The 72089-nt window shown below is 41.7% G+C and overlaps 2 protein-coding genes across 2 annotated transcripts; both read left to right on the top strand.

The window, feature by feature from the left end:
- The first annotated feature begins 15134 nt into the window (after positions 1-15134).
- Positions 15135-17196, top strand: rgs5b (regulator of G protein signaling 5b). Its single transcript, XM_080777531.1, has 4 exons — positions 15135-15322; positions 15517-15668; positions 15816-15979; positions 16213-17196. Exons 1-4 carry the CDS (start codon positions 15279-15281, stop codon positions 16387-16389), a joined length of 537 nt encoding a protein of 178 aa, XP_080633657.1. The 5' UTR covers positions 15135-15278; the 3' UTR covers positions 16390-17196.
- A 29408-nt stretch (positions 17197-46604) lies between these two features.
- On the top strand, positions 46605-70731 carry LOC308325092 (carboxyl-terminal PDZ ligand of neuronal nitric oxide synthase protein-like; the record flags this gene model as incomplete). Its single annotated transcript, XM_080777500.1, has 10 exons — positions 46605-46712; positions 47046-47117; positions 52943-53035; positions 53275-53333; positions 53472-53580; positions 59702-59834; positions 60976-61103; positions 63912-64073; positions 66667-66835; positions 70166-70731. The coding sequence occupies 10 exons, from the start codon at positions 46605-46607 to the stop codon at positions 70729-70731; spliced, it is 1599 nt and encodes a 532-aa protein (XP_080633626.1).
- Positions 70732-72089: the final 1358 nt, after the last annotated feature.

Below are 72089 nucleotides of genomic sequence, written 5' to 3'. Positions count from 1 at the left end.
GTAGATCTGCAACTTTTAACACTTTTGTGTGACTCTGTAGTATCAGACTCATGTAGTAAAACACACAAAGTGAATATGGAGATAAAAGGTTCTGCCGGACAGCGACGATATGAATTTACAGTAGGAGTCCTTAACATGCTGCTGTAGCTAGCCCTTCATCAATAAATCATAATCAAACATTTCTGTTGTTACAGAATGCCATGACATCAACCCACGTCAACTACGGCTACAAATCATATTTTAGAATAGAAAAGAGTGGTTTCTCAGTAAAATCACTGCAGTTAATTGAACAAATGTAATGTCCATCTGTGCCCATTTGTACACTCAGTCAGGAGTTAAAATACCACTGAGGGGCGCACTCAGTGGTTTACTGCACACTCTAGGTAGGGCTTTACCAGAACTGCATGAGAGATTTTCAGATTAGCTTTCAGAGGCAAGGTCGAGAGCCCTTGTGTGTGTGTCTGTGTGTGTGTGTGTGTGTGCGTTTGCGTGTGGGTGGGTGTGAATTAAATTACACCAGGACATGCACGCGCACACGCGCGCACACGCACACACACACACACACACACACACACACACACACACACACACACACACACACACACACACACACACACACACACACACACACACACACACACACACACACAGCCCACCGTGGCACTGATGCACTGAGGTGACATTTCTGACTTGTTTGTGTATCCGTGTTCCCGCATCTCCCCATCGCTGCCCGTAAAGCATCCCACTTACGAGCACATGAGTGCGTGGGTGTACTGTACTAGCCACATATTGATGTTAACTATTGTTTCCCGCGAAATGGCGTTTTCATTTGCTCACAAGTGGATTTCTGGCAATGTACCCAATTAGGCCCACCTGTGCTATATCCTGCAGGCTCGTTGCTAACCCTCACAGTTGTCATATCGTCACTGTCGGGTGGAAACCTCATATGTCAAAAACTGTTACATATTTTTTTAAGAAGATGCGTTTACAATGGACCCAATGTAGCTTTTATTCAATCACAAGCTCTTGTTAATTAATAATTTCCATTGGTTAAATATTTATAAAACCCCACAGAAATGGATTTTTCTCTTCCACTTAAAAATATCAACACGCTCACAATGAGTCGTCATGTGTAACACGTTGCGAGCTTGCATGCAGATCTGCTATTTTCTGCTACTTTTGTGTGACGCTGTAGTATGATATGATGAAGTAAGGCGTTCATTTACGAAACAGAACAAACAGCGCTGAACTATGGAGATACAAGGTTTCTGCCCTGCACCAACGATCTGTGCTAGCGAGGGCACATTTATTTACCTCCCACTGAGATTTCGTTGAAAAAACCTTTGGGTTCAGGCCGCTTATGACTGAGGCATCATATTCTGAGAAAAACAAACAACAACAAATACTGATTATGTCTAATAATCAAGTACAAGGCAGGGCTATGTGTGAGATTGTGTGGGCATTGAGGTAAACTTCATTAACTAAGTTATGTGAATATACTTCTAATTTGCATAAATTCAAGCGTATGCTTCTATTCGACCTTATGCAACCTGCTTCCATACAGTTGTGGGAAGTAATTAAGTACATTTATTCAAGTACTGTACTGAGGTACAGTGAATTAACTTGAGTATTTCCATACTTTACGTTTACTCCACCATATCTCAGAAGCAAATATTGTACCATTTGCTCCACTAAAATAGTTTAATACACTGACTTTGTTTTTACATAATAATTATGTTCGTCATTGTGCCATTGTACTGGAACATCACGAAATTGAGTTTGGGGATGAGGTCAACATTCTGGATGTCTTTTATTTTATTTATCCTTTATTTAACCAGTAAAAACACATTGAGACTGCGTCTCTTTTACAAGTGGCAACTGGCCAAGAAAGAGGCAGAAATAAAATTACACTTCAATACTCGTAAATGTCACATTTTGGAACAGCAAATAAAACATCCATGATACACCTCAAAGTACCTATGAAATAAATACAACAAATCACCAAAGTGCAAATCTTTTAGTAGCAGGGCAAAATACACAATGTACAAAATAAATACATATCTAGTACATATACAAACATGTGCAGGTGTTGGATGTAGGACTGTATATAAGATGATCCTTTTTAAACTTCTCTTACCAAGGGTACTTTCAAAGCCAATTTTAGTCTGGACTGTAGGTCAGACATATTTTACCCCCCTCGGATTTGAATGCTGGTACTACACACCATAGCCAAGCATTTGACCTGAGGTTTAGACCATTTTGGACCAAGTTGAATTTGGAAGAAATGTAAGACGGCAGATCACCAAGAATGGCTTTATAAATGGAAATTTACCAATGTTGCAACCTGGAAAATCTCAATAAGAATCCAATTTGGCCAAGGTTGAAGAGCAGGCAAACCTATAAATGGTATCACCATAATCCATTAGGGACAGAAAGAGACCAGTGACCAGTTTTTTTGTGAACAAGCAAAACAAGCCTTCAATCTGTAGAAGAAACCCATGTTGAATGTAAGCTTTTTGCACAAGGAATCAATATGAAAATTGAAATTAAGGTGTTTATCTAACCAAAAATGTGTAGAACTCCACCGAGAGTGGAGATGTCACTGGAGCTGAAATAGTTCATGGAGTGAACAACATAGCTTTAGTTATATTGCCGTTTAACAATAATGTTCTCTTTAGGAGCTCCTCCTCATGCTGCAGGGAGCTGTTGGCAGAATGCAACATGAAGTGAACCTTTCAGAACCTTTCAGCAAGATATTGCTGAAAGGTTAATAGGACCATAGAAAGCAACAAGTTATTCTATTTGTGTATACTTGAAAATGTGTAGTGAACCATGTGAAAAATACACAAAGTCTGAACCCCATGAATGAAGTCATTGGTATAGGTTCCTGAACTAGATGTGTCCACAGCCCACTAAGCAATGAGACACAGACACAGAGTGAGTAGACAGAAATGGTTCCATCTTATAATGAGCATTAGTGAGGAGCGTATATGGGTTGAGAATGGTTCAAGTTCACATTTAATTTAAAAAACAAAAACAAAATAAAACAGTAGTTCTTTCACCAGTGCTGCCATGCGAGACAAAAACAAAGCCCCGCGTGCAGTTGGAAAGGCCAGCGTGTGAGTATTAAAAACCATGGATCCTCAGCGGTCTGGCGGCTACAGAACGTGTACCGGGGCAGATGGCGGTATATGGGCTATCACGAGCGGCAGGCTATCCCGTTACTCAAAACCATGGATTATACACAGAGTCCAAGTGCAGCCATTGTTATGCCAACGGTGCTGTGCTACGATACATAGTTAACATGGATTTGTGCTCCCATCGTGCGGAGCCTCTCTAAATGTCCAGGTTGACATTTGATAACGTATATATATATCATGTGGTGATGAATATGTGTCGTTGGATACATCAGACCCAGATGCTCTGGGCAGACGGGTAGTTGCTGCATACAGCGTATCGTGCATGGATGGATCCTGAAGCCTGTTTTATAGCGTGCAGAGCCACGCTGTAAAAATCTAGTCCACAAAAAATAAACTGAGCAATATTAGAGAGAAAGGAAGTGGTCCTCAGTGTGTGTCTGTTGTGTCTGGAGATGATCTCGCAAAGCCCTTGACCAATGTGACGCGTTGTGAGTGTTGTACATTGGCTATTTCTGCTATCTTGGTTTTGTTTTGTTTTTCTCTCTTCTTTTAAGCAATCTGCAATCTATGGGGCTGCAGCCAGATGCTATTTAGGGGTACTTTTTTGGCATGGAATTGTTTGAGAACACCTGCTTCAGAAGCCTGTAACCGCAAAGTATCTGCAGTTCTTCAGAACTAACGTTGAATGATGTTTTTTTTCTATGAAAACAGATGATTACACACAGAAATCTCCCAGGGGACACTTTCGCTTTCTCTGGAAGAAAAGAGAACGGCATAAGAGGATGAGGAGGAGTGTATCTAGCTGGAAACTCCTTGGTAGCGTGCCAACAGTGTCAGAGGTCGGAAGCCCAGGGATTTGACAGATCTCATCTGTGTTTACGGTTACTGTGAGAAACCACTTCCAGAAAGCAGCCTGTTAGACTGAGTGACAATCACTGCAGCCTTGGGCCCTATTTGTACTTGGTCGGTACGACTGTGTCGTGCGCCGCCCAGACACAGACGATCTACACACTCACAACACATCGCATATGTGACGCATTGTGAGCTTGTAGATCAGCTGTTTCCGACACATGACACAGAGAATACATTGAGCTATTAGAGGGAAAGGAAGTGGTGGTCAGTGGTCAGTCAGTGTGGTCATGATGACACAGTGACACAAATTATACATTATTCACTAGAAATCTTCCAAAGTTGCAAAACCATCTTTTTCCCCCGACGGCCCCGAAACTCAATCAGAAATCCAAGCAAGTTAAATCACATTTCAACAAGTCAATTTGAAGTGCTTTAGATATAACATTAATCTTTATAACAAACACATTTATACGAGGAAATTTTGACAATTAAAATTAGAAACTGATTTAAATTAAGAACTGAGAGTGGGACTGGGAGTCTCTGTCATCGTTCATCATTCTAATCGCTAGCTCTGGATGTGACCCCTGTGATAATCGTTCACTGCTATGTTGGGCGGTGGTGGATAAAGGAGCTATATAAATGCACAATATGTTGTTGTTATATTTGAAGAGTACTCTGCCATCCACTTGATTTATTTTTCTTTTTTTTACCAAAAATGTATCGTTTGGTTCTTGGCACTCCCATGAAGTGTTGTGTTGTGTAATGTTGTGTCGTGTGGAATTGTTAAAGTAGGCCAACATGTGCCATGTTTTCAAGAGAGAGATAAATTGGTCCAGTGGAATGTTTGTGTCCCTGAGAGAGAGAGATAGAGAGAGCATCAGCTGCTGTTTATCTGCACAGAGTTCAGCTTGGGCATAGTGAGGATACAGGGAAATAATGTCCCTGCTTCATCATTTTGTTGCTGTTGGAAACCATTCCTTTTTAAAATGTTAAACATTTTAAAATATGGTAGTGAAAATGTGAGCTTGTAGATCTGCTGTTTTCTCTGCTTTTGTGTGGCACTCTTGTATATGAATTAAGGTATTAATTTACGGAAAAAAAATATATGTATATATGGGGAGTGGGAAAAACATGATCATAGCGAGTGGTGTCAAAAAAGATTTGTATTGTATTGTATTTGGTCTTATATCCTATACAGTATCATGTCTACTTAGCTACACAACTGGGGCAGGAATTTCTCGGAGGCCATGAAGACCATGGTCGTCGTGCCTGCTCTGTTCGGTCTTCTGCCCCTCAAACAAACGAGGGGCATGAAGGCCCGAGGCCAAGGCCCTAAAAGAGACCCCCCAGGACCCCTAAAAATACTTGTGGAATTAACAAGTAAAGCACGCTATCCCCTCTAACATCTGGCTTTCAGAAATTACGTCATATGGCAACCAAATCTATGGACTTTCGAATGTTTGTTTAGTGCTCTGAACGTGACGTCATGTGGCAGCCAATTTTGTTAAGTTAACCCATAACCCAAATGTGTCCTGACCTCACTCTTTGGGTACCCCTGCCCCAGAGGCTGTGCTGTTACGCTCAACCAGCAAATGGCTTGAAATGAGAGACATGCTGGTACAGTACATTGCCATCCTTACAGCCTCTCTCACTCGCTAAAAATTGAACTGAAATTGAACATATTAAATCTGACAATAGCAGGGATACAGTTCCATCGATCGTAGACCACTCATATGGTGACAAAATCATAGGCAGGCGGGGCGTCATGAGCTGAACATGCTGAACACGCTGTGAGAACGCCGAGCTCCGATAAATCTTGACTAAACTGTGACTGTGAGTGTCAGTAATAAGTAACAATGAAGAAAAGATAGCCTCACATGATACTTTGATAACCACGGGATGCCTCCAAAGAACGACGCTAAAACACGGAAGATAACAACAAGGGCACAGGCCGCACAAACAGAAAAGAGCGGAGCTGCGGGTGAACAAGAGACTACAATCAACATGGAAGGTAAAGACGAGCACGACCTTCCGACATTAATTCGAACAATAATCAGAGAGGAGATCGGTGTGGTGGTGGATAAACTACAACCACAGCTCAATGCTATAAGGCAGGCTGTGTCGGAGTATGCCAGCAAACTCGTTAACGTTGAGGAGACGATGTGTGATATGGACGCTCGGCTTGTATGTTTGGAGAAATCAAATGAAGTACTCCAACATGAGAATGAACAATTAAAAAAGAAGGCCGAGCGGCTAGAAAGGGGCACTCCACAACCACGGCTTTAACTCAGATGGCAGATGATTGGCAGATGATAAAAAATTAGTCGGTGCTGTACTGTTAGATTTAAGTGCCGCATTTGATGTTCTAGATCGCAGGCTTTTACTGAATAAATTGAGATGTTATGTATTTGAAGCACTACGGCGTGGATTGAAAGTTATCTTATTGACAGGAAATATACTGTATACTTTAATGGAAGTTATTCTGGGTTGAAGCCAGTGAGTTGTGGTGTGCCTCAGGGAAGTTATTTGGGTCCACTTTCATTTTCAATTTTTGTGAATGATCTGCCTTTAACTTTAAAACATGCCACCGTTGCGATGTACGCGGACGACTCTACAATATATACGTCCTCTAACACATCCAGTGAACTTACAAGAGTTTTAAATGATGAATTAAAACAAATAGAGAAATGGATGAGAATAAATAAACTGGTTCTGAATAAAGAAAAGACAAAATGTATAGTATTGGGTTCAAATCACTCATTAAAGGATGCACCAACTTTACACTTAACCATAGAAGATACAAATATTGAGTAAGTAACTGAAGTAAGTATTATTATTATTATCATTATTATTATTGTAGATAATAAAATGTCCTGGAATAATCAGATAGATGAAATGGTTAAAAACAATGGGCAGAGGTATGGGTGATATTAAACATTGTAGGAAATGCCTGCCTAAATATTTAACCAAACAATTAGTACAAGCATTAGTGTTATCCCATTTAGACTACTGTGCAGTAATTTGGTCCAATACGAAAGAAAGTAACTTGAACAGATTACAGGTGGCCCAAAACAAAGCAGCTCGTATAGTGCTTCAATGCCCATATCGAACAAGAGTAAGTACAATGAACAATGATCTAGTGTGGTTAAGTGTAAAACGTATGTCGGATTATTTATTACTGTGTTTTGTGAAAAACATCATCACAGCTAAAACACCAGCAATAATTTATAATAATTTATCATTGTTCTCAGATACACATCATTATTTTACTCGGCAGTCATCAGAGGGTCGTTTTATGCTGCCTTCATGTAGAACTAATGTTAAACAAAGAACAGTCCATTACAGAGCAATGGTGGCATGGAACTCTTTACCTATGATTTTTGTTTGTGAGGAGAACTATATGAGTTTTAAGAAGAAGCTGAAGTTGTTTTTGTTCACTCAGGAGATGTGAAGGAGATGCATATGAGCTATATATCCAATTATAATGTATATTTACTTTATTATCAATGTTGAAGATTTAATTGTACTGTGGAGCTAACTATCAAATGTAGACGGATCATGAGTTGTTTTGTCTTGTATTGTTGTGTTGGGAGTGCCAAGAACCAAACGATACATTTCTGGTTAAATAAAAGTGGATGGCAGAGTACTCTTCAAATATAACAACATATTGTGCATTTATATAGCGCCTTTATCCAAGGTGCTTTACATAGATTGTGCATTACATTCACCCATTCACACACACATTGATTCGTAAGGCAGTGGAAACCATGCAAGGCACCAACCAGCACATCAGGAGCAATTAGGGGTTCAGTGTCTTGCTCGAGGACACTAACTCTGGGGGAGCCCGGGTTTGAACTGGCAACCTTGTGGTTCCCATCCGGCCACTCTACCCCTAAGCCACCACCGCCCAACATAGTGGAAGAATAGCTGCTGTGTTTCACAGTAAGCTAATGGGGATCTAATAAATAAATAAAAATTTTAAATCAACACATTCCTCTCAGGTCTCTCAAATGACCAAAACATTGCATCATGAAACGGCATGGCTTGGATCCGAATAACATGTTTTGATCACATGAAATACACTGTGTTTGTGCGTTGCTTATGTAAGGATTGAAACGTGTCCAGTAACACTTTTTTTTTCCTGTTGTTTTTTTTTTAGACATCAGTTTTTATTATTTTATTTCTTAAGTTCCCCTGACTACTACCCATCGCCATCGCTTACGCAAAACAACTTGATTGATGGTGATTATAGTCCAGGGCTGAGCATGTACTTAATTTGACTCAGGAGATTGTATAAATATGGACATTATTAATGTGTTAACAAAGACACGGCAAAAGTGAAACATCAGTTTCATGAATGACCTAGTTTTGAGACCTGGTTTTATTACCTAATTCTTGATAAGCTCAAATTGTGTGATGACAGACTTCTGTCTCATCACATTGACATAATAGATCAATCATTATGTTATAATGACAGCTATCTGTGAAACAGGCAAAGTCTATTTTGATGGGGAAAAAAATAATGATTTGGCCTCATTGTATTGACACCTGACCTCTCACACACACACACACACACACACACACACACACACACACACACACACACACACACACACATTCTATTCCGTGATAAGGTTCTCATAACGTATTATGACAACAGCATCATTATGCTGTTACTGTTAGATAACGAGACGTTTTCCATGAAGGCTCTTCATGTGACCCCAGGATGTATTATAGCGCATAGTGAGCTATCATTGCCTTTGATTGCAGGACATAATAGCCCATGATTCCATGACTAGAACATATTTTGTGTCAACTCTTTGAAAAGCAAATAGCTTATAATGATCATGGATGATTATGTGGTTAGTAGGTTAGGTTGGGGTTAGCGGGACAACATCAGGCTGAGTGAGGAACTATCTGTAACTGTAATACATAGGCCTAACTGAGACAACACATTTAGGATAATACAGTTTTAAACAATCATGAGAGTCTAAAAGCCCAACTAGCAGATCAGGTGTTCCTATAAACGTTTGAGACCAAGGCCCGAAAAGAGAACGTTTTTTGGGGGGGCGCTATCCCCTCCAACATCTGGCTTTCAGAAATTACGTCATATGGCAACCAAATATATGGACTTTCGAATGTTTGTTTATTGCACTAAACGTGACGTCATGTGGCAGCAAAGTCTATGGACTTTTCATTTTGTTAAGTTAGCCCATAACCCAAAATCACACCCGTGTGAACTGAGTGGTGCAGTTCCCCCCCCCCCCCCCCCCCCCCACACACACCTCTCTCTCTCTCTCTCTCTCTCTCTCTCATTAGCAGGCAGCATTGCAGCACTATCTCTCTCTCTGTTTCTGGCGCCCCCTACTGGTACCCTATAGTCATATACTCGCCACATAGGTGAACATGGACATGCCACATACATACATAGGTGTACACGGACATTGCTGGTTGTAGGAGTGGTTGCACCACTCAAAAATGTGTCCTGACCTCACTGTTTGGGTACCCCTGCCCCAGAGGCTGTGCTGTTACGCTCAAGCAGCAAATGGCTTGAAATGAGAGACATGCTGGTACAGTACATTGCCATCCTTACAGCCTCTCTCACTCTCTTGCTAAAAATGGAACTGAAATTGAACTTATTAAATATTTTTTCATCTGACACTAGCAGGGATACAGTTTCATCGATCGTAGACCACTCATATGGTGAAATCAACACATTCGTCTCAGGTCTCTCAAATGACCAAAACATTGCATCATGAAACGGCATGGCTTGGATCCGAATAACATGTTTTGGTCACATGAAATATATACACAGTGTTTGTGAGTTGCTTATGTAAGGATTGAAACGTGTCCAGTGAGGGACTACACTGCAGAGGACAACATGTTTATGTACTGTAGTACTGTTGTTATCATGGCCAAGTGTGTCTGAAGTGGAAACAGTTCCTGTCTCAGTATCCCCAAAAACACTGACCCCAGAATGTGGAAAAAATTCACAATGAACCTTGTACCTAGTTGTATAAATGAGGTGCTTTTTAACTAAAAGTATCCCACAAAGTAGAAATACTCAGGCAAACATCTAAGATATCTATTTACAAATAGAATATTATGTTCAGCTGGTAAAGAATACTGAGGTTGGACATAAGTTGCATAAGGTTAGACACAAAGGTGGTGGCACTTTGGTAGGTCCACATAACAGCATGTAAATACATGAGATTAGACAAGTGACTGTACTTAAAGTAAAAAAAATCACACACGTGTGAACTGAGTGGTGCAATTCCCCCCCCCCCCCCCCTCCTCTCTCTCTCTCTCTCTCTCTCATTAGAGACACAGCACTACCCCTCTCTCTGTTTCTGGCGCCCCCTACTGCTATTAATAAGTCACATACTCGTGCTCATTGACATACACAAACAAACAAACAGGTACATGGACATTGCTGGTTGTAGGAGTGGTTGCACCACTCAAAAAGAAAAAGTAACTTTACAAGATTTGCCCGACATTTTGGAAGAACACTATTTTTGAAATGCCAAAGTATTACAGTAGATAGGGCTTAGGTGGTCATGTGTTGTATTAATAATCTAAAACTGGAAAGTAACCAGTAAATAAAGTTTTCAAATAATTGTATACAAAGTACAATAAATGCCTCAGAGATGTAAGCAGTATTTGAAAGTATATAATATAAAGTAAATATACCTAAACAACAGTAAGGACAGCGGCACAGCACTTGAGTAAATCACGCTTTCCCCCGCTGCCAAAAATAGACTAGGCTACTTGTGTAAATGATAGGCTACACTACAGTACATAACAAAGCCCTGGGATACGTTGCTTTTGGCCCTTCTCCATTAATTACATATGCGCCAACAGCCTTCAAGTTCAGGGACTTTGTTGTGAACACATATTACATAATATTTCAATTAATTAGTCTACTCTAGACTGTTAATATAAAGCTTACCGTTTAATAATTGTTTGTATGACCATGTCCATGACATGAGGGTCACTGAAATGTCAGCGCTGTTTGATGGAAACCTTTCTTTTCAGGGAACGGGAAAAAAATAACCTGTGTTCCAATTAATTCAATGTATATTAATTAGTCACAAGCTCTTGTTTCTTTTTTTTTCTTTTTAATTTTTATCCCACAATTTTGTAACCCATTTTTCACCTCTGTGTCAATCATCTAATGTGATCCTGGGCTCTACACACCCTCTGCCAAACTGGGGAGAGCAACGGAGCAACTCATGCTTCCTTCATGCCTGAGTGTCCAAGTTGCTCCTTTATACCTGACAGGGGGGAGTTTCACCGGTTGGACGTAGCGCGTGGAAGCCCCGGCTGGCCAGGGGGAGGCAGTTTAGAGACCAGGATTACTGCATGTTTTTTGTGAGGGTACCTACCCTAGGGGACACGGGGAGAACATGCAAACTCCACACAGAAAGGCCCTTTCGCCAACCCCGCCTTCGGGTATGGGGCGGGCACTGATGACGCGGATGAGGAAACACGCCGCCAGTACCCACAGTGCCCCGAGCGGGAATCTAACCAAGGACCTTCTAGCTGTGAGGCGACAGCACTACCAACCGTGCTCTTGTTAATACTTTTCATTGGTGAAATTTTTGTAAAACATAGAGACAGACTTAACCACTTTCAACCTGGCATCCCTCATGTCATTATATGCAAAAGCGTTCTAAAAAACTAAAAAAGTTAGATAATTGGCACTGGGTGAAAAACTGGGTTGCAAAATCGTGGGATAAACATTATTAAAAATAATGTATGTATGTATATATATATATATATATATATATATATATATATATATATATATATATATGAGACTTCTGTCTGACAAAAATGACATGAGAATGACCAGAAGTTAAATCCAAAGTGAGTATTGGAATGCATTTGCAAGCCAGGAAGAGGGAAACCCTGAAATCCAGCCAGTCCACTCATTCTCTTGGCCTGAGTGACCCGCTGACATCCTCATCTTAATATGAGCCATTGAGTCTGAGTCTAAGTCGAGCCCTTTGTTTCAGGTCTGACTGACCAGAAGTGCGGAAAGAATAACTCTGATTTTCTTTTACTTACTGTAAGTAAAGCAATAGCAATAGCAGAAACACTACCAAGTAAAAGTCCTCTATATAAATAATTACTTGAGTAAAAGTTAAGTATTGTCATCAAAATGTGCTTCAAGTACCAAAAGTGAACATACTAATTTTCTAAATTGGTCAGAATCTTAAAAAAATGCCTGTAGACCAGCTATTGTTAAATAACCCAAGTATATATTAGGGCTTAATTGATTAATGTATGTTTTGTAATACTAATCAAAATCTGCAAGACTAAATTAATCGTATAGTGGAATAAAAAAATCCCTCAGAGATTAACTGTAATAATAATAAATAATAATAATAATATAGTAGTAGACATTTTGACAAAATGTCTACTATAATATAGTAGACATTTTGAGGGGGAAAATAGTAAATCCTCAAGTAAACTACAAAAAAACTAAAAAAATGTGTGAAGTGAAGGGTGCAGTTATCATCATATGTCATTTCATCATACATCAATCTCATTCTGGCCAACACATATTGTGTCCTCACTTATGTCTTCAATGTTTGTGTTTACACACATTTGTCTTCAATGTACTTTTGTCTTCAATGTTTGTGTTTACACAGACCCTCAAAGCTGGACATAGGAGGGGCTAGCGCCCCTTCAAAAGTACCTTGAATTATACTAAAGTATAGTACTTGAGTTAATGTACTTATATTTCCACCACTGGTGACCAGCCGTTGACACCTACAGTCATACCTGACAAAGCCCGTCTTCCAAGAAGCATGCTTCCTTATTTATCCGGTTTCCTCTACAGCGCTGCATGGCTTCCAGCTAACCACTATATCAGATTGGATTTGCCTTTGTGCAGATGGCTCCCTTCCTACTAAAATAAGCCTTTCCTGCTACAATGAAGAATGGCTGTCTGGCTCGGCTCCTGGCAGTTATTTATAGGCACTAATAGCGTATGTTTACTTTCAGTGGAATACTCTTTGTTAAAGAAAGAGTGATCATGGAAGGAATGTGTGATTGACGGATTCAAGCAGCGGTTCCTGGCGGTTCTCTGGATCAGAGAGGCCACTTCTCGAAAGCGTTCATGGCCCATCCATCTAATGTTAGATTGGAGGGGGTGAATTAAGGCTGCACAATTATATTGTTATCGTTATCGAGGTATGAACATGTGCAATGTTAGTATTGCACATAGTCAATATATCGTCCACTTTTAAAGACAGCAACATCCCTCTGTTTTAGCCTGTGCCCTCCGTTACTCCCGTCTTCCGCGTCTCTCTGTCCAAGGACAACCATGTAAGTCTTAAAAGTTATCAAAAACGGCGAAATTAAACATATAAAACAAAAGACCGGTTTAGCTTGTTCCGCAGTAAAACTGTTAACGATAATATCGTATATCGTATTGATATTGCAATATTTGGCACAGAGATGTGACATTTTGTCCATATCGTGCAGCCCTAGCGTGCGTCGTCAGAACATGTTTAATTTAATCATCAATCAATAAATAAATCAATCAATCAATCGTGTTCTGGCTTGTATCAGTGGAACTAACTTAGTATACTTTAAGTTCCTACTTATTGGTATAGGTTTAAATTAAGAAAGGAGACCATAATATATGTTTTTACATAATTTTCTAATGCGTTCTGTTATTAATAAAGTAGTGTTGTTATATCCTGTTAGCCTTAATGTCTGATGGTACCATGGCATGTGCTGTTTCAATATTTGACTAATAAAGTAGGCTATTCAATCAATCAATCAATCAATCAACCATCAATCAATACATATATATACAATATATATATTGATAATGTCAATTAGTATGGGGGTTTGCAAAATAACAGGTCTACAAATCCACACAGAATGTTGCAACACATGATTATGGCTATTTTAGCGATCAACACTGTACTACTGTGATAAAACATAAATCCAGGCTTAAGCTAACTACTGTACTTTAAAGCTTTTAGCCCGGTTTCCTGCGCAAGCGCTGACATTTTTACCATTGAGCTAATTGCTTGCTCAGGGGATGAATAAAATCTTGACCATCAGGTCAAACTTTGTGTCAGATCATCTGTGCCTCAATAGGACAAAATACAACCACCCCGATTCTATAAGTTATATTGTAACCTACTCTACCACAGGGATTCTCAACGTTTTTGGCTGGGGACCCCCGTAAATGCTTTGGCCATGCCCCATAGTGCAGCCCTATAGACTCACACAGGAGTCAGTATTCCAAAAACAGAAAAAGAAAGAACAGGACAGAACAGAACAGAACAGAACAGAACTGAACTGAACTGAACTGAACTGAACTGAACGGCCCGGGTGTACCTTGTTGAGCCTAATGTCTACTGGCACAAAGGACTCTTCAAGTTGCTTTTTTTGTGCTGGGGGATGAATGATGAGTCTGACCCATATTCTAAAAAAAGAATAATGTAACACCTGGAACAGCATACTCTGATGTTTTGCCTCTGAATGAGGATGAAAGACCACTCTATGTGGGTATGCATTAAGGGCCACTATAATTATTGTGATTCATCTTGGTTTCAAAAGAACTGGAGGATACCTCAGGCTTGTAGGGACTGAATGCTCTCTAATCTAAGTGGAGAGTTGGGGATGTTTCTATTGAATTAGTATGAATTAAATAACTGGCACGCACGCACGCGCGCGCGTGCACACACACACACACACACACACACACACACACACACACACACACACACACACACACACACACACACACACACACACACACACACACACACACACACACACACACACACACACACACACACACACACACACACACACACACACACACACACAAAAACGTGTGTCAGCATGTGTCTCGGTCTGTGTTCAATGTGAGAGTGGAAAGATGAGACACATGGGATTTACAGTACTAAAGAATCCCGCTGTGGGAAGTATATCCCACGTGTGGGGAGGGAAACGAGGAAGTAGCATGCCAGATAACAAGTGACTGGGAGTGTCCCCTGCATAACGCCCCCACAGCCTCTCCTTCATTGGCTGAGCAGCGTGACATCACAGGGGGAGCTGACTTATAAAAATGCCAGTCTTCCACAGAGGCAGCAGACCACAGCGAAAGCAGCTCTTTGTCAGTAACAACGGAGGGCTCTCCACAGCTGCATGACACACTAACACGCCTCGCAAACAACACAGCAACACACATTGGAATTATACGGCAGCCTAGAAGTGGGAACTAAGGAAGAAAACTAAACCATCTCATCCATCATGTGCAAAGGACTTGAATTGCTGCCCATCACTTGTTTGGAGAGGTCAGTTCCATCATAGAGAAATGTATTTTTTCCTCTCAGACTAAAGTCATATTTTGTTACTGTGTCATGTGCACATACTGCATGAAGCTAATCGCTATAATGTAGTCAGGGCTCCTCAAATCATTTGACTAAGGAGTAGTATATAATGTATGTACCCATCTTTAATGTATTTTGTTTTGTTATTGTTGTTACAGAGCAAAGGAACTCAAAGCCTTGTTTGGAAGTTTGCTGCACAAGCCAGACCACAGCAACATGGGACACACAAAAAAGACATGCACACAGAGGTTGAACACAGACGAGCCTTCAAAATGGAAGGAGTCGTTCGAAAAGCTTCTGTCTTGCCAAAGTAAGTTCGCCCGCGGCTCAGCGTTCATACAGCAGTTAGTAACTGTGTGAGAAAGGCTTTTAATCATTCCACGTGTGCGTGCAGTGACGTTTCTAATGAAAGCCAGACACTGACCCTCTCTCCTCCTCCCCACTCGCCTCTCTCCAGATGGACTGTTCTTATTCAGAGCCTTCCTGATGTCAGAGTTCAGCGAGGAGAACGTCGCTTTCTACCTGGCTTGTGAAGACTACAGGCTCACCAAGAACTCCAAGCTCGCCGCCAAGGCCAAGAAAATCTACGAGGAATTCATCTGCAGTGATGCACCGAGAGAGGTAAATACCTACACTCCTGTATTCAAAGCATGATGACAGATGCTATAGATATCTCGTAGATACGGTAGTTGCTTGTTGGTACTTTTGTGTATTTGTACATACAGAGGCCATGGCAATGGTTTTGTCTGGAAAGTCCAATTTATGTAGGGTACTTAAAAGTATCTAATCTGCACGCTCACTTTTTTAACATTATTTGATGATACTTAATTGTTCCTTCCATCCTCTTCTCCCAGGTCAACCTGGACCACGAGACCAAAGCGATCACCAAAGACAACCTGGCGAAGCCCACCGTGGCCTGCTTCGACGTGGCCCAGGCTAAAATCTACATGCTGATGGAGAAGGACTGCTACCCTCGCTTCCTCAAATCGCCCACCTACCTGGACCTCTGCCGAAAGGGCAGGACAGGCTAAACGTGCCCCAATCCCCAACAGAACATGTTTTCAAATGTACAAAAATTTGAGGTCGAGAGACATGTGAGATGCACGACAGGGGTCAAATTCAAACTCAGGTCCTCCTGCAGGACTCACAAGGAGCATAATATTCTGTACACTAACTGACTGATCTACCAAGCAGCCCCAGCTAAATGAACCTTTCTGCAGGCAGATCGGTTGTGACTTGACCGCAAGCTGCTGGCTTACTTGACGCACAACGGAGAGACTGAGAGTGTTTTCCGACAAGGGGGTGGGTCGCCGGTCGGGCTTGCTGTGAGACTGTAGCAGAGTGGTCCAGTGACTGGTAACACTACTGGAAGAATTTCAGTACTGTATGTATGTATGTATAAATAACTGGAAGCCTTGGAGCTTTGAAGAGCTCTCTGCTCCTATGACACAGAAGCAGAGGCTAAAAGCTGTAGTGTCCCTGTACAGCGCACACACACAAAGGACTGCATGACGCACATGCCAGTGGAATGGCTCATGATATGAAGCTTTCCGCTTTTGTTTACAAAAAAAGTTAAAGAACCAAGAGTGATGGTGAGAGAACACTGCTTTGCTTTGCACAATGACCAGCCTGAGACAAGCTACTTTTAATTGTATTAATTTGTTTTGGTAATGTGTGATGATGTATTTATTCTTTTGTATTTATTTTCCATAAACATGGATTTTTTTTATTATGTGACTGTTCTGTGCAACAGTTTTGATGGTGACTCAAGTATTTTTTATATTTTTCTATACAAAGTATTGTGCGGGCAAACCGACCAACATGCTGAATAAAGATAAATGGTGTATAGTAACGCAGACTCCTGTTTACTTCTACTTCTCTATTTAACAGCTTCAGTTACAAGTTACGTTGCTGATTTAGATTATTATATACCAAAGCCCTATTTCCTACTTTGGCTATTCAAAAATAACTGATCTACAAGCTCAAAATATGTTGCCATGAGACACATTGTGAGCTTGTAAATCTGCTGCTATAATAATAATAATAATAATACTAAATAATAAAATGAGCGAAAATTTGTAATGAAAAAATAGTGAGAAGTGGGCTGGATCCATTTATGGGTCACAACTCGTCCTCGACAAAAAAAAAAAAAGATATACAGTATATTTCAAAAGTTAATCATTTAATTAATCATTAATTTTATGAATTATAAAACAAACAAACAAACAAAGTGGATAAATTCAATAAATAAAATTAAATATATACATTAAGAAGTAGTAAAAATGGGGGCACGGTGGCACAGTCGGTATAGTGCTGTCGACTCAAAGCTAGAAGGTTCAATTCCCACTGGGGACGCTGTGGGCGCTGTGGGGGGGGGTGTGTAGTATCAAAAACTGTAGTTAATTAAAGTAGCTCAGGGGGTCCATGAGGGTCCGGGGTGAAGAGATTCCAGGGTGGCCTGATAGGCACATACTGTACCACATGGTCTCTGTTGTCTGACAGTGAGTCTGCAGTCCATTTACTGCATGTCACTCCCCCCCCCCCTCTCTTTCTCTCTCTCGGTAGGAATATTCCGGTTAAAATAAAGATGAAAAAAGAAAAAGAAACTGCATGTGCCTTAATGCACGTGTCTGTGTGTGTGTGTGTGTGTGTGTATGTGTGTGTGCGGTGCGCGCGCATGCGCGCGCGCGTGCGTGCATGTGCGTGCGTGCGTCCAGACAAAAGCAGCCCACGCTGCTTAATCATTCTGCCCCCACAGAGTGCGCGTGCAAGTGTGTGTGTGTGTGTGTGTGTGTGTGTGTGACTGCTATAGTCTCCATAGAAACAATAAAGACAGTTTTGTTTACCTGATAGCAGCAGGCAAAACTCACAACCTGTGACTCACACCTCCCTCCCTCACCCCACGCCCATCCCTCACCCACTCACTAAATCAGTGCTTCACAAAAAATTTCATGTCAAGGACCCCTAAACTGACATGTATTTGGACCCCTAAACTGACATGTATTTGGCCCCTAAACTGACATGTATTTGGCCCCTAAACTGACATGTATTTGGCCCCTAAACTGACATGTATTTGGCCCCTAAACTGACAATTATTTGGCCCCTAAACTGACATGTATTTGGCCCCTAAACTGACATGTATTTGGCCCCTAAACTGACATGTATTTGGCCCCTAAACTGACATGTATTTGGCCCCTAAACTGACATGTATTTGGCCCCTAAACTGACATGTATTTGGACCCCTAAACTGACATGTATTTGGACCCCTAAACTAACATGTATTTGGCCCCTAAACTGACATGTATTTGGACCCCTATAAACTGACATGTATTTGGCAGCACACCCCCCAAAACCCTTGAGAGGATTTTGTGCCACAGAAAGAGAAGATTAATTCAAAATAATTATGTTCAAAGATAGATAGATAGATGAACATATAAAATTACAGTAATGCAGTAGAAAAAGGCAATAGCTATAAGTTAAAAAAGGCATGAGTTAAAAGTACAACACCAGAAAATCAAAGCAAATACGTTAACTGACCAACCCCCCCCCCCATGTATTTGGCCCCTAAACTGACATGTATTTGGCCCCTAAACTGACAATTATTTGGCCCCTAAACTGACATGTATTTGGCCCCTAAACTGACATGTATTTGGCCCCTAAACTGACATGTATTTGGCCCCTAAACTGACATGTATTTGGCCCCTAAACTGACATGTATTTGGCCCCTAAACTGACATGTATTTGGCCCCTAAACTGACATGTATTTGGCCCCTAAACTGACATGTATTTGGCCCCTAAACTGACATGTATTTGGACCCCTAAACTGACATGTATTTGGACCCCTAAACTAACATGTATTTGGCCCCTAAACTGACATGTATTTGGACCCCTATAAACTGACATGTATTTGGCAGCACACCCCCCAAAACCCTTGAGAGGATTTTGTGCCACAGAAAGAGAAGATTAATTCAAAATAATTATGTTCAAAGATAGATAGATAGATGAACATATAAAATTACAGTAATGCAGTAGAAAAAGGCAATAGCTATAAGTTAAAAAAGGCATGAGTTAAAAGTACAACACCAGAAAATCAAAGCAAATACGTTAACTGACCAACCCCCTCCCTCCTCGTCTCCCCCCCACGGCCCCCATTGATTCATTATATTCTAATGGCCCTTGGGATAAAGGAGTTCTTTTGGAACAAATGCACTGACTAAGTCACCCACACTCTCTCTCCATTCTCTGTCTATCCATCACCTCCACCTCCTGTGCCCGCACCTCTGCGAGTGTTGCTCCCACGCCTGCAGACAGACATTCTCCTCCTTAAGAGATGATGGCCATTAACGCGCATCGCTCAAACACAATCATGGTGGGGCACCCACCTCTCGACTGAAGCACACACGTGTCTTGTTCTGTCCAGAGACTGATGTGCAGTATGGTATACACAACCCTCATTCACAACACTGATTCACAAAAAACATCCTTTGTGTGAATGAATCATATTCTTTCTTGAGGCAAATGTCTGCTGGGAAAGTTCCATGAAAAACCTATGTTGCTATATCAGTAGTTCTCAAACTGTTTCATGTCAAGGACCCCCAAAATGTGTCTGTATTTGGCCCCCACACAAATATTGTGTGGGTCCCTGACACAAACCAGATTGGGGTCCTTGCCTTCAAAATGAGCACTACACTACACACTCACAACAAAGATGATCATTAATCATGTGGGAGTGTTCACGCCCTAATTTCTTAAGGTAAATGTCTGACGGACAAGTTGGCTTATACAGTAGATACTTATCAAAACCCTTGAAATGAAATCCAGTCAGACATAACTGGGTGTGCATGCTTTGTGTGGGTGGATGGAATGTGTCTTGAGTGTCTGTTTTGATCGGTTTTGCCTCAAGGTTGTTGAGAAAGAAAGAAAGAAAGAAAGAAAGAAAGAAAGAAAGAAAGAAAGAAAGAAAGAAAGAAAGAAAGAAAGAAAGAAAGAAAGAAAGAAAGGAAGGAAGGATCCATGCACATTAAAAGTGTTAAATTACAGTAATGGCAAGAAAGGCAATATTATATGGGATGCCAGGATATTTGTGTATGTGTGTGTGTGTGTGTGTGTGTGTGTGTGTGTGTGTGTGTGTGTGTGTGTGTGTGTGCGTGCGTGTGCGTGCAAGACACATTTTGCCAATCTAAGTGCATGCTTTATACAAAACATTTTGACCTTAAGCCTTTGAAGCACATTTGGAATACAACTGAAAATAATAAATTACATTATAACAAAACATTAAAATAAGAGAATTTCAGTGTATTATTAGATATAAGTGGCAAATAGATGATTTAAATAACTGATAGTTTTAAACAGGTCACAGGTTTCCCCCATAGGACATACTTAGCCTACACGTGTGGCAGCGTAGACAGCAATGGCAGACAATGGGTTAACCTGAACATGACCCACATGTGTGTGCAAACGTGTGGTCGACATCTAACGCTGACTGTGACTGTGTTCTGTCTGACCTTCAGCGGTTTGACTTTTCAAAACTGGAGCAAATGATCTACATCTGGTGCTATAAGTATCTGAGGTAAGATATGATACATGATATGGTACATGATATGTTTAGCAATTTCTGATGTTATGAGACGATTAAATAGCCGTCGTCAGCCCTCATCAAGACCATGCAATGGAGCCAGTATATTAACATTGTTGTGCAGGTATTGTCTGACGTCGCGTTGGTCGCGTTGTCCGACTACTAACGCTATTACTAACCCTATCCCAAACTCTAACCCTAACTAACCTCAGTCTTAACTGGCAACGTAAGTAAACAAAATATGAAGTTGTTGTATAGCGCCGTTTCACTTTCGCTATACTCTCGGTAGGCAGTAAGTAGGAAATGTCCATATTGCTCACGTCCATATTGCTAACGTCCATATGTTATGGATGTTAGTTAAGGTGCAAATTGTAGGGCATAGGGGGCAAATTGGGCCAAATCCGGGCCTGTGGGTCCAAGAGGAATATAGTCTGGGACGAGCCTTAATTGTTCAGCAATCAGCACTGGTGGAGTGGTGGTGCTGTGGGCCGAGGTCCACTGATGGGCCACACGGCCGTGGGGATAAAATAATTTTAATGATAATATAACATTAATATAAAAAACATGTTTTGGAAAATGTCATTGTGATGCCAATAAATAGAACGTAAAGTATACTACGTTAGTTTCATTGATCCAAGCTGGAACACGATGGATTGATTCATCATTAAATTAAACATACTCTGATAATGCACGAGGCCCACCCATCTGACCACTTAACACGGCAGGCGTGTGAAAAGGTCAGATAGGTGAGCCACAAGCCCTGATCCAGAAAAGGTTGGGGATGCCTGAATCAGAGCAAATCTAAATGTGGGACATCATCTCAATTACATTATGTCAGACACAGGACGCAAGACAACGTGTCGAAATGCGTGACCTACTTAAAGCGAGACACCTGGGTGAAATCTTTCAGGTCACAGTTAAACATTTTGCGTGTTTCGTGCATGTGTGTGTGTGCGTGTGCGTGCGTGTGTGTGTGTGTGCATGTGCGTGCGTGTGTTGCTCAGCATGTATGCAAAAGGAATGATTTCCATTAGTCTATTCCGTTAGTGAAAGATAAATTAAGTGAGACTTCTATCATCCCCAACTCTCCACTTAGATGAGAGAGCAGTCAGAGAGCCTGAGGTATCCTGTTCGTTTGAAACCAAGATGAATCACAATAATTACCTGGTGAATACATACCCACATAGAGTGGTCTTTCATCCTCAATCAGAAGCAATCAATCTGAGTATGCCGTTACAGGTGAATTAAGCAGCAACAACATGATGTTGTAAAACCTTATTTTTTTTATCAGATCACACAGAATATGGGTCAGACTGTCTGTGGGGTGGGAGGGTGGGGTGGGGGAAACCCTCTTTTTCTTTTAACAAAAAATAAAATAAAAACTTGATCACAAAAAAAAAAAGAATATGGGTCAGACTCATCATCCCCCAGCATGAAAAAAGCTACTTGAAGGGTCTTTCTTTGTGCCAGTAGCTATCAAACTCCATGACCACACTACTACAGACCCATCATGTTCTGCTCTCTTCTGTTCTGTTCTGGAACAGAAGGTCCTGTGTAATGGGTTAACACAGGACCGGAGGCCCATTATACATATGCCTTCTGAATCAGTGATTCTCAAACTTTTTGCGCCAATGATAAGATAAGAGCTATGTTTTTTTTAAATGCTAAAATAGAAAGACTTTTTCAAATAATGTTCAAAGATGTACAAGCTCCTGCTATGCCGTGCTGCAAACTTGTAGATCTGCTATTTTTGAGAACCACTGTTCTAAACCACTGTTATAAATCAAGAGTTTTCTGAGAAAAACGTATAGTATGTTGTCATCCAAAGTGACATGGATGCTTTCCTGGTTTTAATGGATTAAGTTGTTGGTAGACTGCAGTACATATAGGCCTCCTACTGCACTCATTATATTTACTGTTGATAGACTATAATTATCCAGATAATATACCCAATGCTATAGGGCAGCTATCACTGTACCAGTCTCATATTCATTAACTGTTGTTGATAGTCTGTTCGTATGTCTTGTCCATTCATACTTGAAGTGCACTATAGGTTCAGCCTCATTCCTTTATTTTTAATTTTTTCTTATCTCTGTACTGTATCCTAATATGTATCCCATTATGTTGTTGCTACGGCAACACACCCATGGGGATCAATAAAGGTTTATCTTATCTCATAATGTGAATGTCACCACCTGGATTTGAACCCTGCTCCTCCCACATGGAACACCAAACACCTAGCACTCATCACAAGGGGAATCCTCACTGCTCAACGGTGATATTATATAGGATTCTGAGTGTCAGGCAGGGCTACTCAGCATACACAGGGCTCCATCTCGTGCCAGGAGCCCAATCTCCTTCATTTTGGGATTTAGTATTGTGTAAGAGGCATTCCCCCGTAAAATAATGCTATATTGTGCCACCACCTAAATCCTTAAAACACCTCCGCTACCCATTACATTATGCATAGGTGTGGTTTGGGCGTTACGCAACTTGAACCAATCAGTGTGCCAGGTGTCATTGCCTTTAAGAGATCTATCATCCATAATCCATTATGCCCTGGATCTTGCCTTATGGAAGAGCAACGCATGCTGCCTTGGAATACATTTATTTTAGATACAGAAGGTTGTTTTGTGTGTCCAGTATCCGACTATTCTGCCATCCACTCCACGACGAACACAACTAAGTTGTGCTGCTCCCCCCACTCCCGTGTTGTTTCTTTTTGAGTGGTGCAACCACTCCTACAACCAGCAATGTCCGTATGTGTATCTGAGCACCAGTATATGACTATCAGTACCAGTAAGGGGCGCCAGAAACAGAGAGAGGGATAGTGCTGCTCTGTTGCCTGCTAATGAGAGAGAGAGAGAGAGAGAGAGAGAGAGAGAGAGAGAGAGAGAGAGAAAGGCGGGGGGGGGGGGGGGGGGGGGAGTTGCACCACTCGCTTCACACGGGTGTGATTTTTCTTTTTGAGCGGTGCAACCACTCCCTTACCGAGCTATGTGTGTGGCTGGGTGGGTGGCTGGCTGGCTGGGTGGGTGCGTCTGAGCACGAAAACAGCATGTTAGTTTTTCACCACCTGTGCGCAACCTAACACAAACACACACGCACATAATTAACTGTATATATGGTGATTTTGGGTGTACCAGTAGAGTACAGTGACACTACAGTAGAGGGTACTGTAGAGGGACCCCCACACGGTAACTCTGTCATTTCTCAACTGTTTCGGACACGGGGCCGGCACCCTGGGTGCGTTCCTGTGGGTCTGGAACTTCCGCCACTTGGATACTACGTGTTACTGATTATGGGGAATTTTACATTATTTTAAATCATTACATATTTGCTGCTTAATGGGGTGATGAGGTGATCAAACTGAACGAGGGAATCGCGCACAGTCTACCTTGGTACAAATCTAAATCTAAACTTCTTTGACTAGACAATTAAACAAAATGAGCACAAGGAATTGACACTCTGCTGATTAGAGGGAAATTACAATCACAGATTTGTGGAGAATTAAGACAGAACGAGACCTCTGAGCTGTGAATGTTTTGCAACATGCATATATAATATATACGTCACGCAGAGGCATCTCCAACTGACCAACTCAGGTCAACATGCATACGTCAAGCCAAGGCATCTCCAACTGACCAACTCAGGTCGCACCACCATCTGAGGAGCGCATTCTTTTATCAAACGGATTCGCATTCCGGGTGGTTTGAAAAGGCACTTCCCGATGTCCTAAACCTGTGTGCATAAGATAGCAAATATAGGGAAAGTGCATCGACACACCTGCAGACACACCTCCACCCGCAAATATAGGTGTCGGCAAAATGAATAGTGGGTTGTGTGGCCACAAGATAACGTTTACGCACAGTGGAAGCTCCTAAATGTGTAATTCACGGAAAATGTCTATTACTTGCGGATAAAGAATGGCGTACGATGGAGCCCTCAGTATATTCTCCTACGTGAATGAATAGTTTTATTTCCATCTTTTTCAATGAGAATTTACAATATAAAAATTGTCTTTCTTTTAATGTGATTTAACGTGATTTAACGTGATTTTGTTGTATAAAATATTGATTAATTGAATACGTTAGGACCACAATGGAAACAGTCCCCAGGACTTTTTTGTTATCCTTTTAGCCTGAATGTCTGACTGTACCTTTAATGCTGTTTACATTAATAAAGTATTCAATCAATAAAAAAAAGAAAGGAAAAAATAATTCGGGGAAACACAATCCCGAACGAGCCTTGGTTTTGGTGAATATCAATTTCTACTTTTTCTACTATTCTAATCGTACTACAGTTTAGACATGAAAACCTCTGTCAATGCGAAAATGCATATGCGTGTTCATGGGTGTCATTTGGGGTCCTCGGGGGGTGGCAATTGCCTCCACCTACAGTAGCATTAAAGATTTCCCTTTTATTTTATGCATTATTTTCTCCACCTTTCAACATTTTTCCAGATTAATCAATGCATCAGAATCCATGCCCATCCATCTACATGTGACACATGTTATATGTAGAGAAGGAAAACGATATGCACATCCCAGTTTCAGAATACGGTGCTGGATCCAAAAAATGACTAAATGAAGAAAAAAGTGGAATGTCCGCACACGATATAATTCTGCTCCCCGTCTTTTTTATTTCAACCTATAAATACAACAACGTGCCCGGAGGGGCGAAACGTTGTTGTATTTATAGGTTGAAATAAAAAAGACGGGGAGCAATATTATATCGTGTGCGGACATTCCACTTTTTTTCTTCATTTACACACATGTTATAGACACGTGTGCCACATGTATTTTCTTGGCTGCAACCATTCATTAGTCTCAAGTCTCTCAACCTAGTTTTTTTTCCCTTCTTCCTGAAATGACACCTCTGAACGTTGCACATGTTCAGCCACCTGGCTGTGAACATGGACGTATAGGTCGATTATGAACCATCTATTTTCCTCTTGGACGTTGTCGACCAGGTAATCAAAGGAGGAAAGCACTGAGGCCCACACGCCTCTTTGCAGGTTCGAATTACCACAATTTTCAGTCTTTGGTGCACCGGTACATTGACTGATAATGATGTAGAGATGTGAGCGCCATCGGCTAAAAATATTGAAGCACACTCATCCAGCACAGATCCAGCACGTGTTTTGATATAATGTAATATAATATGTGAGTGCCATTGTCCAAATTACCGGAGCACCACTCGTCCAGCACAGGACGTGATTTGATACACTAGGTGGACAATAGGCTTGATTCACAGCAGCCATATTGGAAAGTACAGTAATTGGCCGTCTTCCTTCCTTCCTTCCTTCCTTCACAGGCCAATTCTACTAATGCTCTGTTCCATTCCCAATCAGGGTGCTTCTGATATCGTGCTTGTTCGCTCACTGTGGAAAGACTCTGCTACTAATTGTGGCCAGGTACCCTCATGATTCCTCGACAAGTTCAAAATGACCCCTACGGTTGTGTAACTAGTCTGAGAGTGTACAAAGAGTTATGGTGGTCCTTGAAATTAAAAGGTTTAAGAACCACTGTGCTACACTAAATGGAACAGAGCCTCAATTTGTATAATTGGTATTGTTACAATTTCATTCCAATATGGCTGCTGTGCATATAATGTAATATGTGAGCGCCAATGGCAATAAAAAAGCCACAGGTCATAATTCATAGAAGTTCTTGCAACAGAGGGTGAGTCAAATTAATGCTTTTAGTATCATTGGTGTACACTTCCACATTTCAGAGAAATAAGGGTATTATTTTCCAACACTATGATCTCACACCAGAAACTGACAGTGGCATTTGACATTTTCCTTTTCTCAGCAGTGTCATTGTGTCATGAGATTTCTGATACAGTAAATGCTGTTGAGGTGAAACAACACAAATCCAGCTACAAACTGGAAAGCCTCGGACACAAATTTGGCAGCAGGTGACAGACATAAGTAAGTTGTGCGCATGTAGTATGTATGTATATTAGAGGGTATGTCCGATTGCACGTGACATCATCATCATACCCATACCCGGAAGTTACGCGGGAATGCCTATACTGAGTGGCAAAAAACTATTTTCTGGCCTTGACAGCCCATACATCCAAACAGAAAAGTCCTATCTCATTGCAGTAACAACGTTAAACAACGTTAAACTCACTTTGCCACTCGATTGGCCTTATGCATGCGCATACCCTCTTACATTTTATGGACAGTTGGTTTTGTGTGGCTGTAACATGTGCAACAGAGGAGAACAGATGAGAGACGAGTTATGGATTTATTTCAAAGTAACATTATGGACAGACATAAAATAAACGTGCGCACATGTAGGGACTAATTTATCTACATGTCTACATTGATTGATGCACCACATGTCGTCACACCCACTTCAGAGTCTAGACTATAGATTTGTCTAGTTTGACAACAGGTCAGGTGTGGCTGATCACCCACCCTATATTATAGGACTGGGTGTTAAAACCCTGACAATTCAGCACAACTTTGGGGTTGAAGATGACATTGTGAGCTTGTAGATCAGCTATTTGAAACCTTGAAAACTTGTGAAATTGAGACAATTAGTACTTTCTACTTTTAGTACTTTACAGTAAGTACCGTACTTTTGATACGAATGCTTTTGTACTTTTACATTTGGAATATCTGGACTTTTACTTTGTAACAGTGTATTTCTACATTGCATTGATACATTTTAAGTAAAACATTTTGAGTAGGCTACTTCTCAATAATTGTGTCAGTACTCCAGGAAATATGTTGGTCTATAGCAGGGGTAGGCAACCATTATTATCAGAAGAGCCATTTTTGGCCCAATAACGTATTTCAATTCTATTTGGAGCCACAAAATAATGTTTGTCTTTCAATATTACATTTTATTTTTGCTAATTTCTCAAAGCATATCATAACAAGTATACTGTACCAGTAAGCCAGCAGCATTGGTGGTGAAAGAATAACTTTATGCCTCCTACAAATTCAATAATACATTTTATGATATCATTTTTTTGCTTGATTTGTTGCATTTTAATGTTTTACCTTCTACTGTTTGTTTCGTGCCCTTGTTTTAACATGATTGTTTTACCTGTTGTACAGCACTTTGTAACATGTATCTCTATAAATTACAATCCAAAGAGGGAACAAGATATAAGACATACCAAGCCATCAACCCAGATCTATCTGTTCACCCACTCTATACCAGCACCAGCAGTACACCTTACATTGAGGACTATTTGAGGATAACCTTTACACGGTTTCGGTTGTCCGCTCATAGACTGCGTGTGGAAATGGGAAGATGGAGCCGCATACCACCTGAACAGCGGTTTTGCCAATGTGAGACTGGTATACAAAACGAACAGCACATACTGGTGTGTCCCCTCACACAAGATATCAGAGAGAAATATGGACATGAGGGTATTGATTTGAGCTCACTCTTTGTGGGCACTAACAGAGAGACTTTGCATATGCTACATGCCTGCCTGTCACTTGTGGAGCAATAGAAAGCTCCTGTTGTAAAGGGTTTCTGTATTGTGTATTGTATATTTTATTGTATTGTACCTTTTTAAAGTTTTTGATTCATGGGTTTTTTATTATTGTTTGGACCCAATGTTTTATACATTTGTGTCAATAAAGTAACTAACTAACTAACTAACTACTTACTTACACCACAACAGACTGCTGATTCACTGACACACCACAACACACTGCTTCAATCACATTAGTAATGAATTATACAAACAGCACACACAACGCAAGCAGCAGCAATGTAAGGTCTGTGGATTTTTCGGCCATTTGAATTTGAATTTTATTTTTGATAGACGGTAAGGTAAGGTACAACGTCTCATGCAGACCTACGTATATATGCTCTGAGGCGGGGGTGCGTATAGACAGGGCTTAATGTAGTCAGAACAATGCACACAAAGTGCACAAAGACCAGCACACCGTCTGCACTGGCAATACGAACTTTATTTAAAGGCAACGTTTCGGTCAAAGGCCTTCTTCAGGCATCCGTTTGATATTTGATAGATGAAATTCGGAAAAAAAACTTTCCGTTTTCTATTCTAAATGCAATTCAGAAATGGTTAATTAAAACTTAATTCCTGATTTTCATTGGTGTGGTTTTAAACACAATTAAGATTTTAAAATTCAAATTTAAATCAAATACACAGACCCATGAAAAAAAGGTTCCGTACGGACCGTACCTTGAGCCGTCTTCTGCCTGAAGCTCCGGGTGTCGATGGCAGTGTGGGGGGGGGGGCACGGTCTCTACCTCCTCCTGGGTCCTCCTGGGTCCCCCTGGGTCCTCCTGGGTCCTCCTGGGTCCCCCTGGGTCCTCCTGGGTCCTCCTGGGTCCTCCTGGGTCCTCCTGGGTCCTCCTGGGTTCTCCTGGGTCCTCCTGGGTCCTCCTGGGTCCTCCTGGGTTCTCCTGGGTCCTCCTGGGTTCTCCTGGGTCCTCCTGGGTTCTCATGGGTCCTCCTGGGTCCTCCTGGGTCCTCCTGGGTCAGGGGTAGGCAACCATTATTATCAGAAGAGCCATTTTTGGCCCAATAACGTATTTCAATTCTATTTGGAGCCACAAAATAATGTTTGTCTTTCAATATTACATTTTATTGTTTGCTAATTTCTCAAAGCATATCATAACAAGTATACTGTACCAGTAAGCCAGCAGCATTGGTGGTGAAAGAATAACTTTATGCCTCCTACAAATTCAATAATAAATTATGATTAAATGTACAACAAAAAAAAAAAAAAAGAAAAAGAAAACTTCTTATTACTTTTCATACTTCTTTTCCATAGCAACTGGGAGCCACGGGAGAGGGCCTATAAGAGCCACATGTGGCTCTAGAGCCGCAGGTTGCCTACCCCTGGTCTATAGCCTTATCATATTAATCTTCACTTTAAAACATTAACATTAACATTAAAACACCATAATGACAAAAATAACAGAGAACTGATATTTTGTGATTTTGAGTGAAATTAACAGAATTCAATCACTTTAAAATTAAACAAACTATGGTCTGCTTTGAAAACTGTTCGGCAGTATGTGTATGAGTCATTGGGCTAAACATGCCAGACCATCGGTATGGTGATGTCATTTGCGAAACTCACAAATGATTATTACTATTATGGTGATATCTATCTATAGCTGCACCATTCAAATATATATATAATCGTTTTCTGTTTGGAAATGATAATTTAAAAAGTTTTTGCAAAACTTGGCAATATGGTAGAGGGCTATGCCAAACAGTGAAGACGCGAAGCCCATGACCATTGGCCAAAGGGTGGCGCAATAGCACTCAATTGAAACTGCTTACTTTGAACAGGCATGCTGTAGCTCATGAATCGTTTGACCACCAGCAAAACAACTTTGATACACATCGGCATCTCATGCCGAACAACTTTCGTGTTGATTTTTGACCTCTGACCTACCAACTCCCACCATTTTGAATTATATGAAAAACTGTTCAAATCTATCTCCTCCCGGGCTCTTTGATCAAAATGCACAAAACTGTCTACACATGAACTTTGGACCAATATAAAAAAATAAATGTCTCGCTTCTGTTTTTAAGTTTAAAAATGAAGCTTTTATGCGCCTTTGGATATTGCAGTTTTATGGAAATTCTTCTTCTGCCCCTAATACATGCAATCATGCATGCAAAGTCACATTTTATGAAACATTACAGTCAGTATGGTAGAGAGGGTCATGCCAAATAGCGCTGAGCAATTGGTTGATCCAAAAGCCATGGATCTTGTTTACACATGTGCCTTGACTCATGCAGACACAGTTCATGTGGACAGTTCAGAAACCCGTCCACCAGTGACATTATCGTTAGGCAGATTTCTTTTAAACAAGATTAACAAAAAAAAATGTATTATCGTTAGAACGATGGCTTAGTAGCTTGGATTCCCCATTGATGATGTCACTGGTGGACGGCTTTCGGAACTGCCAACAGACCTCCTATGAGAGTAGAAAATAATTGTGTTATTTTATCAGGATCATTGGTGGACCAATTATATGAAGATAGGCTGAAAAGTGGTGAAGGGGACCTTTCATTGTTATTTTGATGCACATGTGGGTCAGGGGGGCCCACTTAAAACATGACAAAATGTGTTTTACCCTTTGTTAGATAAAGGATAAATGAAAATCAATTGTAAAAAGCAATAATAAAAAATATAAAATGCTGGAAGACATGTTCCCGCAAACTTTCTTCTCAACATTCTGCTTTCTGCTGAGGACAGAACAAAGAGGCATTTTATGAATTCACTATGAGATTCAAGGCCTCGAGCATATTCAAGCCTTGGCAACAATCTATTATATATTAGAGAAGTTGTACCCAACACATGGCAAGAAAATTTCGCCTGCCAGCCAACTGCCGAGTACACACGCCTGCACACACACGCACACGCACGCCTGGCTTGCACACACACACACACACACACACACACGCATGCCTGGAAGCCACGATCTCTCTCTCGCCACGCCTCTCTCTCTCTCTCGCCACGCCACACACACACACACACACACACACGCACACACAGGAATAGCCATGCAGGCTATACGGCGGCGAGACAGGACGTTATAATCTTGAGTTTCATTAAATAACTGTCTTTCTCCGCACGTGCGCGCACACACACACACACACACACACACACACACACACACACACACACACACACACACACACACACAAAATGTGTCCAGGTACCTCTGGACGCCACACCTCTGATGGGTGGGGTTTAGTCTTAAGGGGTGTGTTTCTTTCACCCACTGTGTCATACAATAAATGGACGGTAGGTGGCAGTAGTACAGAGGCCAGAGCAACTATAAGACAAACACACATGGAATGGGAAATAGAGGGGGGGAAATGGAAATGGTAGGGTTTTAATTTTTGGTATTTGACTTTTCTACTGATGATTGTACGCAACAACAAGTATTGCATTGTGTGTTTGAGCTGACAGGCCCTTTTCTTTTTTTTTATCCCACGATTTTGTAACCCAGTTTTCTTTTCACCCAGTGCCAATTATCTAATGTAATCCTGGGCGCTACACTTCCTCTGCCAACCTGGGGGGGCAGCGGACTGACCTCATGCCTCCTTCTATGCATGAGGAGTCCAAGCTGCTTCTTTTCACCTGACAGAGGGGAATTTCCCCGGCCGTTTTGATGTCAATCAATCAAGTCATCTCAGGTCATCTCAAGTGGCAGATGCAAAAATGTTTTTTTATATTAAAAATGTATATATTTTTAGGGCCATGTCATGTGGTCTACCTGCAAAGCCTTTAGTGATCTATACTGGTAGATCCTGATCTACCTTTTGGGCACCGCTTAACGTCAGATCAGTGGTTTTGTCAGCCAGCGCCAAAAATGCTCCTCGACAGCATAATCTGAGCAAATACCGGCCAGTGTTTATGAGCCATAACGTGTTGACTACACTACACTAATAAGGACACATAATAATAACTAATAACCCATCCGTTATGTGGAGTCAACTCCCGCAATTTCCTTCTTCCCATAGTGCGCGGCAAAGTAACTCTGCGAAATTCTAGTATATATACAGTACATATCAGGACTCTAGGAAACTACATTACGGCTCAAAGAAAAGTTATCAACTTGTCTTATTGAGTAGACTCAGTAGAGGACATGTGTGGGTAGACTGAGTGAAGGTACATATCTGCATCACTGGCAGAAGATACGAGAGCAGAGTAATGGTATTCTGCTCAGCACATCTCTTATCAGTGTGTGTGAGTCAGCTAGGTGCCCTTCATTCCGGAAATACAGTACTCCTTAACTAAGAAACACTCTATCTTTGCTCTGAAAAGGTGTCAATGATTTATTATGTTAGGTCTTGGAGAATGAATGGAGCTCCACCACAGCTGTTCCTTACGTATGAAAATAGTGAATAGCTCACAATGTGTTACATTGACAACATTGTTAGCCCAAAATTGACAATCTCACAACACACACCTCTCTTACAATTAAAGTGTTGTTTTTGATCAACCACTCCTATAGACAGCTATGTGTGAACCCTCTGTGAGTTTAAAATATCTTCAATCAATAAGCATTGAGCTTCAGCCTATGCCTTTTCGATCCACTATAAGAGAATGTGAATATTTTAGGTAATGATTTATGTTACACTGTTGAATTGATCGAAATAAACTAAACTAAACTAAACTATGTGTGTCCCTGGCTGGCTGTGTCCGAGCACGGAAATAGCGTTTGGTTGGTTTTCACCACCAAGTGTCTCTCACACACACACACACACACACACACACACGGTGTGACAGTACAGTACAGTACAGTACAGGTCAGTACAGTGACCCCCACACCGTAACTCTGTCATTTCTCGACCGTTTCGGACGCGGAGCGTCTAGCCGGAACCGGGCCGCACCCAGGGTGCCGACCCTGGGCACGTTACTATGAGTCTGGAACTCCCGACACCCCCACACGGAGTTGCACCACTCACTTCACACAGGTGTGATTATTTTTTACTATATTGACAAAATGACATGTCCAAAGGGATGCTTTATTTTTTAGAAATAAAGCATCCCTTTATTTTCAGAACTGGGAAGACTTTATTTTTAGAAATGGGAAGAACGCATTGTGCAATTACAGCTGGTACATTCTGTACCACTCAAGAGTGGCTCACTCTGCCACGCTTCATTCAAAAACAACAAAACAGACTTGCTCCGTATGCTCTGATAATGAAAATAATTACTATAGTATTTAATAATGTTCTGTATGTACCGTAAATAAAGTTAGTAGATTCCGTCATATCCGTATATCAATATAAAAGACAAAATGAATAAAAGAGACAAGAGAAGTATAGTACATTAATACATGAATTAAAACAATAATAATAATTGAGAATTCAAAGCAGATGGTGTTGAGGGAGTGACTGTATGTTACATTTAGGGAGCTGGCTTCAAACGACAACCAGGTAGAGACAGAAAATGCAACAAAAGATAGAGTTTGGAGCCCTATTAAAATTAACTCCTGTTAACTCCTGAGCCCAGTCTGCACTCTGCCTGCTTAGACCCTGCAATGGATCACATGAGTCATATCATAAATGCAGGGCTGTAGCTGACGTTTTTGTTGTCCAACTGACAACTATCTTCTGGTCTACACTTTCTACGCTTCTGGCGGGCGCCGTGTTAAATAGCAATCAGTGGTGGAAAGTAACTAAGCACATTTACTCAAGTAATAGTACTTAAGTAACATTTTGAGGTACTTTTACTTTACTGGAGGTATTTCCAATTTCCATTATGCCTTTTACGTCTACTCCACTACATCTCAGATCCAGATATTTTACTTTTTATACTTACTTTTTTTTACCACTCACAGTAATCTGCGACCTACAGTCGCAGATTACTGTGAGTGGTTTCCCTGTTGGGAATAGGGGGAGTGGTTTTACCAGGCTAGTTTAGGCCCTGCAGTGGTTTCACTTTTTTGGCCCTGCACTGGTTAAAATGAGTCAAGCTGATGTTCCGTCATGAGGTGATTAATAGCTGGATGCGTAGAGAAGCATTTGCATTTCACAAACCTCGTCAGAACAACGAGCTGTAGCTGTTGCCATGGATATTAGTGATGGAAAGTAATAAAGTACATTTATTCACTTTTATTTTCAACCAATCTCCATATCTTATCTCTATAAATGCACACAGAGAGACAGGTACAGAAATCTCCATATACTGTATGGGCATAAAAGGGACACAGACAGATGGGTGGAACGGGTAGCTAGCTGGGGCATGGATCTCCAACTTCCATCATTACCGACTTAGTGCTCTAAAGCTGGGCACTGGTCTAGTTGGTCTTAATGCTCGTTATGATATGGTACCACTGTGTCTCAGAGGAGGGCTGAGGACAGTTCAAAAACCCACCTACAATTGTAATCATTGGCAGGCAGAATTGGTCCTTTCATTTCATCTTTCTAAATTTGAATACAGCAACGCATTGACATTTGTAATTTTTAGTTTATTATTTATCTTTAGAAGCAAGTAGTCCGGTAATTTAACTGAAGAACTAATTTGATTGCACAAATTTCACTTAGGCCTATTAGTTATGTAATGTGTGACAGGAGTGTCTATATTTTGACTCAAGCACTGATTATTAGTAGTTGGATGCTTTCTGCATGTGAGAAAACCTGTCAAAACAAAGAAGTGTAGCCATGGCTACCATGTAACCTTGGGAACAACAGCAGAGCACAACTGAGTGGCATCAGCTTGGCATTTGCTCTGAATTAAAATATTATCTCCAGAGTGCTTTTAATTCGGTCGCACTTCAGTGGTGTGGAAAAATTGTCTGTAGCCAATAATAATAATCAACTCTAGTTCTAAGTTTTTTTTCCCCGTACATTAATAAATGGTAAATGGTGCATTTATATAGCGCCTTTATCCAAGGCGCTTTACATAGTGCATTACATTCACCCATTCACACACACATTCATGCACTGATTGCGGCGGAAGCCATGCAAGGTACCAACCAGCACATCAGGAGCAATTTGGGGTTCAGTGTCTTGCCCAAGGACACTTCGACATGTAGACAGGAGGAGCCGGGATTCGAACCACCGACCCATGGATCATTGGACGACCTGCCCTACCTCCTGAGCCACAGTCGCCAATCTAAAACTCCATTCAATAGCTCACAATGTGTTGCATTGTGATGTGTTATGAGCTTGTAGATGTGCTATTATTGCTATTCTCTCTAGCATTTTATAAATACTGAACCCTCCCTCCTGGAAAGTAACTGTTTTGGGCATGCAAGGCTGCAGTGCAGAGTAAACGGTGTGGTATGGAGGGAGCTGGCCTGCTTTTCAACATCTGGTCCCAATTATCCAGAACCGGATCTTTCTCAAAAAAAAAAAGAAAAGAAGCTCAATATCGACAGCCGGTCAGCAATTGGATTAGTGAATTAGGCAAATAAAAAAAACCTATACTAATGCTACTAATACGCCCCATTTTATTCTTTGGTGTACAATGGTGTTTCGGGAAAATAACTGATCTACATGCTCACAACGTGTTGTATTGCAAATGTCAGCTTGTAGATTTGCAATTTAGGAAGAAAAAATTATAATAATTTCCTTTTCTTATTATTTTACTATGTGCGAAAATAGGGACGATTCTCCTAACCACTGGATTAAGACACAACAACTAACCTCATTATCCTCTTTCAAGGACCCGGTCAAGAACACATATTTATGGACGTTGCTCCGCCTCCTAAAAATAGTATCGTTATTCCAGTCTGTGCCACTTATATTGGCCTGGTCATATTATCAAACGTGTTTACAACATGGTTGCTTGGCAAACCTACTAGCTGACTCACTTAAACTCAATGCATTTATGGAAATAACTGTTGCTACCAATTTGTTGTTTGTGGTTTGTATTATACTGACATTGCTCTGATTGTTCTGCATTGTGTTACGTCTGTGTCATCACTGCTTATCTACACAATCTGTACTGAAGCGGAATACTAATGGACTTGACTTTGTGGCTGATAAAGTATGTCTAACCGCATTGCAATACATTATGTACTGTACATTCACACTGCAAGTAAATATGGTAGTAGATATAAAAGATACTTGTTTTGGTTCAGCTTGTTCAAACATTGCTAAAGCATAAGAAATAGTGTATACTTGAAGCAGCATAACTTTCCTCTTCTAACAGTCAGTGATGCCAATGAATTACAGTTAGGGGTGAGAAACATACAAGTTTGTAGCTTTTCTGAGAAATAAGTCTGAACAAGCATTCATGTGTGTGTGTGTGTGTGTGTGTGTGTGTGTGTGTGTGTGTGTGTGTGTGTGTGTGTGTGTGTGAACCACTTTAACCCTACAGTTGGTTGACCGGACTCAATAGGTTTCCCAGAATATGGAGACTGAGCAGAGCACAAGCCTTCACCTCTGACCTCCATCGTTCTTATTGAGCAACAGAGTTGTTCATTCACTGGGCATTCAGCCAACAGGCTGCTTCTCTATAATGATGACACATCCTCAAAGACACAACCTTTTCACATAATCTGTTTCTGTTCCATCGATGTGGCAATTTGACACAAAAGTGTCTATACTCAATACAGATCAGAATGTTGTGGTATTAAATAACATTGTATTATATATATGTTTCTATCATGGGGAAAAGAATATCAGTATAAGTTTAACATACTGCGCTTTTACATAAATATACTTTAAAATGGAACATGTATCTTATGTTATCTGACAGGATACAACCAAACACTCAGAGATAAGAATACAAGAAGATGTGCAACATCACAAACTCAAGAACAAAAAAAACACTTTTCTTGTATTTTTTGTCCTTTTCTACAGTATATTATGCCAAAACAATATAATGATATAAAAAATGCTCAAAGTCATTACAGCTCATCATTGGACAGAACGTGGCATTAAATATTAAATATCGTTCAATAAATACGGTTCAATAAATATGGAGCGCCCCCAGAGTCGAAGTGTCCTTGAGCAAGACTCTGAACCTATAATTGCTCCCGGTGTGCAGGTTGGTGCCTTGCGGTGTGTGAATGGGTCAATGTAATGCACAATCTCTGTAAAGCTCCTTGGATAAAGGCGCTATATAAATGCACCATTTATCTTGCAAGTGGTCTTCAAGCATCAGTCAAATAGTTAGGGTTTATCCTCCATGATTGCACTCGTCACATTTCATGGAAACATTCCTGAGATAATGTTCACTTGAATTGTAGTCATAGGTACTGACCACACTGCTGCTATCAGCTTCTCCTCCATGATTTTGAAAATGTATACATATACAGCCTTTCATCTCCAAATAATGATATAGACACACAGATACGGCGTGGGAACGCTGATTATATTGGGTGGATTTGTTGGACGGACCAGATCATCTAGTCTATACTGTTTATCCAACCATGTACGGCAACAGATAAGAAACCTTGCCGTTTCGTACAGCATGAAAATAAATCAGATCTGTCAAATGACATATTCAGTGTGATACAATGAGTGTGATAAAATGTAACTAAGATTATAGGAAACAGGAAATACAGTCAAATGTTCACGCACGCATGCACGCACAAACGCACGCACACACACGCACACGGCACGCACATGCACACAGTCTAGTTAAGCTCAATATATTTGCAGAGCAGCGTCAACAAAATGACAGGGCATGCAGACTTGCAGAGATGGACATAAAGGACATAAACTCTGATAAAGACATGAGGGACAAACAACACAAGTGAATATTTAGCAGATAGGTGAGCTCATGCATGGGAGCAACAGTGTGTACTCAACAGCTATAACATAATTAGCAGTGGTGGAAGAAATACATTTTTCTTTTACAAAAGTAGCAATATACCACAATGTTAAAATATTCTGCTGTAAGTAAAATGCACTAACAGAAGGCTACCAAAGTACTAAACCACTGATTTTGTCAAACTTGAAAATAGCTTGATCATCAGTAGAGCTTACTCAGTAGAACTTACTAATGTTTTGGAATAATAAATAATAAAAACTACACTATTTGCCAAGTAAAGTAAAACTGTATGATATTGCTAATTTACTTAAGTAAAAAAATAAGACAATCAGAGTACTTCGTCCACCACTGGCTAGACACACGTTGAAAGAGAGGAGAAGCCAGTTCTGGTTTAAAGTAAAACTTTACTTGAATACATACTCTCCGCCACTGCAATTTATTCAAAATAACACATCAATGCATCAATTGACATAAAGGACATCCATGTAAGGGACAAACATCAGGAGAGATTTGGCAGGTAGGTAAGCTCATGGCAGAAACAGCGTGTATTCAACAGTGTGTATTCAACTGCTACAGCATAATTAGCTCTGTGGGAAGGTAAACTTAAATTTTGTTAAGCTGAAAACTACAGCACACGATGTAGGTCTATTTACTGAGCTATGAAAAGCAACCAGCGCTTTGACGTAGTTGCTGCTCTGTTTGTTTGTGCGCTCTCACGGCATCTCATGGATATTGACCCCAGAACTCCTCTCTTTACCAGTTGATGGACGAAGTAGGCTACTCGGATATTATTCCTTTTTTTTAATTAAGTAAAAAAACAAATCAGAAAAACATACTGCCAAGTTAAATCCTGTGTTTCAACATTTTAAAAGTAATTTGGCATCAGAATATAGGCCTATACTTAAGGTACCAAGTAAAATAACGTCCAATCTACATGTTTGTAGATTAGCTATTTCCGAATAGCTGTTCTACTGTACTTCATATGTTAGTGCAGGACTTGAGTAAATGTACTAGTTACTTTCACTGGTGTTTACCACCATCTCAGATTATACCATGCGGCACTCGGCCGCACAGTTTAGAAGCACCATGGAAATACATGAGTGAGTCGTTGTTTATGAGAGTCACCATGACAACAGTGAGGTGGCAGTATACTATCATTAAAACAGAACCTTTCTGTTTGGAGTAGAATCGCTCAGCTTGGATCGCTACATCAAACCATGATTATTGACCAATTACACGTGCCCTTTTCATTCACTGACACACTCAGACACAGGTGTTTGATATTCTAGGGATAATTACCGTCACCACTTAAACCACTTCCTCAGGGTTCTATACTAGTAACATTTCTGTTTTTAGTCTTTATTCAATAGTTTTGCAGAAATTAGCTGATTAACCATTTTTGGCAAAACGTTTTCCCCAGAACATCTACCGGGTGATTGGTGCAGGCAGTGAGGATCTACGGCAGTTACAGTGACACACATTCAGACATTTGGTTAATTATTATATTGTAATATATATATATATATATATATATATATATATATATATATATATATATATATATATATGATGATGATGATGATGATAAAATAAACTTGTTCGCATCTGCCACTTGAATTAAGGTGACATGATTGATTGACATCTAAAAAGGGCCTGTCAGCTCAAACCCAGAATGCAAAAAGAGTGTTGTACACAAACGTCAGTAGCATTACAAAGTTATACAAAAGAACCCTACAATTCCATTTCCCCTCTATTTTCCATTCCAAGTATGAGCTTGTCTCAAGTCTTACTGTATGTAACTATTCCAATTCCCCCTCAGGTACATTTTTAAACAAATTTCAGCAATGGGATAATAATTTTTTTTATGTGTAGATCTGGTAATTCTAGCTGGTAATTTGGAAAGTGGCTCTCAAGTATAAAAGAAAATCACAACCGTGTGAAGTGAGTGGTGCAACTCTGTGTGGGGGTGCCCGGGGGGAGGGGGGAGTTCCAGACACACAGGAACGCACCCAGGGTGCCGGCCCGATTGGGGCGAGCCGCCCCGCGTCCGAAACGGTTGAGAAATGACAGAGTTACCGTGTGGGGGTCCCTCTACTGTACTGTACTGTCACTGACTGTACTGGTTAGGTTGCGCACAGGTGGTGAAAAACAACCATGCTGTTTTCGTGCTCAGATGCACCCAGTATCCCCACCCACCAAATATCACTTAGCGGCCTACCTTTAATTGTAATAGAAGCAAAAGTTTAAAATGATCATGCTTCTGATTTGAAGTCATATCGCCGAGCCCTATTTGATGCAATGATGGACTAAATACTGTGGGAATATCGTTAAACTAAAGTAAAGGTCTTCCCTGTGGATACCTGTTGATGCTACGTTAGAAAGACAATAAAATAACAGCAAGCAAGTCAAAAAATAATAATAATACTAACACAACCACAACCATACAACCATACTCCTTGTATCCTTAGATAAAGAAATTACAGTATATTTTACAAAGCCTTTACTATACTCCCAAACCGAAGCAGCTTAATATAATTTAACTTTATGAATATTTGGGTTTTCCCAATTCACAGTGTAGAAAGCCAATCATTAGAACATCCATCCATCTTCATCTGCTTATACTGAGTCAGGTCATGGAGGCAACTGTTCCAACAGAGAGTTCCGACTTCCCTTTTCAGGCCACATGAGCCACTTCATCCTTGCATGTGCATGTGCATGTGCATGTGCATGTGCATGTGCATGTGCATGTGCATGTGCATGTGCATGTGCATGTTCATCAGGCAAATGTCGGGGCAAAAGGGCACAAAATGCACTCACCAACCTGAGATTGGTTAGATTTTGCCTTCTACTGAATGGCCAGCCAATGACGAAAATACGCCTCCTCAAAGCATATTTTGTACTCGAGCAGATCATACAGATATAAGATCGTAATATAGTCAAGTTTCTTGTTGGTGAGGTTGACTGATATTATGATAAGCCTTGGTTTTCTGCTCATTTACACTAACCTTTAACTATCTGAACATGACCGTTTTTTTGTGTCACGTTTGATAGTTAAACAATTACGTTTCTGTGGTTACACGACAAGGTCTAAGTTATGCTTTTAGGTGACGTGCGTCATTAAAACACGTGAACCCATTAAATTGCTGCATTAAGTGACGTTCAATCACCAGAACACTGTACAGTTTGAAGTGCACGTTGCGAAAAAATAAATGGGCTGCTATTTGTTGAGTAGGGGAACACACGTGCTGTGTAGTGGATTCGGGATCTCTCTGTTCCAGGTTGATTATAAAACCAAGACAAAATGAACAATAAATATAGAGCCCAACTGGTCTTTTACCTAGGAATTGTCTGTGTCTGTGTGACATAGGTGGCGGCTGTAACAGACCGGAGAAGTCTATTATTTCCAATGAGTGAACGTGAACTTTTATTTTAATAATATAATAAAATAAATCTGTACATTGAAACTATAGAAAATATAGGATGCCAGGTAACAAATTAACCTAGCGTCTGTCTAAATATCATTTTATCTAATCTAAATTACATTGCATTAATTTACCTTTGCATGAGACTGCATGGTCATTGTGCTACAGGCTAAGGTGGAGTCTGAAGAGGAAATCAGTCTTCAGATTACGGCAGAACATTGGGAGTGAATCTGCAGTTCTAATTGCGCTGGGGAGTTTGTGCCACAATTTTTGGAGTCAGAAGGGAAACAAGTCTGGGATATCTGTTGTCACAGATATTTTAGCCTGGGACGGTTCTGACAGCTTCCCCGGACCCCGTGTTAGCTGATCTGAGTGAGCGGGAGAGGTTGGCCCCAATCCCACCCATGGTACCTGGACTAAATATTGGACCCAATTGTCACAAGCCACACAATCTTCCTAACATCCGACACTAAAATAGCTTTCAGCGAGACAAATCAGGAGAAAATAAAAATCATTATTGACCTTTCTTTTCCCAGCAACACAATCTTGCGGGATCTATCACCTGCAATAGGATGTTCAGAATATCTGCCGGCAGACAGCACCAAAGTAGGAGACCATTCACCATTGTGTGTAATTTAGCTTCTGGTGATGATGCATGGGTTGGGCCATCTTCCTAAATGAAGCATCTTTGTTAACTAAAACCAATGAAATAACGAAAACTACAATTGAAAACAGCATTTTATAGTTAACTGAAATGAAAACACAATAGAGGCCTTACAAAAGACAAGAATTTACTTAAACTGTATTGTGAGTGATATGATTGTTGATCTGCTATTTTATTTCTTTTTCTCACCATGTTGAGTCTTGCTCCTGACTAGTTCATATTAGGATAAAACACTAGTAACTCAGGGTTCCATCCTTGGTCCCATCCTCTTTCTGCTTTACATGCTCCCACTAGGCTCACTCATTAAACAACACCACCCCATCACCCCACTTGGTCCCCTCAGTGCCAATATCCGTTTTTCAGTTAAGAGCCTTGGTATCACGTTTGACAGTAACCTCAAATTCGACAAGCACATTAGCTCTGTGGTCAAGGCTAGCTTCTTTCAGCTTAGGCTTCTATCTAGGGTAAAGGCCTACTGTATCTGCCTCGTACCGACCTAGAGAGAGTCATCCACGCTTTTAATCCTACAAGACTAGATTACAGATTACCAAATTACAATACATATACCATATTATATCCTGTCACAGGACACATACACAGGCTAGTAGACTATACTTACATACAGTAGGTGTACTATAATTTACACCTACTGTAACACTCTTTATGCAGGCATTGATTCGTCAGATATTAGGCGTCTTCAGCTAGTGCAGAATGCCGCCGCTCGCCTCCTCACCGGCACAAATAGGCCGGACACACATTTCAGGACCAGAGGAGATCGCACATTCACCGTGACCCAACCTATATAAATAACCCATATAAATATGTAAGTAAGGTAGAAAGAAAGAGTGTGCTGACCAAGAGCCTGCACATACTGTACACTGCACCCTGTCACAACTCACAGATAAACATACACAGCCTGTTGTACTGCATCCTTCCAGTTACAACATACAGGCAGCCTAGTAGCTTAGACCTAGAATGCCTGTGATCATTTAATTATACTTCGTACATACTGTATGTAACAACAAGAGCCGTTATAGGGCTACCTAGTAGCTATACAGTACAAATTACAATACATATACCATATTATATCCTGTCACAGGACACATACACAGGCTAGTAGACTATACTTACATACAGTAGGTGTACTATAATTTACACCTACTGTAACACTCTTTATGCAGGCATTGATTCGTCAGATATTAGGCGTCTTCAGCTAGTGCAGAATGCCGCCGCTCGCCTCCTCACCGGCACAAATAGGCCGGACACACATTTCAGGACCAGAGGAGATCGCACATTCACCGTGACCCAACCTCTGGAATTCCCTGCCGCTCCATGTGCGCTCTACTCAGTCGGTGACGGCTATGTGAAGCATTTTGGTTCGACCTCGGTCGTTATAAATGTGCTATACAAATAAAGTTTGATTTAATTTGAACTACTAACTCTTAAAAAACTAAACTAAATTAGAAGAGTGTGGTTGCACTGACACGAGCCAAATCCGTCTGGAAATCCGCAAGGACTTAAGACTAATCAAAACGAAACTGATAATGCAAACAGTCAAAACGATATAGAACTTTAAACTTGTTAAAATGTAATATATTAACCTTGCTCTGTACCTCAGTCTGAAATACATAAGGGAGTCTGCAAGGAGAAATTGTGCTGTTTCCAACATGACATACATTATAGTATGTGTTGTGAGTGACACATTGTAGACTTGTAGAGCTATGAAGTGGAGGTCTGACTTGGCCTGCTTTGGACATTATGCAGAACAATGGTGCCATCTGCTGGACACAAACTAAACCACTACAAGTCAAATAGATCCCAGAAAAAAGAAAAAAGAATCAGCTGATAATCCTATGAATTTGCTATTTGAGCCAATAGCTCAAATAGAAAATTCACCCATAGGATTATTGAGTGATAAAAAAAAGCCACATACACATACTGTTCCCGGTTACAACTCACACCTTCAACGGCAGATACAGCACAACATACAAACTGCCACAAACAGTCACAGAACATGTTTCATTGCCACCCAGTCATTCGTTGGGTCCCCAGTAATAGTACACAAGCTTGAATCACACATATATACACAGTATACTATACACACAGCATACAACACAAGCAGCAGCACAAAGAAGCAAAAGGTTCTTACCTTGAGCCGTCTTCTACTTTTCATCAGTTGTGTAAGTGATGTCAGGGCCTCCAGCGGCATCTCCATCCTCCATACATCTGGCTAGCTGGCCAGTACCCTCTTTCTGCTGGCTGCCTTCTTCTCACAAGTTCAGCCTTGGAGTTGAATGTTTGGTACTGCTCATAGCATTCTGGTGTAGTTCAGTAGTCAGGGATTTAGGACAGGCTCTAAAGGTCCCTCTATGTCACAGGAGAATGGACTCAGGGCTGAGAAGAAGCTGAGTTTGGGGGTCTGCTCTGGGGTCATCACCCTGGCTTGTGTACCTGTGGAGCAGGTTGAGAGAGACCAACCTGTAGACACCATAAGCTTTTAGTATAAATATGTAAGTAAGGTAGAAAGAAAGAGTGTGCTGACCAAGAGCCTGCACATACTGTACACTGCACCCTGTCACAACTCACAGATAAACATACACAGCCTGTTGTACTGCATCCTTCCAGTTACAACATACAGGCAGCCTAGTAGCTTAGACCTAGAATGCCTGTGATCATTTAATTATACTTCGTACATACTGTATGTAACAACAAGAGCCGTTATAGGGCTACCTAGTAGCTATACAGTACAAATTACAATACATATACCATATTATATCCTGTCACAGGACACATACACAGGCTAGTAGACTATACTTACATACAGTAGGTGTACTATAATTTATGCATAATGTTAGTTTTATATTGGATAAATAATACATTTTAGGAAAGAAGCTGTGCGAACTTTGGACATGCCTGGACTATAGAATGCCTTGAAATGAATTGAGAGATAGAATCACCTGCAATTAATTAACCATCATTGGTAAACAGTTAAAATGAAGTTTCACAAGATATGGTGCTGTGACACCCCAAACACTAAAGCACCTTTATGTTTGTTAATTTCACCCTCCCTCCCTCCCTCTCTCACTCACACGCACACACACACACACACACACGCAAGCGAGCAGGTGTAGTCTCACGTCTAATTTTTTGGCAAAAATATGTTTTTTGACCTGTAATTTACTTTTAGGATACGATTAAGCATTGTAAACCGCGCACGTGCACGCAAATGCGCGTGCATGTGTGCCCCCCACCTCGAAAAGTAGCACTACAACACCACGCAAGCACTAACACGCGCGTAAACAATAAACATATATAGGTAGCTAATAGCTATACTCACCTGCAGAATAAAAACAAAGCGACCAAGCAGTTTGTTATGAAAATTAATTACCGTAGCTTAATCTCTTTCAAACTTTCCGGACCACATGGTTGAGAACAACTGTTTTATATTGCTGGGGACCCCTGCTGATATGATATAAAACAGTAAAAACACAATACCAATTGGTATTATTAAAGTGGAGAAATAATGGACCAAGAAAAAAACAACACTTCCGGTCCCTCACGGATCACCGCCCTCACGGAGCACGGTCCCCTCACGGAGCACGGCCCGCTCACCGAGCACGTCTCGTCTGCGAGACTGCAGCTGGGTGCAGATCTGGACTACAGATTACAAAAAATCACCTGGATGTAATTCCAAATGACACCACTAGATGTCATCTTCTATTAGCCCCACTGTACTGTGTCTATATACCTCTATGCTATATACACGCTCCCCTTTGGGCTATCCTTGGTTTAATAGCCTAGCCTTCTAATATGTCAGCAAATTATTAATCATTGAACGAAATTGCGTCGCAATTGACACTCCTCGCTGAATTCAATTGAAATAGTCCCAAACAACAACAACCCCGAAATGCTTTGAAAACGCGTGCGTCATAGGAGCGGAACCCCGACAGCATCGCCATCAGTGATGCCTGCCGTCGCTTCCCCACACAGTCTTGAAGAGTGAAGAAGAGGTCGCAAACTACTGCAGTTTAACCTTTTAACATACTTCATTATTGAAGACTTGTCGAACAGTCTCTCCTGTTCCAGCTCGCCCTCTCCATATGGAGGATGTCGCTTATTGCCCTCACAAAAAAATAACATAACCCGCAACGTACGCGTGGTTTAGGGCAGGCTATACGTAGATCGGTTCTTTTTGGGCTAGCGACACCGTCGTACTACCCCCCCCCCCCCCCCCAATGATCTCTCTCTCTCTCTCTCTCTCTCTCTCTCTCTCTCTCTCTCTCTCTCTCTCTCTCTCTCTCTCAGTGCGGGAGCCGGAGGTCTCTCCTCACCTAGCGCTGTCATAAAACAAGTGGCGGGGCAGCAGCCTAAAAGCGATGCCAGGCGTTACAACAAAGTATAATTTAGTGGACGATGTGCACGATTTGAGGCTCCCCATGCACAACGAGGACGTCTTTCAACATGGGGTCTGCTTCGAAGCGAAGGTAAGACATCTTACCTTGTGAGACACAGTTTGGCTGCGTTTCTGGCTCTCCTAATCAGCGCGATGTTGGATAATTAACATGTGTGTGTGTGTGTGTGTGTGTGTCAGTTGCTTTAGGCTACATCAACTATTGATGATGGTGAATGGCACTGTGCATAATGGTCTATATATTATTTTATTTACCGTAATCATAAATAAAACGGCTGGCATTCACTGAGGAATAGCCTATCAATATAGAATTGCATGATTGCATCGTCTGTAAATTGAAACATAATAAATAATGATATTAATATTAAATAGGTACATGTATTTTCCTCTCAAAATGTGTGCATAGTACATCGGCAGTTTGGAGGTGGGTCGCCCAGGCAGCAGGATGGAGATAGTGGCTGCAATGAGGAGAATACGGGTAAGCAGTAGGCCTATATTGATCACTGACTTGATCACTGTTTCTGTGTTGTTGTGAAAGTCTGCTCATGTTCTGCACAGTCTAATCAAACATGCACTCAGCTTCATTGATATGATGTATTTGATGTATTTGGCTGCAGACCACCCATCTGAAAAGATGTTGTGCCAGAACTGAAGAGTTGTGTCCAATAAATTAATTGGACCCCCCCCCCACCCCAAGGATGGAACCCTGGGGGGTCCCCCCAGTCCCCACTTTGAGAACCACTGCTTTGAACTCATAGTCTTAACCACTATAAGCGCAGTGTTGGGGAAGTTACTTTGAAAGCGTAGCTTGTAAAGCTACAAGTAGCTCACCATGGCAGTAGCTTGATCAAGCTACATAGCTACCCCTGGATAAATGTAGCTTGTAAAGCTACAGCTACATGGAAAAAGTAGCTCAGCTACTTTTTATTTTTACTTTTTAAATTGAGAATGTACATGCGGGAGACCCCTCCTCACCTCTGGGAGACCCCTGCTCCCCTCTGGGAGACCCCTCCCACCCTGCTCCCCTCTAGGAGACCCCTCCTCCCCCTGCTCCCCTCTGGGAGACCCCTGCTCCCCTCTGGGAGACCCCTCCCACCCTGCTCCCCTCTGGGAGACCCCTTCTCCCACCCTGCTCCCCTCTGGGAGACCCCTCCTCCCCCTGCTCCCCTCTGGGAGACCCCTCCTCCCCCTGCTCCCCTCTGGGAGACCCCTCCTCCCACCCTGCTCCCCTCTGGGAGACCCCTCCTCCCACCCTGCTCCCCTCTGGGAGACCCCTTCTCCCACCCTGCTCCCCTCTGGGAGACCCCTCCTCACCCTGCTCTCCTCTGGGAGACCCCCCCACCCTGCTCCCCTCTGGGAGACCCCTCCTCCCCTCTGGAAGACCCCTGCTCCCCTCTGGGAGACCCCTCCTCCCCTCTGGGAGACCCAAAATTGTAGCTTGTAACTTGAGTAGCTAAGCTACAAAAAATGACCCAAAAAGTAGCTGAGCTACTTGACGAGGTACACAAATATGAATGTAGCTAAAATACCACAAGCTACAGCAAAATGTAGCTAAGCTACGTAGCTCAGCTACATGTAGCTTAATACTCCCCAACACTGTATAAGCGTTATAGTTAAGTTGACCAGAGTCCCTCAGGGCTTTATGCTAGTGTATTTTAGTGCTAGTGCTTTGTGGGGAAATTGACAAGCTCACAAGACGTAGCAACGTGCCACATTGTAAGCTTGTCGATCAGCTATTTTCTGTGAAGGCTTACTCTGAATACGAATGGTAGTGGGTTTAATTCCTCTCTCTCTCTCTCTCTCTCTCTCTCTCTCTCTCTCTGTCTCTCTCTCTCTCTGTCTCTCTGTCTCTCTCTCTCTCCCCCTCTCCTCTTTGTGTAATGTGTGCCACATCTCGCTTGTGTCCTGCATGGTGCTTAAAGAAGCAATATACACTCAGACCTGCACCCTCCAGACTCTCCCCCTAAATCAGTGACGCCATATAATACTGTTCCCTCAGCAGGTTTTAACTGGCCGCCACACAGTCATTAAAACCACGATAAGATTTACTAGGCATTAGGCCATTCTTTTAGTTTACAGCTCGGTGTGTGATACATTATGCATTCTCACATCAGATGCTATAAAAGTGAGCGCCACCACTATATCCCTCTACCTCCTTTCAGACTGAATACCGCAGGCGACACTGACATGGCCAGCTGGCATTTGAGGACGAGGCTGCAGTGTTGGAGAGTAAAAAGCCCATTTTATACTCACGCCGCGCACCTAAAATAGCAGATATCTAAACTCAGAACGCATTGCAGATGAGCTTGTAGATCTGCTATTTGAGGTGCACGACACGATAACTCAAGCAAGTAATACTTGATAGAGCAAGGACAGGATTCAACCTGGTAGAGTAAGTGATATTCTTATATTCTTAAGAGGTTAAGACAACCCAATTGATCAGCTTCAGTGTTATAGTGTACCAGTTCCAAATGTGTCTGCTCACTTGTTTACCCTGTATCCTGTATGAGTTATCTCGCCTACTGTAAGTGGATACAAGTGGCATCCTGACTTGAAAAAGCAAGCTTGTACATCTGCTATTTTTGAACATTTCTTTAAAATCTTCACATCGCATCGCGGATGCGACTGTTGTCAGCGTAGAGATGGGCTGCAGGTGCGCGTGCAGCCATTTACGTGATCATGAGTGCACCTCCCGTTCTTATGACAGCGACTGGAGGTGTGGTTTTGAGGACAACTGATTTGAATTGCTGTTATTGTTCACACACAACAGAAACCAATGGATTATATATTTCAAGAGTGAGAGATCACCATAAAAATCCTAATCATTCTACCGGTATCTCCACACTGGGAGAAAAACAGCATCTGAAAGTTTGATGGTGTATTTTTACACGTGAGTGCAGTTAGAACTTTTCCATTGCATCTTATGAGAGGCAGGGTTCTTGTGCTGCCGGTATGAACCGGTGAGTGATTTCCAACAAGCACTTCCAAACTCCAATGCTGCTCAATGTTTTGCCACTCAGTCCAGATGAGGGAGGGTGTCCCGGTGGAAAAGGGATTTCCCGCCACTCAGAACAGGGATCTAACTGCTAAATGTCCCCCTGTAGTAACTCTGAGGACCCCCTAGGGGTCCCGTACCCCCTGTTGAAGACCCATGATTTACACTTGTTGTGCACAGCTCAGCATCAGTCACAATCACTGGACCATGATGCTTGGACCATGTTCCCAAGATCAAGAAGTTCAAATTCCATTTTTGTTTTGTCCAATGCATGTCGCTGCAAATGGTTGTTCTTGGTTACTGTGAGGATAGGTGGGCATATATTTTGTGAGGTTAAGGTTAGGCCCGTTAGGGTTAAGTAAGGTTACGTTTTAGGCATCGTTTTTGTGAGGTCAATGTTGGGGTTTGGTTAGGAATCAGATTCATGTAAAATGTTGACATTTTAGTCCACTTGCCAGAATGTGAACCCAGGCATGTTGAGTACACCAAAGTTTTATGTTAGAAATGTTGAGTATGGGTCCCTAGCATGTAGAAACTGCTGGATGCTAACTTGCATATGTTGAGCATAATTGGCATAATATGTGACCATACTATTAACCATACTATTAGTATTAACAACCTATAAGGAAACACCCAAAAAACACTCCTTGGGCTAAAATGGCCATAGCCGTCATCACAACGTGATGACATCAGCACATTTTTGGCTATGGCCGTTTTTAGCCCAATGAGTGTTTTTTTTTGCTAAACTAATGCTTGGAATGGACGGATTTAGCATCATGAAAACCCCCTAGTTTGACACGTCACATGATACATAAAGCATGATGACATTTTTAATCTTTTGCCTTCTATAGGTTGTTAAGGTATAGTCAATTATTATGCCAATTATGAAAAATATGTACGTAAGTTAGCATCTGGCAGTTTCTACATGATGGGGTAGAACCTTTTGGTGTACTCAACATGTCCGGGTTCACAATGGGGCTCTATGGGCTGGCAAGTAAGATAGGTTGAGTAATTTCACGATCCCCCCCCCCCCCCAACATGGGTGAAGTGCTCCTATAATACTGTATGTTCCTTAATGCCCTGCATTGTTTTTACAGTCCATCGACAGTATAGACTATAGATTGTCAATGTGTCAGTCAATCACTCTCGGGTGCAACCGGCACCATATACTGTAAATTAGGCTACCGGGTATGTCAGGTGTGTGTGTGTGTGTGTGTGTGTGTGTGTGTGTGTGTGTGTGTGTGTGTGTGTGTGTGTGTGTGTGTGTACTATGTATTTATGTATGTGTAAAAAAGTAGTGTGCACTCACATGTATCTTATTGTGTACAGTATGTGTACACTGCACATACATGTGTACAGTACGTCTCATGCGGCATCTGTGTGCACAAAGGGGTGAATTGCGCCTTTAGTTCAATCCCAGCATCACTGAGAGAAGTCAGCATTGACTGGAGAGAGATGTGTAAGTGGCAATTGGTTTTCATTGTGTTATGTTCAATCGGTGACAGTTTTATGGAGTGCATAAGTGCAGTTTCCAATTACATTACCAACCCGTTCTCACTCCCAAGGCGTCACATTTTGCAGCTCTGCTAGTAGCCCTAAAATAGTCTACTTGCCAGCCCATAGAGCCCCATTGTGAACCCGGACATGTTGAGTACACCAAAAGGTTCTACCCCATCATGTAGAAACTGCCAGATGCTAACTTACGTACATATTTTTCATAATTGGCATAATAATTGACTATACCTTAACAACCTATAGAAGGCAAAAGATTAAAAATGTCATCATGCTTTATGTATCATGTGACGTGTCAAACTAGGGGGTTTTCATGATGCTAAATCCGTCCATTCCAAGCATTAGTTTAGCAAAAAAAAACACTCATTGGGCTAAAAACGGCCATAGCCAAAAATGTGCTGATATCATCACATTGTGATGACGGCTATGGCCATTTTAGCCCAAGGAGTGTTTTTTGGGTGTTTCCTTATAGGTTGTTAATAGTATGGTTAATAGTATGGTCACATATTATGCCAATTATGCTCAACATATGCAAGTTAGCATCCAGCAGTTTCTACATGCTAGGGACCCATACTCAACATTTCTAACATAAAACTTTGGTGTACTTGCCTGGGTTCACATTCTGGCAAGTGGACTAAAATGTCAACATTTTACATGAATCTGATTCCTAACCAAACCCCAACATTGACCTCACAAAAACGATGCCTAAAACTTAACCTTACTTAACCCTAACGGGCCTAACCTTAACCTCACAAAATATATGCCCACCTATCCTCATGATGTCACTGGTAGGCAGGTTTTTGAACTGTCCACACTGCAGCCATACTCCCTACTCTGACACAAAGGAGTCAGGAGACAGAAATGGTACAATACCATCTTTATAATGAGCATTAGTGTCCAGTATTAACTATTATTTAACTAATAAATTAATAAATAAATAATGTTTATGTTTCCAATTTGAATTGAAATTAAAATGTACAATATATACAATATAGCACCCCCTGGTGGCCCCCACTTTGAAAACCTAAATTTGGCTTAAATTAAATGACTAGTGGTGTAGACCATAATTTCCTTTCTTCCCTTTTCATTTTTTTAAGGCGATGCAGCAGGGAGTTTATTCAAACCTCTGGTGTAGTGAGCCTGACAGTCCATGCCGAGGAGAGAGAGAGATATACAGTATATGACTGAACTAATGCGCTCCATTGCAGCTGTACTTGTACTGTCACTATGTATAAACGTACATGTTTGATATCTACTGCATGTGTTGTCTCTCACTTACACAAGGGACTGCTGCTGTATATCGTTGCTGTCGGGCAAAAACCCCTTATCTTCAATAGGCTGATATATTTGAACCTTTTTAGTTTTTTCATAAATGTATGCCCTACTTGCAGTGTCGAAAAGCGGCACGTTTTGAGCTTGTAGATCTAATTTTGCTATTTATTTACTTGAATAAGTAAAAAAAGTAAAAAAAAAAGGTAAAAGTTTTGGACATAATGAGGTGACATGTACAGAGACAATATGCATATCTAAATGTTGTCTGTAAGACTGTGATAATTTGCCGCATTTGCAGAGAACCATGTCCATTTGATGATATCCACCTTGTTAAAGCACAAAGTCTCAAGTTGGCTTGAATTAATTAAAACTTTAGTTTTTTTTCAACCAAGGTTCATGTTTTAGGTTGTTATTAGAGAAAGTAAAAGATGAGTGTTAATTTTTTTTCATTTGCTGCTTTCTTTCGTTTTAGGGATTTTTGCAGTTTTTCTGAAATTACACCTCTTTCCACCTTCCTTCCGCAGTATGAATTCAAACTGAAGAACATAAAGAAGAAGAAAGTCAACATCGTCGTGTCTACAGACTGTGTCCGAGTGATTTTGCGCAAAAAGAAAAAGGTCAGTCCCCGCCTAATCTGATTTAGTTTCCTTTGCCATGCACTCATCTGTCTGGTGCATTGCTTAATGTATTAAGCCCTGTTCTCAATTTGTCAACGCATCACATCATGACGTATTGTGTGCTTGCATTATATGCTATTCTCTGTTTTTTTGAACAATTTCAAACTAACAAAAATGACTTGGCCCAAAACAGAGACAACATTTTAAAGGAATTTATTTATTTATTAATGTCACCATAGAGAAAAGAATGGTCGTGGGACGACAGCGCTGTGATAGTGACACAGGACCCCATTTACAGGTAGGGGCTTTGGGGCCTCCTGCTAAAGCTCAGATACTGAGGCAAACTCATCTATTTCATAAAGATTTCCCCCTCAGGGGGTTTTAATAAAATTCTAATGAAGCCGTTTCAATCTAACGTGTTATCTTTCTTGCACAGGATATTCTATGTCTCACATGACGCACAAGACTTGAAAATCTTCAGCTACATAGCGAGAGACGGCCAGAGCAACACCTTCCGATGCAATGTGTTCAAGTCTAAGAGGAAGGTATGTTGACATGACAATTTCCTTTGAACTGCACACACACAGACACAAAAAGAAATGCACCCGATTTATTGCTTCAAATGTGCTCAATGCAGGGCCGCTGGGCCCGTGCTTTTTACAGTACATGACTGGGGAAAGGGAGTATTTTCTGGTCAATGAGGGAGGGGAACTGCTTGTCGGGGCGGGCTTTCTGACACCCACTCAGTTATGGTTGCTTAAATGGCTTTTGATATGGAAAGCGACAGGCGTGCCCACGCTGCCTAGTAATCCATTTTCAATGAGAGGCGAGCGGGCAGGTAGCAAGGCGCAGGCAGTACACCCTTGGACTGTACATCCTTATTACTGAACAGACACTCTAGCATTGATGACTGTCAGAATAGAGAGCTATTTAACACTTATTTTAACCAAAAGATATTACTCAACCAATCAGGGCCCGCTTGAAAATCTTGATAAATAATGTCCACGGCTCAACCATCTGACCACTTTACAGAGTCATTCGGCTAGATCTACGCAGAGCGAATGTCTGTCTGTGTATTCACATGAGAAGCACAGTGTGACCACGCTGATCCATGCGAGACCGCATGGGGTTCTGTCGCTCCCCATCTCCAAAGCCCTTTCAAGTACACCCTGGCCTATATAATGACACAGGTGATGGTATATCGAGCTGTCGTCCAACACAAAAGGTCAGTTGTCCTCACAGACAGTGTTCATAATGTGTTTTATGGACTGCTTTAGAAGAATGTATGGGGAAATATCAGGCATGTGTGTGTCGCCCCAATAAATGCAAACCACGCCAATTTGTGGCCGTGACAAAGACAGAGCACCCTCTCCCCTTCACCATGGAGACCAGACAGAGACACGTTGAATACTAATCATTCTGGTGGGAAGAAAAAAACACAAGGGGGTTATCGACTCTGCAATTCATAACATTTTCTTGCTCATAGCGTTTACTGACAACCCCCGTCTGCGCCTGGCCAGCAGGCAGGCACGCAGGCAGGGGGCCTAGGATGTGTGTTTTGATCCTCCCGCTGGCTATAGAGGGCACTAGATTGGCAGGCAAAGCAGGAAAACTATATAGCCTTATTTCATTTTCATGGCACAAAGCATATATTGTAGATTCTCAATTTTCACCTGCAGTCAACTGTAAATTCAATGCCATTTTTAACCCTTCCTTCGGTCATTGAGCGGCGCCTACTGCCTGTTTAAGAATTATGCCCAAAACATACTAAAATACTATATTCCTATTTTGTCTGCCAGGTTGACTTATAGAGCTTCGCAGTCCCGCCCCCTACCAGGGCCCAGGAAATGATTCCCTGTTCATTTTCCTCATAGACATTTCAAAAAGTATTTATTTAAAGACCTTTAAAGCCTCGTACAAAGCCAACTTGAGTTGTGACAAATCATGACAACAAACAAAACATTTCGGGCCGAACAAATAATTAGAAAGAAGAAGAAAACGCTTTTTTTCTTTTTATTCTTCTTCGTAATTCAAGATGGCTTTGTACAATGCTTAAAAGGTCTTTAAATAAAAACCTTTTGAAATGTCCATGGGAAAAATGCATTGGGAATTATTTCCTGGGCCTGGCGTCGTCATGATAGGGGGCGGGACTGCGACGCTCTATTAACCATGCAGTCTGCGGTAACCACTAACCATGCAGAGACACGTGGGGAAATATAACTCTATAAATCCCTGGGTTGGGTCATAGGCTATATGAAGTTAAAATATGAAATAATAAAATAAATATACTTTTGAATCACTTAATACTCTATATACTTTGTTAACCCGGGTCTGTACTTGGTCCCCTCCTTTCCCCCCCTCTACATAAAATACCCAATCTATGCTACGACTCCTTTGCGGTGCATTTGATCTCGTAGATAGGCTATATTCGGTGAACGTTCTGTGTATTATGATACGACCAGAATAGGGTAGGGTTAAATTGTGCTTAAGTGTTCAGAATACATACTCTATACTGTTTCATTTCCGCATTCCCATTAGGATGAGATTCTTTGGCTCCATTGGATCCACTGCATGAGATCCACTGTTATGATAGATAAGATAGACAGACCTCTATGGATCCCTGGGGAAATTCAGTTTCCATAGCAGCACTGCAGTGAGGATAAAACAAAGGGGGTAGAGAAGTACAGAATAATGTGGTATAGGGTAACGCTAGTTAGAACACAGTAGCATAAAAATATGAAAGACAGCATGCAGTGTTGATTTCGTAGACTAAAACTATGACGAAAAATGTCTGTCGACTACCTTTTCTTCCCTGACAATTTTTTTATAAATTTTAAGCTATAGCCTATGATGACTAGACTAAATATATTGACAATTTCCTCAACTAGACTAATATGTCGGAGAAGAGATCTAAAATAGTCGAGAAAAGATCCAGTAGAACTAAAAGACAAGCATTTTATGTTTGATTGCGCTCGCCTTGAAGCACATGCACTGCTATTTTCAGCATGCAGCCAAGTGTAAAATCAGGCATTACTGTACATCGCCATCAAGATTTGTCGACAAAATCAAGTGTAGATTTAGTCTACTTATATCACATATTTAGTTGACTAGAACTAGACCCAAACATTTCAGATGACTAAACTATGACTAAAACTAAAATTATTTTATTCAAAAGACTATGATTAAAAAGAAAAAATAAATGCTGTCAAAATCAACACTGGTATAAAGATAACTTCCTGGCCCTCTATACCAGGGCTTCTCAAACTGGGGGTCGCGACCCTTTGGGGGGGTCCCGAATTTAATTTGGGGGTGTTTCTTTTTCCAAAAAAGAAAAACAATTGCAACTGGAAAATGGAAATTTAGAGTTTACATAGTACACATAGAGCATGCATAAACTTTCCTTGATGATTATATCCGGTTTCAGCATTTATTTATGATGTATTTTCTCTATTATTAAGGTTATTGTAGCGGTCAATTTGTATTGGTGGTGGGGAGGGGATGTGGGGCAGCGGTCGTGAGACATGGACAACGCATTTTCGGGGGTCCCCAGCCAAAAACGCTGAGAACCCCTGCTCTATACGCTTGAGATGGTCAGTTGTCAAGACCCAGCTGGTCAGAAGGCCCAGCTGGTCAGTTGTCAAGGCCCAAGCATATAGTGAAGGGTCTTGAGCTGGTCAGTTGTCATAGTGAAAGGGAACCAAATGAACCTTACGTCTTGGATCAATGAACCTAACATAGTATTTAAGTTTCTATTTAGCGGTATCACAATGACGGTTTTAGAAATATATTTGTATTTGATTATTATTAATATTAATATCTCAGTGTTTTGCCAATTATTTGCCATGGGAATATTGCAAGTGGGCAATATTCCCGATGGCCCACAGCTTGAAAACCAGTTGTTTAAAGGTCTCTAAAAGGTGAAAAAGTGAAGAAAAGTCCTGTTCTGCAGAGGGCCATGCAGGGCTGTCACCATTATGACATTTTAGTCCATGATTAATTGTCATGCAAATAATTGTGATTAATGATTTAGTGGTGGTTTTAGCCGTGGGCATGGGAACATAATTAATACAATTACATTTCTGTTTTCCATTTATGCTTTGTAAACAAAAATCATATCACAAATAAGGTACCAATAATCAACATAAATAATTTTCTATGGCTAAAACTTTATACACTTTTATAGTTTCAAAAATATGAAGGTGCCTGATCGACAAGCTCAGTGTAAGTCATGTAATATGATAGCCACAAAACAGCTGCCAGGATGAGCCTGTGAAGTTCTACGTTCAAGTTCAGTAGGTCAGCTGATTGTGTCCAGAGAGAGAGAGAGGGAGAGAGAGAGAAGAGTGAGAGAGAGAGAGAGAGAGAGAGAGAGAGAGAGATAGAGAGAGAGAGATGAAGGAGGTATATAAAACATTGTGAATAGAATGGAACAGTTCTCGTGTGTGTGTGTGTGTGTGTGTGTGTGTGTGTGTGTGTGTGTGTGTGTGTGTGTGTGTGTGTGTGTGTGTGTGTGTGTGTGTGTGTGTGTGTGTGTGTGTGTGTGTGTGTGTGTGTGTGTGTGTGTGTGTGTGTGTGTGTGTGTGCGTGCGTGCGTGCGTGCGTGCGCGCGCGCGCGCGCGCGTGTGTGTGTGTGTGTGTGTGTTCTCAGAGAAGGAGAAAGTGCAAATGGAACGGAGGAGGTATAGGCTACCTTAACACAGAGATAAGAAAATTGCGGTTTCCCATTTTAATAGCAGAATAGAACATTGTTATCACAGTGTGAGTGATTGTGTGCGTGTGTGCACATGTGCGTGTGTGGTGTGCATACGTGTGTCACGGACGGTAGCTGGCTGGCTGCCTCATTTTTTACCCATTCAGACCTCTGTCTTTAATGATAGTGGCCATGATGATCCAATCTGGTTTGGAGAATCACTGCAGTAGAAGCAGGCCATGTCTGCGTGAGATATTCATTTTCAGATGGGTGCAAATCCCCTCTATCTCTCTCTCTCTCTCTCTCTCTCTCTCTCTCTCTCTCTCTCTCTGCCCTTGGTTTGCACAGTCTCTCTACACTGCCCTAGCCCTATCTAAAATAAAGCATACAGTAAAAGTAAAAATAAATCTTACCAAAAAAGAAAAACAAGCACAAGGCATCAGGGAGATGGAGGCCGTGAAAGGTCTGAAACATGATGGAGTGTTGCAAACATTTTCTACTAACTAAACCAGTCTATTACTGTAAAGGCTTTATAATTATTTTAGTGCGTTGGTCTCTCTCTCTCTCTCTCTCTCTCTCTCTCTCTCTCTCTCTCTCGTAAATAATTCAGCTTCAGCTTTTGAGAATCTGAATTATTTGGTCACAGTCTGAATTAGGATTAAACAACGGATCCTGGTCTCTTGTCTTGACTCGGTCTATGACCCTCTAGGGGCCGTTCTGCTTACACCCAAGTGGACCAAAGTGCTTTCAACCGACCCACATTGCCCTCCTTTGAGCCCTGTGGTCTCTGGCGGGGCTAAAAATGGGAAGAACATTTAAATAAAATTATTATTGGAGGCAGAACGAGGCACTAGAGGAAAGGCTAGTGCTCGCCAATTCAGATATCTTGCACACACACAAGGCAATGTCCATGGCGAGCCAGCGCTATATTGTATTCTTTTTGATCTGACACACAGCTGGCCGATGTTCTCTAGCAAAGTTTGATCACTGATATAAAACAAAATTCAGGAGCAGAGAACAGATTTATGAGTGACTGCAACCCTGTCAGCGGCTAATAGCTTAGTTTTTACAACCGAATCATACTGTTATGTGAAAGATGACCTCTAATGGCGGAGTAGGGGTGGTGCGGTACATGCTGATATCACTGCTGTTGGCAGAAACCTCTTATCTCCATAAGTTTGTCTTATCTCTCCATGTTTTCCCCTAAATGAATGCACTACCTCGCCATATACTACAGTGGCAAAAATAGCTGATCTACAAGCTCAAAATGTGTTGCGATGCGAGCTGGTGAGCTTTTTACAGTATATGGGCTATTTTCTTATTTGAATCCTGGAAATGAACAGTTTTGGAGATATGAGGTTTCCACCCAACAGCAACGATATACAGATGTGCGTCTGGGTCCCCTCGTTAAGGCCATTTTGCACCATCACCATCCCGACTGCCCTGAATGGACCCATTCATCACCATGACAGCCATATCTAATGCGGAGTGGACGCACACGGACGAGAATGCTGAAATACTGTGTGTGCTGGACGAAATCCATTGATGGACGAAGTACTCGGATTGCTTAAGTAAAAGTAGCAATAGCACAGTGTTTGTTAATATAAAAGTACTTTAAAGGACAACTTCACGCATTTTCAACCTGCAGTATCTTCATAATGATATGACTAGTCCTCCACCTATCTATCTTTCCATCTCCCTCCCCGCCTGCTCCCCCCCCCTTCTCATCACTCGGGCTCCCATCGTATTCCTGTCACCATGCCTCATACGCAAACAATCAAACGCTCGTCCAACTGTCCATCCATCCAATCATCCGTGTTTCCATTTGTCTTCCACTCCGTTCATCATCCATCCGCCTGTTCCTGGCTCATCTTCGCCTCGTCTCGTGCTGTTCTCATGGTACTTACCCCACCCCCCCCCCCCTTCTCCTCCTCCTCGCATACCTTTCCTCCTCCCTCTCACCCTTCCTCCCTCAGTCTCAGGCCATGCGGATCGTGCGGACGGTGGGCCAGGCCTTTGATGTGTGCCACCAGCTGACAATGCAGGGCACAGAGGAGCAGGAGGGAGGAGGAGGAGAGGGGAGCGCAGAGGGCGAAGACGCAGCGCCAGGTGACCACCCCCCCCCCCCCCCCCAATGCTGCAGTACCTGCCACCAGAAACATTATGGACTAGAATCCTTAATCACTTCTTAAACCCTCTAGTCTTAGAGAAATTAACTGGAGTTAACTGTACTCGGGCCAGCGGTTTGAGCTCGTAAATCCACTATATTTCTGCAGCAATGTTCGCCCCAAAATATGGATGCTGTAGTTAAAGCTTGGTTAACCAGCAAATATATAATGTATTTTGTAGACTATTGGACCCCTTCTTTTTTTTAAAACATCTGTTCATTGTGATTTTTGGCAAACAAGCATTTCAATAATGTTTAACCAGTAAATAGAAAAAACATGCAAACAAACAAAACAAGAGACTTACAATAAAAAGAGACAAAACATAATCATCAAAGAAAAAGACAAAAACAATAAAATAATAACTGACATGGCTACACCGCACTCCGAGGACAGAAACAACATCACAATGTGTAACTATACATGTGTACCCACATAGACAATATAAACATACATACAGTATACACATATCAAACATTCATAGATACATTAATTAGATGACATTACGGGGCAGAACAATATTGAATTCAATCACTTCAGTCCAACATAACAAGCATCTCAATAATGGGTGACCAGATTTTTTAAAATAAGGGTTCCATTTTTGACAGGGTAAATCTAATCTTCTCCAAATGCAGCACTCCTCCCAGCTCCTTTAGCCACATGTCAACTGTCGGAGGTTTATCCGGCTTCCAGGCCTGTAGTATTAACTTCCTAGCTAGCAGTGTAGCGAGCGAAATGGCCCGTGCCTCATATTTGTTTTGAACCTGATCTGGTTCCTATTGGACCCCTTCTACTTTCCCCTCTACACTAAATATCTTTGCATGAAATAACTAGACACACACACATGTAGATCTGCTCTTTTCGTAGAATGTTCACTCCAGAATTGAGACGCGAGAGATTAAAGGTGATGAAAGACAAAAAATATAGCCTACCCTATGTAGTGTGTAACAATAAGAATATCTCTCTCTCTTTCTCTCTCTCTCTCTCTCTCTCTCTATCGCCATCTTTCCCTCTCTCTGTTGCTCTTTTCCCTCGCTCAATGTCGCTCTCCCTCTCCATGTCTCCCCCTTCTCTCTCTCTCCCAGCTAAGAAGCGATTTGCGCTGTCAGAGGAGACCGACCTTGAGGCAACCACAGAGGAGAGCATCGACTGCCTCTCCTCATCAGACCCCGAGAGGAGCAAAAGGGATGAAGCCCTCGTTAAAGACGCAAAGGTCATGTCTCACCATCTGCTATCATTGAATAATCTTCCCACCGTGTTTGTGCTTCACTCGGCTGGCTTATTCTCAGAACTTCAACCTAAAACCGTGTTGTTCTCAAATAAATGTATGTGGTCGTGCATCTGAAGATATTTTGTGCCAGGGCTCTATAGCCTATTAGTGTATTTTCTGTTTTTACCGTACATTCAATATCTTAGATGAAAATAGCTGATCGACAAGCTTTACAAGGCGTTGCAGCGTGACGCATTAGTAAGCTTGTCAATCTGCTAAAGAATTCCCAGAATACAGATGTAGGTTCAAGACCCCTAATTTTAAAATAGCAAAAATAGCAGATCGACAAGTGAGTAGTACGCTGTAGTATGTACAATTAGGGCATTCATTTAAAACAAAAATCACAGTTTTGTTTATTCAAGATTCAGCGTATACAGTAAATAAAATAATGACAGTATATGTGACACACCCATACGGAACATATCAAAGAAATAGCATGTACATATATAAATGTTGCGAGCACCATACACAAAATATTGTGGTAGCATTTTTTTTTTTTGTCCTATGCTAACATGGAAGCGACACTGATACAAACCACATAACCTGAATCAAGTTTTGAAACGAAAACGTACGACGAGACAAGGCAAGACAAGACAAGACAAGACACAACATAGGGTATTCATTTATGAAAAAATAAACACAAAAAGTTAAAATATGGAGATAAGAGGTTTCTGCCCGACAGCAACCATTTTCCTGCTGACTTCCCACTGCTTCTGCTGCTGTGCCGACTAAATGACGGAGTCTAACTGGAAATCGAAGGAATGTAATAATTTGTGCCACACACAGACGCCATATGAATAATGAATTGAATCCATGAAGTGAGTCCCACAGCATTTGAACAGCTACGTCTCAGCAAGGCATCCATTCCTTTTAACGGGGCCATATTTGCATTATTTAAGTATCAAGAAATGTAAATAATCATACTAAAGTAATTAAACAACTCCAGAGGCTTGAGACACAGGGAGATGAAAGGCTGCCCTCATGAAGAGCTGCAGGACGATCAATAGATGCTACTGAAGCCTGCAAACAAAGCTTGTTTGACCACTTGAACCACCACCATTTTACATTTCATCGCACAATGCCATTGAGTGGCAGAAAAGGACGCTTTGCAACGTGACACACTGGCACAAAATCTGACCGTAAATTATGAATTGAGTGGACAAAACTATACCTATATTAAATTGATTATAGGATCAATATTGTTTATAGGATCAATATAAGTACATTTATATATGATAACCCTTCCACAGGAGTAGCTTTTTCTTTTTATATCTGGTCTGAAATGCAACCGGAAATTAATTATTTTGGCTGAAACCGCAGCGACGACGGCGGCTCTTCACTCAGTAGAACCAGTAGAAAGCCTAGAAACATACCCTACTTTATCATTAATTTTAAAATTAATGGGAACATAATTTATTAAACTAATATAACGATGATTTAAAAAAGACTTTGAACTAGCGATTGAAAATACAAAGTGTTTATGCCAATGCTTATTAAGGTAATGAAATAAAGTGTAAAGTTTGGCCCAAAACCCATCCGCTTGAATAGAGCGTTATTGGTTCTGACACCTGCAGGGGGGAAACAGTGAGACTACAGGCCATTCATATGAACTGTCTCTTCCTAATACGGCATCAATTCACATTAGCCCCGGAGACCGCAGGTGTTTTTTCACAAGCCAGATAGGCCCTTGTGTGAGACCAAGCACAACATCTGTTGTATATAGCTAACACCAATATTGCAACGAGCAATAAAACCAAACCAATAAATGTCCCATCTCTCATAGGACAGATAAGCCTTATTCCTTATTACTACCCACAACAACACTCCAAGTTAATTGTATCTGCTATAATCACTGAACAGCTGAGCCACCTGACATCAATCCATACCTCTATGGGCTCTAGCTGCATTGATTGAGTTTCCACTGAAATCTGCACGCCTACAGCCCCTAACTATATCCTGTCACTGATGTCTGATTGAATGATAATGATGCTGTTGGCCTGGATTCAGTTGTGGAAAGTATAATTAATTATATTTACTCTGTGCTGCTGTGTTTCCTTTTTTCCCCCCAAGACTTTAAACTTGTACCCCACTACGACTCTGAGGCAAACATTGTACTTTTTTCTCCTCTACAATCATTTGAAAGGTTTAGTTACTTTGTAGTCACCATTCAAAAAAGATCACAACAAAATGTAGATCTTCAATTTCTCCTGAGAGATTTGGACTAAGCTTGGAAATAATGAGTACATTTTCTTTTGGTCAGGGCAGAAAAGTGAAGACGCAAATTGTGATTGGCCGGAATGAGATGATGTATGATGATAAGAGCACCCCCCACTTCACACCTGTGTGTGTGTGTGTGTGTGTGTGTGTGTGTGTGTGTGTGTGTGTGTGTGTGTGTGTGTGTGTGTGTGTGTGTGTGTGTGTGTGTGTGTGTGTGCGCAGTGAGAGCACCAAAACCATCTCTTTAAGTGTCACTTTTGCATTAACATTGTTGTTATTCGGTGGAAACCTCATCATGTTAAAAATTGTTAGCTTTCAGGATTCTAATTTAAATGCGACACATTTTGAGCTTGTAGATCTGCTACTTTTGTCTGACACACTAGTATGATCAAGTATAGCTATTCATTTACAAAAAACAAACAAATACAAAAATAAAAAATATGGAGATAGGAGCTTTCTGCCCCACAGCGATGATATTTAATATATTATACACAATCTCTTAGTTTATTCCTTGTTTTGTACATCACTCCCCAGACGCCCTATGAGCGGTCCCTGCTGCTCAGCTCCCCCATCCTGGGTGCCTCGGTGTTGGGTCGGCCGGCTAGAGACGCGCCCTGCTCTTCAGAGCACCAGGTTCATCTGCTCCAGAAGCAACTGGAGCAACAGGAGCAGCAGGCCCAGGCAGCCTCAGCACAGGTACTGCATGGACATTGGTCACTCAACACTCAACTATGGAAAATGTTGACATTGAGCAGAAACCTTGTAGCCAAAACCCTTACTATTGGGGGGGGGAAAAGGACCTATTATGTTACAGTGGATTCAATGTAGCTATTATTTAGTGGCACATAGGCCTATCACAATTATTACATAATCACCTAATCGTAATTGTTTTTGCATAATCGTCAATCGTTTCCATGTTAAAAATGCCCATACATTTTTCAAAAATAGCAGAAATAGCAGATCTACAAGCTCGTAAGCTTGAAGATCAACTATTTCGCTATTTTGTAAAAAATATATTAATTGTGTCAGTGATTTCTTTGTGTATATAAGAAATAAATATATAAACAGAAATTCAAATTGTAACTTTCTATTGTTCAATGCAAAAAACACAATTGAATTGTTACTCGCCTTTATTTGTGGGACAATTAATCGTCAACTTAAATTTGTAATTTGTAGTCCTAGTGACACAAAATGTATAGAAGCAGAAGTACTGCGTGGGAATTCAAGAAAATAAATGTGAAATAAAAACTTGTGATTAAAGTATAAATCGACTTAGTACACCAAAATGTATTTTGAAACCAGCGCTGAAGAAACCCCCATAGGACATGATTTTCATGCTTGTTGCCACTAATGAAGAATGGAACTATTTCTGGGTCTCCTTTAAGTCAGCTGCTGTATACAAGAACACTGAGGCTTACTTCATCATGCCTTTTTCACTTCATCAAATATATCTGCCGTGACTGAAGGCCCTTGTTAATAATGCGCTGCTTTCTTTGAGTTTTGGAACAATGATTCTCAATCTTTGAATGTCCTACTTCGTCATACTACAATGTCATTAGCAAAAAATAGCCGATCTACAAGCTCAAAATGGTTTGCTATTTAGCAGTCACTTACTTTGGAAATATGCTAGGTTTCCGTGCACCTAGCAGCAAATACTGTATATGCATTAGGCCACAGACATTTGATATACAAGTTTTCATCTCTGGCACCCCAATCTGTAAAATTACTGTACAATCCTCAGTGTTTATTTAACTCTGAGAGTGCAAAAAAGTACACTCTCAGCGTTATAGAACCGTAATGGTCCTTTTGGACCCCTGGTGGTCCCTGGATCCGACGTTGAGAATCAGCTTTAGAAATGACTGAGGCCTCCCGCAAATCTTACTGATATCAGTAGGCATTTCGCATAGAGCCGACTTGGTCTGTGCCTGTGTAACAGCCGAGATTCAAACACCGGTCTCTTGCGCGGTAAGGGACACTGTAGCCAAACATCTTAACTACTAGCCTAAAGTAAAGGGGAATTCCCCTTTGTCCACTGACAATGTCTTTTGAGCTGAGGAGCGCTGTAGCGCAGTGCTAATATTAACACCCACACCGTTCAAACCGATCAACCATTGCTGTGCTCAAATGTTTTTATCCACGTTATTAGCACAGATAGCTTAGCTGCGTCTTTACCATAGAAATGCATGGCAAACTGCCAGTGGTGGAAAAAGTACTCACATTCTTTACTTTAAGTAAAAGTATCAATAGTGCAATGTAGAAAAAGTTAAAGTCTCTGGACCTGATCACCCCTATATCTCCATATATGGAGCTGGCCTGTTCTGACATCACAACACTTCATATTTGGGCATGCCTGCCTGACACAGAACTCCATATATATAGGAATAAAGGGACACAGAGAGACAGATACATAAATCTCCATAACGGGCATAAAAGGGACACAGAAAGATGGGTGGAACAGGTACTCTGACACAGGTACAACGGGTGGGGCATGGATCTACGGGTGGATGAAGTGGCTAATGAACGTTTCGTAATAATCTTAATAATCAAAATCTACAAAGTAACTAGTAACTAAACTTTGAAGTAGAAGTATTGAAAATTGGAAATAGTCAGGTAAAGTAAAAATACCTCAAAATGTTACTTAAGTAGCCTACAGTACTTGAGTAAATGTATACCACTGCAGACTGCTGCTGCCAGCTCAAAAGGTATTCTCAGGGGACACACAGCGTGGATTTTGGTCTTCAGGTAAAAGCTCTGTAACCTGGTACTGTATCCCGGGTAGGAGACAGTCAAGACTCAAGACACACGTAAATGTGAATTTTTCACGTGCCTGGGATGGTTTACCAGGCTCAGCAGGCTGGAGGCTCTGAGGCACTCTGCTACACATGCCATTGCTGCAGAGCTTATGGAGAAAGACAATGGCTAATGTCAGGGGTGTCATGGTAGGATTCTAAAGGGATTTCACGGAGCTAATGAGCTCCGCGTTCCAACTTTCACTTTCTGTTCCATATTTAGCAGATCCTCCTCTGGCAAGATAATGGCTGTAACGATTCTGTCCTTATCGAATGTGGGAGAAGAGGAGAGAGCTTTAATCATATCTAAATGTCACCATCATTGCCGTGTGTGTGTGTGTGTGTGTGTGTGTGTGTGTGTGTGTGTGTGTGTGTGTGTGTGTGTGTGTGTGTGTGTGTGTGTGTGTGTGTGTGTGTGTGTGTGTGTGTGTGTGTGTGTGTGTGTGTGTGTGTGTGTGGGTGCGTGCGTGCGTGCGCGTGTGTTGTTCCTGCCTCTGCAGGTGCATGTGCTTCAGGAGCAGCTGTCGGTGGAGGTGTGTGCGCGGACGGACGCTCAATCGCGGGTGCAGAGGCTGCTGCAGCAGAACACAGACCTGCTGCAGCACATCTCCCTGCTGGTCAAACAGATTCAAGAGCTGGAGCTCAAAGCCACCGGCCCGCTGAAGTCCAGTGAGTTATTCTTTTACGCTATAGGGTTGGGCAATGCAACTTCAAATCATTATCACCATTATCGTTTTGTACTGTAGTATGGTAATTGTAGTATGGTACAGGGTTTAGTCACTAAACGAAAATGATCACGATTAGTCTCATAATACACATAAACACATACACATAAAGTTTAGTGTATTATGAGACTAATCGTGAGACTAATCGTGATCAATTTTGTGTTAAAGAAAATGACATGCCCAAAATAGGGAACCCAGGTTGAAAGTAAATCATCCCGTTTAGACCTGCAGATTTTCATCCTCTTGCGTCGCTGTGTTTTAATTTCAAAATTTATATCCCACAATTTTGTAACCCTTTTTTCACCCGGTGCCAATTGCCTAAGATGTCATCTTGGGTACTGGCCTGGGCCATGGCTCAATGGTCCAGGCACCTTGGCTGGTAATCCAGTCTGGCAGTGTGCCGTGGGTTCTCTCCCCATTTCCTGTCAGCCTACTGTCTGTCCCTCCATAAAAAATATAAAATAAAGGCGAAAGCCACAAAAAAAACACCTTCTCTATTTACCATCCTATAATCATACCTTCCTCTGTTTTATTTTATATTATTTTTTAACCCCTTTTTATTCCCAAATGTAGTCATTATTCCAAGTAATTCTTTCCCACACACTCCCCGCCGGGATTCCCTGCCTTGAACACGAGAAAATTGTGTTCGTATAGACAAATCCACAGAGGGATGCGCTGGGCGCAGCCATAGCTGAGGTGTCACATGAACATAACTTGACACCTACATAACTTGACACCTATAAGCATTGATTGCCTACACCTGGCCTACAGGGCACCGCTCCATCGATTTGTCTATTGACCTTCCTGTGTATTTTAATCCCCTCCCCTTTCTTGTAGCCTGAGTTCCTTCCAGCCTGATTCGCTGTGTTCCGTGGATTTGTTTTGTCACTCGCTACTCAGTCTGGAAAGGGTCCTATCTCCAAGGTAGGAAAGGGTCCTATCTCCCCCCAGTATTAGGATGAATTAGGATGTTGATATTCATTCATCAGCCAACACTCTCCACTCACAGGTAGTACCCCCCAGTGAGGACGTATAGGGCCTTAGTCCTACTCCTCCAACGAGCCAACACTCCCCACTGACAGGTAGTTACCCCCCCTTTTGATTTCATCAAAAGGGCATGTAAGTTCAAACCCACAATTCAACATTTTGGTTTTAAGATGTTGATATTCATATTGTATTCACCCGTAGGACCCCAAATCACACCTTAGAAGTACGTCTATTTCAAACAAAGTGTTTTTTGACTGGGGGGGTCATATTTTGACAGCAGGAATTGCCTGTCATAATTTTGACCCCCCAGTATTAGGATGAATTAGGACCCCAAATCACATCTTAGAAAGCATGACACTCCCCACTGACAGGTAGTTACCCCCCCTTACATCAAAAGGGCATGTGAGCTCAAACCCACAATTCAACATTTTGGTTTTAAGATGTTGATATTCATATTGTATTCATCCTTAAGACCCCAAATATAGGGCATTAGTCCTACTCCTCCTCCCAACACTCCCCACTGACAGGTAGTCTTATCATTCACTAAACTCACCCCACACAGCCGTCAGTTTTTTTGTACTACTGACTAGTAGACTACTGACAGTGGACTACTGAATCAAAGTAATGTTTACTTTTTACCGTAGGTTTAGTCTCGAATTCAGCAGTGAGAAGCATGGATAGAGTGGCGCTGGCCGATGACGTATCAGCGACAACGTGGCTACGTAACAGTTGACGTTATGAAATGCAAGTCTGCTGCCTGCTGGCCAGACTGAGTAGCGAGTGACAAAACAAATCCACGGAACGGAATCAGGCTGGAACCCAGGCTACCTTCCTTTTGCATCTCTCCCATTTATTTTTCAACCCTCTCGCCATGGCCCTCTTTTCATGTCATGGTCACCCTCTCAGAGGACTGTGCTCTCTTTGGAGCATGGTGGCTAGTGTTCTGTCACCAGGTCATGAATTATCAAAGTGTGACACCAGCGCATCATTAGATATGTCAGCGCTGCCTCGCTCTAACCTCATGTTGTATGCTTGCACCTCTCTCCCCCTGAACTCCCCTCTTAAACACTGTGTTTCTCATCAGAAAACGTACATTGGATACTGAGGGCTGTATTTAGCGTGTCTTAAGTACCAGGTCTTATTCCCTAACTTGAGTAAACTTAAGACCTGGAGGTGTGATCAATGCCATTTGGCTATTCTGAGTGGCCAAAGAGCATTGATCACGCAAAATACAGCCCTTAGTGACCACTTTCATGCAGGTAATTGCGTATTACTTCAGCCAAAATTTTTGTACGTGTTACAAGATACATGCCTTATAGACCTTCTCAATGTGTGGTCCAGGAACATAGACCAGTATTATTTTGAATACAAGCTTTGAGACTGTGTGTGCGATTTGGTTCATTCAATGCCCTGTGTTTGAGGCTCTCAAGGCGTGCCTGAGCAGCACAAGCACTCCCTCCTCTCAGATAATCACAGTGATTGGGGTGAGGTTTTGAAGACAACTGGTTTGGGAATTGCTTACAAATAAAACAGTCTACTGTCCTGTATATTTAAAGAAGATAAGGTCACAGTACACATTCTAAGCCTTCTTCCTCTGCAATGGGAGGATTTGATTTCAATATACTGTTTGTATTTGTCTTCCATTGGAAAAAAATTATAATAATAACTACTTCATAAGATGTGTCTTCACCTCATTGTATTTTGAAACTAGTGTGGAAGAACCCCCATTAGGACATGATTTTCATGCTTGTTAACGCTGATTTCTCGTTCTCCGTTAAGTCAGCTGCTGAAAAGAACGCTGTGGCTTTGTTCGTCATGCACTTATCACATCCATCATATATATCTGCCGTGACAGGCCCTTGTTAATGATCCACTGCTTGACTCAAACTATGTAGAAAACTCATTTGGGCCGCTTGTATCCACTATCTTATTCTTTCGGTCATGACCCATACTTTATCACTATACTGTAGGACAGTAGGAATCAAGACAGTTATATTGAGAGCTTTGCCTTATGGCTCATCTCTCTTTTTGTGCAGTACAGTGACTTCAATACCGCTCCTGTATTATTAGTACTGTAGATCGTCACTGTCGGGTCAGGATTCAAATTAAAAAAATCCAATCCAATCCAACTTTATTTATTTTTTAACGTGTAAAAGTGCAGATTCAGTGCTGTGAAAAGTTTCTGTCCTCTTCCTCTCCTCTTGTCCTCCATTCTTCTGATGCATGTGATCTTTCAGGGCCATGCTCTCGTTCTCCTCCTCACTCTCTCTCTCTTCCTGTGTTTCAGTGGGATCCATGGACAGCCTCCTGGAGATCACCTTCCGAGCCAAGCCCCCGCACGTGCTCTGTGACACGCCCATCGCTTCCGCCCGCCCCTCTTCCATCTCCAGCCAGCGGTCGGCGCTCCAACCCCGGGCGACGACCACCAACGGCCCCTGGGCCTCCGCCGCCGTCTCCGGGCCCCGCTCTCCTGGCGCCATGGTGGATGCCAGCTCGCTGGGGATCAGCGGCAGTGCGGTGCGACTTGAGTGTTTCCGCTTCACCTCCTCCCGCCTGCTGGAGACCCAGGATCGCAGCGTCGGCGACCTGGGGGAGACCCCCGGTGACGGAGGAGGCCCCCGGGGTGAGAGCTCACCGCTGGGGGAGCAGGTCCTGGGCGCACTGGAGCTGCTGCACTTCAGGGAGTCGGGCATCGGCTCGGAATACGAATCCAACACGGACGAGAGCGACGACCGGGACAGCTGGGGCCGGGGCGAGGGGCCGGGGGGCCTGGAGGGTGCCGCTGCTCGCCTCTTTAACGTGCTGAACGCTGACAGCCCCTCGGACAGCCTAGGGGAAGAGATGGCCGTGTAGCGGCGCCGACCGCTGCCACGCAGTGCCCACATGTAACCATCTGAGCCCCTAGCATCCCTATTCCAGGCAGGGGAAACGTTGGCAAAAATAGCCGATCTAGAAACTCACATTGCGTTGCATTGCAAATCACTGTGAGGTAGTAGATCTCCTATTTTGGTTTTGGTGTAGAGTGGGTGAAAAAGAGCGGACCAAGTAGAGAGTGTTTAAGTGGTTAAACCGAACAGCCTGCGAGATAGAACACTGTGTTATTTCACGCTCTGCTATAAGCAGCTCACATGTCCATATACTGTAAGTATGTCCTACGATAGTTTTGTCAATTTGCTTTTTTTCTCGTGGAATTTTGGTGCCATGCTCAACTGTTATGTTGGGCTTGTTTACACTGTGTCTGTGTTGTTGGAATAGTGTGACACACACACACACACACACACACACACACATAATGGCACAGACAGAGTCACCTGTGTGTTTTGTATGTGTAGCTTAATCAATAGAGCACTCACCTTTGGACCGCAAGGTTCGGCGTTCAATTCCGAGCATCGTTGACTCAGCGCATGAGTAGCACGGTGGTAAGTAAGTCATGCAGTATACGTACTTGGGGCTGACTCCACCTTGCAAAGGGGAGAGACACCCATCTTCTGAGCCGATACTTACAATAAGTCTCTCCTACTTACATCCTTGTATTACTAATAATTGTTTTTACAATTTCTAACTCAAATGGAGTCCACAGCACATCAACGACTAGGGCAGTGGTGAACTATATTGTTAGAATCACTTCTTCAAATCCATTCTTAAAAATAAAACATTAAACATGCTTACAGATGGTTATGGTTCATCGGTGTGGATGCTCACATTGTTATCGTGATAGTTATCTTTATAGTAATATCTCAAGGCAGATTCAGAGCTCCACAGCTGAATCTGTCCACAACTCCGTTTACAACACTTAGATTTGTTGTTAGTAGGAACCTACAGTAATCAACCTCCTCCCCCGGAAGAGGAGGGCTGAGGGCGGACCAAACGGGCCAACATCCTGTCATCCACATTCTATTGGGTGGTGGCCCCCAGAGGCAAATTCCAAGGCGGAAACAAAAACAGCAGTTTTTCCCTTTTTTGCCGATTGGTTCCCAATCCCATATTGTCTTTATAGTTACAGGTTATGGTCCTTGGTGTGGATGGTCCTCAAGTCTTTATGGTATCCTAACTAGGGATGGAGCTCGATAACCGATATTTCTTTTCGATAACAAGCTTATTGAGTACCCGTTATCAATAAGCTTTGGCCTTATCAAGCCTGTTATTGAGCACAGCGGCCCATGACGTCATATTTAAACAATCAAGATAAGAGGCGATCAAGAAATAAATGT

This window comes from Protomyctophum bolini, assembly GCF_963924005.1.
Source record: "Protomyctophum bolini genome assembly, chromosome: 12".
Lineage (NCBI taxonomy): Eukaryota > Metazoa > Chordata > Actinopteri > Myctophiformes > Myctophidae > Protomyctophum > Protomyctophum bolini.
This window is presented reverse-complemented; position numbering and strand designations above follow the sequence as displayed.

Bases quoted from the DNA above. Each gene is read 5' to 3' on its own strand.
- rgs5b (XM_080777531.1), top strand. From the start codon at position 15,279: ATGTGCAAAGGACTTGAATTGCTGCCCATCACTTGTTTGGAGAG. The intron at 15,323-15,516 runs GTCAGTTCCATC...TTGTTGTTACAG, and splicing joins CCCATCACTTGTTTGGAGAG to AGCAAAGGAACTCAAAGCCT. The intron at 15,980-16,212 runs GTAAATACCTAC...CTCTTCTCCCAG, and splicing joins GCAGTGATGCACCGAGAGAG to GTCAACCTGGACCACGAGAC.